Genomic DNA, 72089 nt, shown 5'->3' on the forward strand with positions numbered 1-72089 from the left:
AAGTTTCATCGAGTCACATTACATTAATTTCGGTAATTAATTGTGGCAAATTATTCTCATTTATTTTTCCTTAAAAAGATTCAAAATCTCACAAAATCCAGGAGTTCTTGCAATTTTGATATTTGTCGCTAATTTTCATTTTCCGAATGTGTAAACTCGTAGTTATCAATTTTCTCTTTAGAGCCGGACACAGCCAGCCCAATTTTGTCGACGACAACATTAGTCTGGTCCAATTAACACCAAAAGTTGGTGATTGACAGAGTCACTTTGGCCCAATATATAAGCAATTATAAAAATGCTACACCACGCAGTTCTACAATTTCGAATGGGGAAAAATGCTAACAAAGAGTTGACAACTTTTTTGTTGGTCCTACTTCTACACCCTAAGCTCATTTGGATCTTGGTTGAGACACTCGACTAGGGTTGACAAAATCAAAGGTAGAATTTATTTTATTTGATGCAAACTTCATCTGGCACAAAATTTCTCAAGAAGACAAGATTCTTATACGATCATAAAAATGATCATTGATAAAAAATAATAATAATAAAATAGTCAAGACGTATTGAAAAAAAAAACATTTCTCCACCGATGACATCAGTATATACAAACATCTTTATTCTTTTTCTTTCATTTTTTCTTTAAAATGAATACCCCAAATAGTTTGTATTACACCTGTACGTTTTATTATTGGATATGCTAAGTGCGCCCACAAATTCTGTACCTCTCTAGAAAAAGGGAAGGCAAGTTGGCATAATCTTTGAATCATATCAAATGTTATTATAAGATGGAAATTGTGCTGTGTTTATTAGAACAATGATATGAGGAAATAGGAATCATTTGACATTCCAGGATGGATCACTATTACGAATATATGTTGTGGAATAAATAGTCAGTGGCACTCATATGATGGAAAAGGAATTTCAACTGTGAAAAGTCCTTATTCCATAATGAATCTATTAAAGTTCATATCTCAACAAGGAAAAGAAAAAAAGTAATTTGGTTAGCATTCACATTCACACATGCACAAGGGTAAAGTGTATTGAATAATGCCCTGAATACAGGGCACTATTCATACAGGAGCCATACATGCCCATCACTGTAGAGGACAGATCGATGGGGCTGACCTGTACTAAAATAGAAAAAAAAATAAAAAAAAAAATTCACACGGGCCTCGCCTCTTGTGTCTTTCCTAGCAGAGGTTACAACCTCTGCATCGTACGTGAATCATACCCGAAGACTATTTCCTGTAATTCTATTTTCATTTAGTGTCACTCAGGTAATTGTTTTTCAATTTTATTAAATTGGGTAGTTACACTTCAATTTGGTTTCAATCAAGTAACCCTGTTGTTTAATTTCATCACATGTAATGATGTGAATCGATATAATAACCAAAAAAAGGAAAAAAAAAAGAGAGAGAGAGAGAGAGAGAGATAATTATCTAATAGTTTCGTGTGATGACCATCATTTATTGACTGCAATGTCATCAGTTTTTTTCAATAGAATTAGACAAAGTTTCCTTTATTGAAATCAAATTAAAGTGTAAATGCTTGATTGAAATCAAATTAAAATAAAATTACTCTATTGCAATTAAATTAAAGTGTTGTCATGTGGTTGAACAAAATTAAAATAAAATTACCTCATTGACACTAATTGAAAATATAATCATCACGAAGTAAAATTATTTCTCCATATAATTAACTCGTAGTCAGATTAGTATAATGATTTATGTGGGGAGTGTTCCAATTTTTTCAATTGAAATTGAATTAAAATTTGAGTTGAAATATATTTAGCTCATGTTTGATAGACATTATGTAAAACTCATTTTTCAATTAAATTTGCACTTAGAATCATAGCTTTTTTATACTTTTTAATCCCACGTTATTCAGAAAAATCACTTTTCATTAAATCTTATTACATAAAAATCTACACAAAAAATATCCTTAGTATTTCAATACATTTGATTTTCTTTCACATTATCAAGGTTTTCTACAAGTCAAGAAATTTGAGAAATTCAAACAACAAACAAAAATGGGTTATGTTTAGGACACATGATATATGTTTGAACTTGCACATTAATATGAATTATTTTCTAAGCCATTAGGGGGACACCAATTGCCTCAACTTTGTGCTACAAATAAATCAGCCAAAGCCATCACTACTATTTTCACCCCTTAACCCCAACCGCCAACAAAACATGGCTATATCCTCAACCAAGTTGCTTCATATGGGTCCACAAATATTTGGTCTCATTAATTATCTCTTCCCTTTTTCTTTCTACATGATACGAGGTGGGTGGAGGATTTTATCTTTTTCCTTAAATTCTACAATTCATTTCTCATATAATAGACTACACAATAGAAGAGCTTATAATTCTACTGAATTGTCAACAAATAATCGATAACTCCTCTACCTTGCACGAAGTTAGTGTACCGTGAATTAGTCGACCATTTTGAACGGTTCATGAGGCATTTGAGTCAGTTTCTAATGGACTAACACTTCTCGAAAAGAAACACTATCAAAAGAATATGCGATCCTCTCTATTTTTTAATATTCATTCTCTTTACTATTATATATATATATATATATATATATATATTATTTCTTGTAAAAATTATTTTAAGCACTATCGATTTTACTCTTATAGTAGCAACTGAGTCCCTTTGAACGTGTAATTTTAACGCTTAAATTGACTACTTTTATCCATTTAGACTACTTGCAACTATAATCAAATGTTAATAAAATTGACTATGTAAGTTCGAAAACGACAATTTTTACAATTAAAATGTGGTGAACCAAATAAACAAACATGTGATTTAAATATAATTACCATTTTCATAATTTATCACTCTCTCACGACTATTATCCCATTGCCACGTTTTTTCTCACCATTTTCCATAATTACCCTCTAATTTCCCTTAAACTCCCTGATAGAAGCAGACAATCTAGAATTATTTCCGAATGAATAGAAAATTGATAGTACTAAAAAATGATTGTGAAATTGGAAATAATATTTCTTTTGTCAAAACTGTTGTCTGAGCAAGAAAGTTGGCATTTCTATACTTTTAAACGCAAGAATGATGCTTCCATCTAAAAGTCCAGTAAAGAAATGATAGAAAGGCGGTGTGAGCGTGAGTGGGCCAAATCGAATGGTAAAAGGCGTGCTTTATTGTAAGGAGGTGCACGTGGTATGATGTGCACCGTGCTACCTTTCCTCTCTAGTGAAGCCTTCCAAACCAACACATCTCTTCCTATGCTACCTTCAAATTATCCTTTACTAAATATCATGTATATAAATATGTAGATGACATGCATACATAGGCCCGGGCTTTGGGGGAGTTTGACTTGTGCACGTAAGTTCAGATATTGGGTGGATCGATGCATGTATTTAATGCTTGGGATCACCTATTATATTTTGGCTATTTTGTAATGGAAGGATTCATGTAATTACTAGAATCAAATTTGAAATCAAACCATTGTTTCTGGTTTCGATTTGGTTTTTATACGTTTGATCCACATTATTTTCAAAATATATTTCTCTCTCTATTTTTTGTAATCACACATTTCCAATAAAAAAATAATAATGCACAGAAATTCAAATTTCTTTCTTATTTTTTAACAATATGTTTTTCATCAATCTATTATTCTAAAATACATTCTTAGCCAAAAATGAGACTCGAATAGACTGATAATATTTTTTTTAAAAAATTGCTAGTTAACAATGGAAATCATCTTTTCAATAAAGTAGAAATAAAAGGAAAAAAAATATGCCACCAAATAAATATTACAACATGTTCTAAATACAATACAAATATGTCATCAAATAGCACCTGATGTCTAGTATAATAGTATTCAATTCGATTGTAGTAGGTGTGTGAGGCATTATTGGGAGGTAAAGTAGAATGAAGAATGTCTATAGATGAGACTGATATGACTCAATTATTGAAATGAATGAATATGATTGATTATGCTACTTATCGAGCCTTGTAAGCTTGATATTTGTTGGGTCTTGCAAACTTGTTACTTATTGGGTTGTATCATTGGGCCATGGTAAATAAATTGTAAAAAATATATATAAAAAATGACAAATTCAATTTCAAAGTTAGGTACCCATGGTTTCTATTCAAGAACCACAAACTGTTGGAGACCCGATCAATTCTCGATTCCAAATTTTGTTGGACACAGGCCGAAATTTACTACTCTAATTCGGGAGATTGGATTCTGATTAAAATTTCAATTATTACATCACAAATGAACAATAACAAATTTAAGTACTTTCAAAAAAGTTTGAGGTTGGTTGTGTTGACCTCATTTTTTGTATGGGTGCGTGCTCAATTCTTAACTCCTTAAGCCTCCACGTGAGCTTTAGTCCTGCACATTTGGACAAACCATTAGATCATACTGCCAATCTCCGATGGTGAGACAGACGATCGTATACACTTCAACGGTCAAGTCAGTTTTGAGTAGGATATGTATTTAGGTGTGTACGTGCTAAAGATGTGACCCAGTTTATGTAAGAAAAGGTTCAGGGCTGGGAGATGAAAGAAATAAGTAGAGAGAGCAAGGTTATAATATGAGAGTCCACACTATCGATTTTACTTTTATAATAGTAACTGAGCCCCTTTGAACATGTAATTTTAACTCTTAAATTGATTACTTTCATCCATTCAGACTACTTGCAACTATAATCAAATGTTAAAAGGGCAGTGCTAGGCTTACAACCCAACACATTACAGAACCCTTACAGAGTTCTCACAAAGGGGTGGGGTTGGGATTTTTTTCTTCATTTTTTATTACATCGGGGTCCACGTGGGACCGACCCCATGTGAGGGGTCAGTAAGACATCTGTAAAAAAAGCTCTGTACACAGAGCTTATCCATGCTAAAAATAAAAAATGCAGGTTAATTAAATTATTGGGAACTAGTTTGATGGGAAGCACTATTAAATTATCCCTCATTTTAAAATATAATTACGAAATATTTAGACAAAAATCATTATCGGGGATAAATTGAGCTAGTTAATTAGATGCTAAATGTCATAAGGTGATTAATAAAATTGACTACGTAAGTTCGAAAATGACAATTTTTACAATTAAAATGTGGTGAACCAAACAAAATAACATGTGATTTAAATATAATTTACCATTTTCATAATTTATCACTCTCTCACAACTATTATCCCATTGCCACGTTTTTTCTCACCATTTTCCATAATTACCCTCTTATTTCTCTTAAACTCCCTGATAGAAGCAGACAATCTAGAATTATTTCCGAATGAATAGAAAATTGATAGTACTAAAAAATGATTGTGAAATTGGAAATAATATTTGTTTTGTCAAAAGTGTTGTCTGAGCAAGAAAGTTGGCATTTCTATACTTTTAAACGCAAGAATGATGCTTCCATCTAAAAGTCCAGTAAAGAAATGATAGAAAGGCGGTGTGAGCGTGAGTGGGCCAAATCGAATGGTAAAAGGCGTGCTTTATTGTAAGGAGGTGCACGTGGTATGATGTGCACCGTGCTACCTTTCCTCTCTAGTGAAGCCTTCCAAACCAACACATCTCTTCCTATGCTACCTTCAAATTATCCTTTACTAAATATCATGTATATAAATATGTAGATGACATGCATACATAGGCCCGGGCTTTGGGGGAGTTTGACTTGTGCACGTAAGTTCAGATATTGGGTGGATCGATGCATGTATTTAATGCTCGGGATCACCTATTATATTTTGGCTATTTTGTAATGGAAGGATTCATGTAATTACTAGAATCAAATTTGAAATCAAACCATTGTTTCTGGTTTCGATTTGGTTTTTATACGTTTGATCCACATTATTTTCAAAATATATTTCTCTCTCTATTTTTTGTAATCACACATTTCCAATAAAAAAATAATAATGCACAGAAATTCAAATTTCTTTCTTATTTTTTAACAATATGTTTTTCATCAATCTATTATTCTAAAATACATTCTTAGCCAAAAATGAGACTCGAATAGACTGATAATATTTTTTTTAAAAAATTGCTAGTTAACAATGGAAATCATCTTTTCAATAAAGTAGAAATAAAAGGAACTAAATTGCGACAACCAAACCTATGTAGTTGAGGTGAATCAATAGAGGTGCCACAAAGAAGATCTTCATGCAAGCTATTGTATCAAGTGGTTGATGTGACAACTCACTTTATAAGCAGTTCTACTCGATCAACGAGTCATGTTTACTCTCACATGGTAGGTCTAAAGGTGTCAAACAGTCATAACATTAAATGCAACATAACCTAGAATTGACTTATCGATACCTATAACAAGAAGACCCAATCGTAGGGATGAAGCCACGTATATCTTCAGCCAAAGGCTCTAGTTCATCACCTTTTACTATAAAAGCTCACATATAGTACCATTTAAAGGTTATGCAAAGTTTAGACTCTCATACTATAACCTTGCTCTCTGGACTTATTTCATTAGTGCCCCAATTTAGAACCCCTTTCTTCTTCTTCTTCTTCTTTTTTATTTTACAGAAAGTAGATCACATATTTAGCACTTCCCACACCTATATACATATTCTACTCAAACTGACTTGACAGTCAAAGTGCCTACGAGCACATCCCCCACTACAAGATATTGGTTGTGTGCTCTAATAATTTGTCCAAGTGTGCACGACTAAATCTTACGTGGACGTTGAAAGAGTTGAAATTTGTTGACCATGTTACCTCTACAAAAATTACGGTCAACAAGTTGTACGAGTCATTTCCGTTGTATAGTTCACTTTGTTGTTAATTTTGTTGAATATTCTAACAAGGTGTAAATATGAATTCATATTGTGATACAACACGATAATAAATAGTAACATCAATAATATGACAGGATTAATTAGGATAATTACTCAAATAATGAGTGGTTTATTGGAGATATTAGGCGGCATAGTGATGCTACTTGCCAACTTCAAAACGAAAATCTATTTTTAACCTTATTTTTATTTTTTTCGAAGGAGTGGGTTGGTTGGGGGTTAAAAAGATAAAGTTGGAAATACATATAAAGATGGCGCAAATGATATGAAGTGTCTAATGTCAGAAGACGGCAACATTGGTCGGCTAAGCGCAAAGACAGGAACTAACAACGGACAACATGAAACCTTATCCCCCACAAATTCTGCCCTCCATTATTGCCAACTTCTACGCAGATGACATCGCCATCAGTTCTCAACGGAATCAAATGCCCATCAAACCATATCATTTGTGGGCCCTTCTTGTCCCAATTCAAATGACACGTCTCAAATTTCCCATTAACCATTTCTATCGTTAATTATGCTGCTACTTGCATCAATTATGGGCATGTTTGGGTCCAATTTTTTTATCAAAAAAATTGATTTTTTTATCGTTATTTCACTATTTTAGCCGTCATATTTGACTACTTCTCTCACAGGTGGACCACACTTTTCTCCTAACGGTCAAAAAATCAATTCTCAAAATCACTCTCAAACAAACTCTATATTGCTGACTAATTTTCGCCTCTAGGAGGATTATAATAAGACATTTATTATTTTTAAACAAAAAAGAAGATATTAATTAAAGTTAATAATATATAAATAATAAAAACGGCCAGAAAAAAATATTATGGAAATAAGTATGTTACGTCTTGTCCTATAAGGGTCTTATTTTTTTATCAAGTGACGACTAACTAGGAAGTAGTGAGAAATCACCTAAAGGGAGCGTTCCACATCACTTTCTTATCTTTCCTAACCGAGGCCATTAAATAAAGGAAGCAAAAGTAATCCCATCACCTTAATTGAAGTGACATGTACTGCTGAACCTCTATGTCCGAGACGAAGTGCTATGATCTGCTACAACTTATCTCGACAAGTCTTTATTTCACATGGCATATTCCATAGTTCGCCTCATCCAAGGGATCTTTCATACCATTGATTGATTTTCATCTTTGCAGTAGAAGTCCCAACTTTTCAATCTACTTTATAGATGTTAGGTCTAGGTTATAGGATGCTCATTTTTTAGAATAATTTAATGCAGCCTCAACCAAAGACTGCATAGATGACATCTATGAGACGACACATTGGCTATTGAAACAAGTCCATCCAATGGCAACCGCCTTCTACCATAAAGGCTCGCGTTTGTTGTTATTTATGGTTATTGCTAATTTACACTTCCAATAGTAACTTAGTTTGGTATTTTCTTAAAACTCAGTTATAGTACACATTCATGCGGCTCTCATCACTGTTCATCCCACGTTCAAATATATAAGTTAACTCACTTAATCATCGAAGTGCCCGTGGTCATCACCCCATTGTCGGAGAAGGGATTTGGACAAAACTCTTACTTCAACTGTACATGAGTTTTATACATGAACGAGAGTAGGTTGGAATCTGTCGATCACACTTTTGAAATCGAAAATTGAGGTCAACAAAATGAAGAGTAATACTACTTGTATATAATGTATACATATTAATTTACACATTGACGAAATGAATAAGATTAATTGACTTCATTTTATTTCCTTTGTCTCTTTTGTCCTCACTCTCTCTTCCACATCATCCTATAAGCCAATATGTACCCAACAATTATGTAGAATAATATTACTCCAAAACAAGTGTATAATTTTCATTTATGGCACAGTGACATACTGCCGACGCTATTGTAAACAATTTCTCTTTTTGACGAGAGAATTTCATTAATAACTGTTTATAATGATACTAAGAGGACCACCTGGATTTTTGGCGACTTTTGTGCACACGGGCAATAAAGGAGTTGGGATTATACCTAAGGACATCCACTTGCTATTTTATTGATGAATTCATTATTTAATTAGATTAAATGATAATCATGAATATCAAGGATTTGTAATTATTCTTAACCATCCGATAATGTGCAAGTTGGGGCGGATCCATCTTATTTATTTTTTCCATAAATATATTTAAATCTTAAATGTGTCGAAGTAGGATTGTGAAAAGTTAGGTGCAAAGTCAATGCTAATCTAATTGCTCTTGATAGAAGACAAAGGTTTTGGTACTTGGATGACATAATTTTTAAAGAATTTTATTTTATTTTGAACGAATAGAATATTTAACGAAATTAATGAACTTTAGAATATAATTTACAAAATTTGATAGCATGTTGAAATCTTTTTTAAAAGAAGACGAATATATCTGTGCTTATTCCCGTATAATATTAAAATAAGGGCTGTGAAATGAATTCTTATCTCTCATGACTTCATGTGTCAGGGTTTAGTATGCATAGCAGAAATTAAAATAATTTTCATTTTTCATCAAAAATCGTCTTTGTATTTAGATAGAAATTATAATAAAAATCATACATTTTTTTAAATCTGCAAACTCCTTTACTTTTCATGTGTTCCAACGATCTTGATCTGTCAATCGCAGTTGTCTAATTGTCCAGTCTCCAACGGTGATCCACACGGAAAACAAGATTGCAGGATTACGATTTTCTTTTTGTGCAAGCAAGAACCATAAAAATCTCTACAATTTTGAAAACCCTAATTATATTTACATAAGCCTAAACGGGCTTGGCCTGATTGGGTCCAACATTTTATTAACCAATTTAATTAAATCCGATCGGTGAATTAATTAATCTAATTAATCAATTTAAGCCTATAAATAAGCAATCCAATTAATTAATTTATTCAACACTTGTTAAATTAATTAATTGACAAATCACAATCTTCCAGTTCTTCATTTGTATGTGATTCATTAGGTCTCCGATCACGATGGCTAACGATGTGCAATATTATTTTGATCTATTCAAAATTGATAAATTAAAACATCCCATTTAATTTATTACCAATTTACACTCGTCGTCCTATATTAACATCTAGCAATGTGTCAGGACAATACATGTGACGGAAAATGTCATGTGATATGACAAAACTAAACTCGTTTGTTTACCGTGAAACTATAATCCCTTCGCCAATATGATCTGATCAATTAAATGATATGGAAGCGTGTCAATCTTGATTATTGATCATACCTTTCACTTCACTATTAAGTCAATATAAGTTGAAAACTCCTTTTCAACTTATGAGTACACCTTGGCCAAGGATTTCGTTATCGACTTGAATGAAATACAGATCATAATCTCTTACTATCTAAGAGTGAAGAATCCTCTATTGGTCATTCACAACCTTCATACGATTCTTGACACACCCGAACGATGCCGTATTAGCGACTCTTGACAGAGTAACATCTAACACCGTCAAAACATGACTATCCTCATATAAGGTACTATGATGACCTTAAGTCAAAGGACCAATCTCACTACCTAACGTTAAAAATTAACCACTGACACTCAAATAGTTATCCATGTGGAATCTCTAGGCAGATCTCCAATGTTATGTTCTATAACAAAATATCAACGTGTTCATTCAAGTGTCACCACACTTTAGCTTGTGAGATCATCTACTTACTTCACAAGTAAGAAATGTCACACGTGATGGCTTATCCGTAATAATGATATTTGTATTTCGTTATTACTTACGACCGCAGACGATTTATGATTCAATCATTTGTAATTTATATCGTACAATCACAATTCCTTGTGATTAACAAATTACGAAGATTTGAATCTACAGACTCTATTATTTAATTTAATTGTCTATTAATTAAATAATAAATATGTCATTAAATTACATTAATTATATATTGAAAGTATTTATATCCAAAATTGATAGGACCTAGGACATAACACTTACATCATGTTCTTTGCCTTAGGACTTGCAATATTTTTGTACCCCTTTTCATGCAAACAAGGACGGACTTCTAGTTCTATAACATTTATAGGATTATTTAAGAAATCGGATTTACGGTCCACTTGACAGGATTTTGAAAAGTGGAACATCCAACCAAAATTTTCAAAGTCCAACTTCAAAAACCATATCTAAAGTTTGTTTACACAAAAATCAAATATTTGTTTAAATCTTTAATATTAAAAATACCGCCAAATTTCATCCCAAATCCTAATTACTTTCCCGTCTCATTTTTCTCTATATATCTTTCCATACTCATCTCTCTTCACACACATCCAACTTTCAGCCGTCGCCATCCTAGTAAGTAACAAAGTCGCAATAGCATCATCATCGTCGGTAAGTAAAAAAGTCGCGACAGCATCATCATCCCAATTCCCAGTCGTCATCGTCATCCCAGCTCTATCTCCTTCCTCTCGCAGCAACACTTGATTAATGCGAAATTGTGACAATGCCACAGCTCTTCCGAGTGCTACAATGAACTCATGATAGCCTTGTCTGCTGCAATGTCGCTATGGCTCCGGTTGTTGCGATGTTGCAATGACCTTAGTTGCTCTGATTAGATCTGATATCGAAGACGGTGGGCTTAGATGATGCGGAGTTGTGGTGCATGCTGGTGGTGATTTTGCACTGTCTAGTGAGGTGGTGGTGGTCGTGGTGATGGTGCGATGATCATAGGTAGGGTGGGAATGGGATGAGGTGCGGTGCGGTGCGGTGGGAGTGTTTGTAACCAATTATTTGGTTGATTGCAACCAATAAATAATACGTGACCTAAAACATACTATTTTGATTAAGAAATAACTTGTGATCAATTAATTTGATAATTTATAATCGTTAAATAAGTTGTGATTTATAAAATTTGTGATCTGTGTCAAGAAATAATTTGTGACTTATAAAATTTTGATTTGTGACCAATTAATACAATAATTGGTGACCAAATTTTATAAAATTGTGACCTCATTATATTTAATTAATGAAATATATTTTTAGTATCTAATTTTTGAAGTTTAAACATTGTTTCTTAATTTAGAATTGGGTCATACTTAGTTTTTCAGATATGAATTTCTCTTTTAAAAAGTCAAAAGTTACTTTTTCGATTAAAGGTTCATTTGATATGACTTTTGATACTCAAAAGCTGCATTTTGGTCATGTTTGACTAATTTTATGAAAGTATTTATTCTAATTAAAATTTGATTCATCTAAAAATAGTTTCGAAATGAAAAACTCTTTTAAAAACTAGTTTCTAAGAAAAAAATTACGGCAACTTTCTCAAAAAACTCTTTTACAAGAAATAAAAGTCATGTCAAATGAGCTCTAAGAAATCCTACAAAATGGAGGTTCATTTGTTTTTGCTAACATTTAATGTTCATAGTTTTATCAAATTCTCAAGTAGTTATAACATTTTTTTTAATCATCATCATTATTATTAAGATGGGGTTCCATAAACAATGAGAAAGTGCATATTGTTTACCTTGATTTAATTATGCATCTTCAGTGTCCTAACTTCTCATGAGCAAAACCCGACAATCATTATTGAATGTTTTCATAAGCCTACGGATTTGTAGGTCCCAAACACGGCGCCATATCAACTTTCTAGTTAAGCACAGATCCTAATATTCTTTTTCATGAATCATATTCTATCGCCATTAATATAAACTCGCCCGTAGTGTCTTTAGCCTACTTTTCCTTTTCCTTTCCCTTTCTCTTTTTCTCTTTCCCACACAAGAAACAAGAAAACGATGTACCTATCCCACGTTACCAACATTTTCAGTGGACAATTACGTTCTGCCCTCCAATTCCATTCTTTGGAATAAAGGGGGGGCGAAAAAAAACTAACCACATCAAACATGGTGTACTAAGAAACAGGGGATATGAACTCATACGTAAATAAATAAATAAATAAATAACAATAATATCTGGTTTTTGGGCTAATCATTGGTGCAAATGGACACAAATGAATACGTAAGGCGAAACCCCAAATGAATGCCCAAAAGAATCATAAGAGAGAGATAAAAAGTTAGTGCTGATAAGAAACAGTGAAAGTTGGTATGACAATGGGAGACGAGAGAGATGGCAGACGAATCATTCTCTTCATGTGTGTCTCCCATTGCCATGTGAATCCACGTATTCTTGCTTTACACTGATACGTTCCAAAGAAACTTGGGTTGGGTGGGGTTCAAATGGTCAACTCTTGTGTGTTGTGCGGGAAAGAAAAAAAGAAAAGACAAGACTTTTCATTCTTTTAACTACTTATTATTCATCATTTGATTGTTCATTGGTTCGAGGTACCCACCATCCCTCTACAAAACTCTCCTGTTTTTCTTCATTTTCACACAAAAACAGAAATTAAAAGACTCTTTCTCTCTACATATATATATATACCTTTAAATATACATAGCCTCTGTTTGTGCCAAAAGCTTCAAGTTTTTTAAATCGGTTTTACGCAAATGGTTGTTGATGATTTATGCAACACAAGCCTGGTTTTAGGCTTGAGTAACTTTTCATCTACTGTTGAACGAACGTCGTCTAAAAAATTATCATCCCAAAAGTATGATGGGAAAAATTGTGAGCCTTCATTGACTTTGAGTCTTTCTGGTGAAACCTATGATCAGATCCAGACGGTGAAGAAGGTGGATTCTGATATCAAGGTTTCTAATGATCCGTCTGCTGATTTCTATAGACAAGATAGTGCTGCTTCGTCTTTTTCTAATGGTAGTGTGAAGAGGGAGAGAGAGGTTGGGAGTGAAGAGGTTGAAATAGAAAAAGTTGTATCAAGAGTTAGTGATGAAGATGAAGATGGCTCCAATGGAAGGAAGAAACTTAGGCTCACTAAAGCCCAGTCTGCCCTTTTGGAAGAAAGCTTTAAGCAACACAGTACTCTCAATCCTGTAATCTCTCTCTCTCTCTCTCTCTCTCTCTCTCTCTCTCTCTCTCTCTATATATATATATATATATATGATTGCCTGATTATAATCTTTGGGTTTCTCAGAAACAAAAGCAAGACTTGGCAAGAGACCTGAAGCTTAGGCCTCGACAAGTTGAGGTTTGGTTCCAGAACAGGAGAGCAAGGTATCATCTTCAACCCATGGAAAGCAATAAAAAATTTCCCCTTTTCAATAATATGTTTGTATATCATGAAAAAAATAGAACAGATTCCATCTTTAAGAAACCAAGAAAGAATAAAGAAAATTGAATTTAACTTTTGATATAGTACAATAATTTTTCTTTTTCCAGGGTTTAAACCATTTCTTAAAATAATTGCAATTAATCTGAGCAATCCATCATCTTTTATACAGGACAAAGCTGAAGCAAACGGAAGTGGACTGTGAATTCTTGAAGAAATACTGTGAAACACTAACAGAACAAAACAAAAGACTGCAGAAAGAGTTACAAGAACTTAAGGCACAAAAACTATCACAACCCTTATACATGCAGCTGCCGGCAGCCACCCTCACCATGTGTCCTTCCTGTGAGAGGATTGGCGGCCCCGCCGTTGGTGAAAATAAGTCCAACAGTCCTTTTACAATTGCCCCAAAGCCTCACTTCTATAATCCTTACACCAATCAATCAGCTGCTTGTTAAGTTTAGCTTTTTACTGGGCAGATTATAATCCCCAACCCTTATTTTATTTTATTTTATTTGGTCAAGGGCATACTAATTATAAAAATTTCTGATTGTGTTTTTTGTGATCTTCATAGTAAGTTATTAAGTTTGCGGGTTTATGTATAAATTAGTTCTGATGTACATATAGCCTTTTAATTTGCTTTGATATTATTTGCATTATCTTTTAATTATTGTTCGATTTCTACTTTAATTATTAAAAAAAAAAAAAAGGTTGAACCCCAACCTTAAGGGCCCCCACCGACCCTGTCCTGGGCCATCGTGGAGGAGGTAAATCGCAGGATGTGCCTCCCAGGAGCCAGGGTGGAGAGCACATAGATAGGCCAAGGCTGTTAACCCATATGATAACTCCCGCTTGCAACAAAGTCAATTCCACGTTGCAGGGAATTGAACTCTGCACACTGTCACGCTGAACCCTATCCGCCCTCCCTTTTGCCACTGGGAGATATGCCCTAGGGGCAAATCTACTTTAATTATTAGTTGTGAAGGTGTTGGCTCTTGTCTATTTGTCTGTAATTCTGTTAGTTTTTCCATTTTGTTCTTGAGAGGGAAAGTATTAACAATAAAGTCATAAGTACAGAAAAATTTAACAAAATTTGTCTCGACGTTGACGTGGCAAAATGTAAGTGAACTTCTTCTTCTTGTAGCATGATTCAAGTATTAATTGCATCCAGCTAAAAGTTAAGCACGCTTTTATCTAATTCACAATTTTTTATTAATTTTTAATAATATATTTTATTAAATTTTTATCAAATTCTATTAAAAATTAATTTTTGACTCAACTAAATATGGTTTAAGAATAGAAACATAAAGTCCTTAATTACGCATTTCCATGTTGCTTGATGTTTCCTGTGGTTCCGACATTTTTAGGTAAATAAAAATATTCTTTGCCCCAACTTTACCTTAATCATAACTCATAAATATATTTACCTCAAGTTTTGATTTAGATTAAAATTTAATTAAAAGTTTAAGTTAAAGTCAACAATTAGTCCCTGTTTGTTTCCCATTATTTGGCCATTAAAAATGAAAAATATGACTGTTATCCATCACATCAAGTTATCATATTTGAATTTCTACATCTTGTGTAACGAATATATTTTTCATTCTAATTCTTACATTTATGGAAAACAAACAGGGCTTAACAACATATTCATAGAATTCACAATTTTGTAATCCCACATTTCATCAATTTTTGTTAAAATCTATTAAACATATAATTTCAATCTACGCTGAATATGAAATTAGTATAACAATATAAATCTTAATCATAGTACATAACATGTTATAAATAAGTTTTTATTGTCCTATCCCTTAATTACTATTTTGTGTGATATCAACTACAAATATTTTACGGTAGTGCTAGTGGTATATAGGTGTGTATTTAAGTGTGTACACCCCTTTTACATGGAGTGTGAGATTCACCCGAATAAAAAACACTTCTTCGAATAGACCCCACACTCCATGTGAGGAGATGTATACCTTTAGATACACCTCATTATGTATGATTAGATTAATTCAATATTTTAATGTCAAAGTCAAAATGTTTGGGCATGAAAATAAGCACTAATGATCCAATTTCTTTATAGACACGTTATCATAATTGGTCACAGACCTTTCCAACGCCGAATCATTAGAAGGATCGATCATGGTCTAAGATATGGTCCACTTACGGCCCTTTATTTTTCTTTTTCCATATTATTTTACCTTTACTAGAAATGTCGAATGAGGTGTGGATCTGTGGACCGAAAGATCGATAGGCTACTTGCCTGGAAACTACACCATTTTTATGGTCTAAATTATAATTATATTATCATCGTCACGTCATGATTAAATTCCACCATTTCATATGGCCATATTGAACGCCATTTAGACAAACTTTTTCAATTTTTAAATTATTCAAAATAAAGTCGATTCAAACATTGGACTAGTTAGATGATCGAATAAGTACCTTTTCAAGTTCTAAAAATCTAAATATTTTTCATTTATAAATAATTAAAGACTAAGAGCGATTATTTAGTTAGTAATACTAGATCATAAATAGATCGACGAATTTAATTTACCCAAAAAAAGTCAATAAATAAAACAACAAATTAATATAAAATTACATACTATCGAAAAATTATGTATAAACAAAATGAAAATTAACAAATTAATTTATAAATTAGTGATATTACAAATATTGAATTTTGGATCACACGCATGAAATTTTAATAATGATTGATAGTAATAAAAAAAAGAATAAAGTTAAGTGTACAAACATGATTGACAATCATGTGTTGTCAAAATTCAAACCTCTTATGTAGAAATAATTTTTTAAAATAGATGAATATGATGATGTCAAATAAGGTGTTGTCCACCAACATTGTCAACAAACATTGTACATATAGCATGATTCAATCAAAAATACCTTAGTCGGAGGTTAAAGGACGAGAGTTTCCAGCTATGCAAGTGTTATGTTACAAATTCTAATCACAGAATTTGCCAGTGAAATTATGTTTGAACAATCCGATTTAGCACAAGACTAGAAACAATCTACTTCGGTTTAATATGCAGCGAAATAAGAGACTTTATTGGAATTTTTTGTATAGACGTTTCCATACCAATTCATCTTTGGAGATGATTTGTGTGTCAGGTCACGATTTTGTGGCGTACCTAAAAATGAGAGTAAGGAAGAATGTCTAATGGGTTGGGGGTGGTTTTTGTCATTTTACTTATAACCATTCTAGTAAATAAAACAAATTTAAAAATGTAGTATAATAAATAAAAAGTGCAGAGACAACAAAATTATCCTTGACATAAAAAAAAAAAAAAAAAATGTAATCGAAAAAATGATCAACGACATGATTGCTAACAATAGTTGATTAGTACTAAATTATCAACTACAATATCACGAGTAATTATGTACACATATCTGTCAACTATTATTGAAACAATATTCTAAAAATAACAAAATTTTGGTTCATGTCATATAGACCTCACTAAATTATAAAAATCGAAACATCGTAGAAGTTAGTTAAAATTGTTTCAATCCATCACTGATTGAGATAATTTGATGGCAATTGTGTCACGTTCATGGACCATATAGGCAATTCCATCCACACCAATAAACGAAATTCTAACAAGTGATGTGTGAAGAGTATTTTGAAAAAGTTCAATGATGTTTTAACAACATTTTAAATTTCAATGAGGTTCGTGTGATGCAATTCAAAGTTTAATCATTTTTAGAAAAATAAACCCAAACATTGAATATCTACATTCTAATATTACATCGGTAAACTATGAATAAAATTTAATCCAGTATGAGTCTAAAGGAATCATAAAGTCTACATTCCATCCCCAGTTAACGAATTTTTGGGAAATCTAAATTGGATTATAAAATTATAATCCATCCTAATTGGGATATTTAACGTTAAATTAATTTTAAATTTTAAAACTCCGTCGCCCAATTAATTTTAAATTTATCTTCCACATAATAGCTACGCGACACATAAAAAAATTATTAAAATGATGGTTATAGCAATATATTTTGATTAAACACTTTTATGATATGTCTAATGGTAAGTTGGTACGCCATGTGACGATTATGTTGTCGTACAACTAGTAATTAAGCAATTTTCATCCATCTGGGGGGCAACATGCGTTGTCAATTTTAATATCCAACGAGTATACATATTATAACATGTAATAAAGTAGACGTGAGTTCAAATATCAATCACAAGAGAAATAAGTATTTAGTGTAATTTGCAATTAACCTAATTATAGTCGAATATAAATACACTATTAAGGTAGATGAGATAGTGATGATAATAACAACCTAAGTTAACTAACTAAACTAATCTAACTAATTGGGAGGAAATGATTATTAATGCTCGATTAACTAATAAAGAACTAGGACCCCATATCCCCCTACATTCTTCCATCTTAATGTCAATTCCACAAGTTACATTTATTTGATTATGAAGATCAATGTTCCGTCATGTTTAATAATCTTCCAGAGTAGAAATGAACGTATCCCCATGCATGACTAAATAATAACCCAATCCCGAATGCAAACAGGCAATCACAATAACATATATTGGACCATGCTAAAAAGATAAATCCATAACATCTATAAGACATCATAGTGACCGTTATCACATGCTATATTTTTTATTCATTCTCTAAACTTCAATAGGAGTCGTACATCAGTTTAATTCGCATTCAGTTAATTGAATGTATTAAGATCATAACAAGCATTCAAATCAAACAATTACCTAATATCAAAACATCATAAAGTAGAATTCAACGTTATTCAATAATCATACATTATAGTTCTTATTAATACATGTTTGACTGGCGTGGGATTTGAATAATAGTGTGTTTAGAGGTGGCAAAAGGACATAGTATCTCTTTGGCTCGACTTATCGACGCTTGACCCATGGAGGACTCGATCTCATTCAGAGATGAGCCTCCCGAGACGAGTCGAGCAAGGTGCTCGTTTGGCAAGCCGAGCAGAGCCTTGCTCAGCTCGTCAAGTTCACGAGCGGCTCATGTACTCATAAAAAATGTGAACAAAAACAAGAACTCTCACGAGCTCGGCTCAGCTTGTGCTTGAACGAGCTCATGGGTACATGGGCCGAGCTGACTCGGTTTGACTTATTGCCATCCCTAAGTGTGTTTGGACAGTAGAAAATAGAAGGTCAACATTACATATGCATGTCGGCTCGACCCACTGCCATCCCTAAGTGTGTTTGGACAGTAGAAAATAGAAGGTCAACATAACATATGCGTGCTTAGAGGATGGACTGTAATTAGAAATTAAGCCATGTTTGACAACCATTATATAGGGAAAATATAGTTTTGAATAGTAATTTTTCAAAGAATACGTGATTAAAAAGTATGAAAATTTTTTGGATTTATGAGCAAAATATTTTATTGTGTGAATGTTTGGTTAAAAATAAGTACGTTAGAAAAAGAGATAAAAATAATAGTTGTCAAATAGGGGCTTAATTTAAGGGAAAATATCATATTGCAGGTATATTCTTTACACCCTTTCAACAATCAAGAAAATAGTACGAAAATTCAAAATTCAAGTATATTTTCAATTAATTAAAATTATTTATTAAATAAAGATAATAAAATCACGATTAAGCGATTAATGGTCACTGATTTATTTACTGGTCACATATCGTCAAATCAATTGATCACAGATTATTTTGTGGTCACAAATCAAAAATTTTGTAGGTTACAAATTATTTTGAGGTCGCAGATCATTTAAATTACAGGTCACGTTTTATCTATGTGTCACATAGGTAACAAATTATTTTTTAGTCATACACCTAATTTTTGGTCACAAATCATCGAAAAAGTTAGTTACAGACGTTAAAATAGTTGGTCACGGATTCCAAACACCCCCACCATCGGTCCCGATCCAGCACCAATCTTGGTCACAAATCACCACCACCCAATCACCGCTTGCACCACCCCACACCACACCACCGCATCACCAAACCCTATCCTGATCCCATTTAGCTACAATACTTGGTTACAAACACTATCCACTCCCATCACAACACCATCACAACCATCGCCAACACCACTACAACCACGACCACATGAAAACTACCACCGCTACCCACCAACCAAAGCACCAAGCCAAGCCGACCACCAGCCGCCACCTGTTCCCCTTCAACATACCAACAATACTACACCACAAACATCACATTGCCACTGAAGAACATACCACAAGCCACTGTAGAACAACACAATATTGTTGCAGCTATCGTAAACATCCCGGCTGCTGAACGGAGAGTCGCCGCTCACACCACCAACAAACATCGACCAAAAAAACGCCGACCACCATAGCCACCGCCTGTACAACACCATACCGCTACCTAGATCCACACCATACCATCGCGAAGTTACCGTTTGCATCAGCGTCAACCAGCAAAAACTGAGCAGAGAAGAAGCTTGCTCACAATTCCATCGTCGTCGTCGTCATAGTGAGCAGAGAAGAACCGGTGCTCACACCGCCAGGGAAATGCCATGAATTGCTGGTGAAATTTTCAATCGTCACAAGACGTAGCTGCTGCGCTTTGGCCTAAGTGAGCCAATGAACGATCGTTGATGTGAGTTCAGCGATGGTCTCTGACAGTGGGCTTGGTCTCCAGCAGTTGGCAGCGGCACCAGAGACGAAGGTTATCTGTAGAGAGTGAGGAGAGGAGAAAATCAAAAGATGCTGTGAAATTGAATTTTAGGGATGCATTGGGGATGAAATATTTAGTATTAATATTATTAAATTAATATCTGAATTCTAAATAAAAAACCTTCCCACCTGATTTTTGCATTGTGATATTTAAATGCCTGGACTCTTGTAATTTCAACTTAATTTAATGCACATGACTTGAGTCCAACACCCGGCCCATCTAAATGTACCAATCTATTTTTGGATGACTAATGAGTCATTGACTCGTGTAGGGGTCTGAAAAGTAAGAACTACCTTATGCCATTCTACGCACCATTAAATTCAGATAAAATTGTTGAATAATCCTTTCTTGTGATGAATTCATGCACTAATTTTTTATATCAACATATTAAAGTAGGAGACAATGTCAAACCTTCCATCATGTTGTATCAGAATGAGATAATGGAGTTACGTTACTAGATCCTCAGTGATGGCAATTGAAAATTTGTTACTTGTGATAGTTCATTTCGGAAGGATAGATGAAGGTTAATATCTCAATCCTATTGGTTAATTATTACAAAAAGTGCTCAAGTATACGTCTGGTTTTAGTACCGTTTGCGTCAAAATCTGTACGATAGTCCAGCGACTTTTAACTCGGCCCAGAATTGGAAAAGATGGTAGATTTGCTTTTATAGTTTAATTGGGCCTTATCCCCCAAATCCATCTCTACTCGCTACCACTCTCCCCACTAATTTATATTTATTTGGTAGTGCTTTTAAATACTTATAAGTTATGATCTTATGAATACGTTCGTGCTTGAGATTTTGATATTCAGTACAAAATCTAAAAGAGTACACATCTTTCATTTAATTAAGAAGCATGCATAAAGAAGAAGGTAAAGCTATATATGGATTCATTGGATATAAAACTAGTGCACAAGAAAAGTACAACAAATATATTTTCTATAATTACAATCAATATCTACTGGACTAGCATGTATATGTAGTTGTTTCTTTTCTTGCTTTTATTTCATCGAGGGGACTTCACATTGTGTTCCCTATGTACAAAGAAAACAATGTTGCCCCTCGGGGCACAGCTCAACTGGTAGATCAATCAATATTGTCTTGCTTCCAGCGGCAGGGTGTAGAGTTCGATTCCTGGTGGGAACTTGCGGCCAAATATTTGGTATGGAGCAATCACTGTGGAGGAGGGTCTCTTGTGCGCAGAAGTGTACAGGCAATGGAGGGAACCTATGATCCAGTTGAGGCATAATCCGCGATTTACCCCCTCCAAAGTTCTAGGAGCAAGGGTCTTGGGGGTCCAAGATTTAATCTATTGTAAGTTGGGATACTTGGATATAAAAAAAGAAAAAGAAAAAGAAAACAATGCTCTCAATGGCTTTTAAACAATTCAAGATTGTGTCTGATATCTTTGATTCTGCTCAGAGTTCTGTACTTAATTACTTCTTGCAAGTCACTCAACAAAAATGTGTAGATAAGTAAGTTGTAGATCCTACGGAATGTGTAAATAAAAAATTATGTTTAACGAACTTAAAATATGGTTTATGCTTTGCCGAACACGAATGTATGAGAATTATTTTAAATAGAGATCAGTAGAAGGGAGAAAAATGAGCAATACTAGTGCTCTTATTTGAGGCTAGACATTTTATAGATACTATAGAAGAAAAAACTATAGAACATATGGTCAACATATCCTTTTGTGAGAGAGAATACATTCATTCGACTATAACCCTAGAGTTTCACGTGGAATAAGAATGGTTTTGCATCTCAAAAATCCACTTATACACTAGATATATAGCCCCCTCACATAAGGAGAGCCATGAATTTTTTAATCACTGTGAGCTCCCCTCATGTAAGAGGGCTATACACTAGTGTACAAGTGAATTTTCCCTTATATAAAGGGAAAAATTATAGTCTAGTTTGAATAATTTGACTTTAATTATCACGTTTTGATGTTTAATATTAAGGGTAATGGAATGAAACTCCCCTAACCTTTGCCTTACTGTTGAGTACCTCATATCCCTTCATTTTGTTGGAAAACCTCCCTAAATGACCAAAACCTTATGAAATATCCCCATCGTCCAATTTCATTAGTTTAATTGTTTTGTATAATAAATAGGGCCAAATTCCAATCCCAACGATGATGCTACTATCGATGAAATCGACACTAATGTAGGCCTTGTTGCCGCCTCTTTGACAGCGTTGCATTTATCCATGACAGGGCTGTGATGTGTTTTAAAATCAAGGAAAATATAAAAAGAAAAAAGAAAGAAGGATAAAGATGGTGTTTAAAATTAGGGTAATTGGCATAAAACGTTCATACCTTTCCAGTTTATTGTGGAAAACGTTTTTATCTTTCATTTTTTGGCATTTTCGCTCTTGCCTTCCACATTTCTTTGCACTGAACATTATTTTCACAATTTTTTAATGTAAAATGACCAAAATTCTCTCCCATTTAAATAAAACTAAAAAGAAAAATAAAAATAAATTACAATATTACTCTTAAATATTTTAAAAAGCGCAAGTGAGTCCAAATAATTATTAAAATGTCTAATAGTACAAAAAGTTCCTACGTTTGGCTTATAGCCACCATTCCCACTTCCACACGCATCATTAGTAGCAAAAACCAAAAAAAAGCAGTCAAAATACGCCACTGTATGAGCTCCATTTTGGAGGAAATTATGTATTTGAATAATAGATTGATGAAGAATGTATAATTAAAAATTAAAGAAAAGTTTTGAATTTATGTGTAATATTATTTTATTGAAAAATATGTGGTTGTAAATGAGTTTTTTTTTTTAAAAATAAATTTTTAAAAGAATAGGGCTCAAACAAAGTCTAAAAAGAAACTCAGAATTTAAGTAGATCCAGTTTCGAAATATTAGGTTTTTTTTTTCTTCTTCCAATTTGAAGAAATCTGAGGAGGTGACTATAAGTCCTTCGCTGTTGTTGTCGGTTTCGTCGATGGTGGCATTGTCATTGGGTTTGAACAAAATAGAGAGATTTTTATTGTTTTTATTTTCTTTAATTTTAATTGGGATCTCATTTGCACAAGGTTATGACTACAATTAATTTCTTCTTCTTCTTCTTCTTCTTTTTGTTTATTTAAACAAGGAGTAAATTCATAATTTACTAAGATTATACGAAGAAAAATGATGAAAATATTGTATTTCGCAAAGTTTAGATGATTTAGTGGAGTTTTGTGCCAAAATAAAAATTTATGAAGTATTACGCAAAATAGACAAACATTAGGGAAGGATATTGTGCCATTTATCTTAGGGTTGGTCAAAATTCCTGAATTGAATCGAACTCGAACGAAACTGAACTGAACAATTCTTCCTAAGTTAAATACCAGAACGAATATCTAAATCAAGAATTGACAGGTTCGATTCGGTTCTCGGTTCTTATTCGATTTTTGATCTAAAATAAGAATCGAATCTCCATTTTTTTAATTTATTTATTTTAAATAAGTCAAAGTATTTTTTTTATATAAATAAATTTGCTTACTAGTTACTTTAACTCGAACCCAAAAATATGATTTTTTATTTCTAATTTTCAGTCAAAGCCTCAACTTAATCAAATTGACCTAAATTTTATTCAAATTTGTTATTCTATCGTATTGTTGTTTCTACTGTTCTGGAGAAACCAAATTGAAGCTTGACAGCTACTCTCTTAATTATTTTAAGCTCGCTATCATTCACTTAACGTGATTTTAACAATCAAATCTATAAAAAATTCAGCAAGAGACGTAAAAGACATATAAGATTGGATTATGTTATTTTGTAATAACTAAGATTGAACATGTCATTAGTTGAATTAATGTAGCTTTTTAAATATTTAAAAAAAATTAATTATAGTACAGAACATGGGAATCGAATGGAACTGAACCTAAATGGTTCCATAATTAAATTTGGACCCAATGGTCCAACTTACTAAATATCCAAAAATTTTAGGGTCGGTTCAGTTTTCGTCGGACCATGCCTACCCCTAATTTATCCTTTTAAATTTTGCCCTATATAATGCACTTTTCTAGCTTAACTAACGGATATTTTGCAGAGTTCAAGCAATCCAAGTTGTTTTGCACTAAAATGAAATGATAAAGGGGCACTCCACAATAGAGGCAAATGCTAGGGGTTCTGTGTTAATTACCCTAAATATTAATTAGCATTCATTTGGGAAGAATTTTTAAACATTTTAATTTATAAATAGATATAAATGAGTGGTGAACGTGTAAAGTACTCGTGTATCCATTAAAACTTGTGGTTGAAAATATATTTTGACCATTTATAAATAATTTATTAAGCAAAATAGATGCTTAGCCCCATTTGATGGCCTTTATTTTGAGAAAATGGAGTTTTAAATTTTAAATAGTGATTTTATGGAGAATGTGATTAAAAGTATGGCAAAATTTTCAATTTACCTATAAAATATTTTATTGTATAAATATGTAGTTAACACGTGTGTATGAGAATCAAATAGTATTGAAATAATGGTTTCAAGCATGAGTTTTGTTATGTTCATAAATTACATAGAATGGACATGACGGAGGAGGTCCCATATATGCTGACATGGCATTGACTATTTAATTGGATTGGAACTATTTAATTAAGGGAAATTACAATATTTCAAGCATTTAAAGATCAGGATGCAAAAATCATGTAGGAAAGTATTTTATTCAAAATTTAGGTTTTGATTTAATTAATAATATTAATATAAAATAATTCAACCCTATCTCATCCCAATTTTATTCTAAACCCTAGAATTTAGATCCGTTTCTCTCCTCTCTCCCACTCAACCCACACCTCCGGTGCCTCTAAATTGCGCCCGACTGGAGATTTCCCTCTAGGTTGCTCGGATCCAGGGAAGCTATACTAATCAAGAAAACGACGACGCTTTAGTGGAATACTCGTCGGCTTCGTTTTCTTCATCGACTCCATTTGCGTGTACTTTCTCTGTGGAATCATACGCCCTCTCTTATTCATCTTACTCATACAAATCAATCAATCGTTCAGCGAGTAATTGTTGTTGCTGTTCTTCCTCGTGTGAAGCATATTTTCCTTAAAGAAAAAGGAAAATCAAGAAGTGAAGAAGGAAAAAGAGTGGTTGATTTGGGTGGTGATGTGGTGTTGGTGAGGTGTTTGTGGGGCGACGATAGAGGCGTGTTAGCAGTGTTAATCTGGGCAGTGTTGGTAAGGTTATGTGTTGTGTATTATTGGTGTGTTCAGTGGTGGCAGTGGCGGTGCGCTAGTATTGCTTATGGTGGTATGTGACCACTATTTCACGTATGTGACCAGCCATTTAATTATCTGTAACCAATAGTTTAAGGGTGACCTAAGAATTTTACAATTTGTGACCAATTTGACCTTTGAGTAACTTGAGACCTGTAAATTTTGGATCTGTGACCTACAAAATTTCCTATTTGTGAACTCAAAATAATCTGTGATCAATTAATTTGATGACATGTGACTAGTAAATAAATCTGTAACCTATAATTATGAATTCGTGACCGTTACTTGTGTAACTGTGACTTCATTATATTTAATAAATAAATATTTTTAATTAATTAACTAATAAACCTGATTTTTTTCATTTTATAAACTTAAAACCCGATTTTTGAAGTCTCCAAACTTAATACGAGATTTATGAATTTTTCCCTTTAATTAAACAATAAATTTTTGGACCTCAGATTGGGCTCGGCCCACTTGGCCTATTTTCACTCATATATGTGTGTGTGTGTGTGTGTGTGTGTGTGTGTGTGTGATTCACTTCACAATCGATGTACATTTTCTTACCTTAACCAAACCCTCTCTTTTGTCTCTTACATTCTCTTTATATTTTGTCCAACTTTTGACTTAATCGTCGAAGTGCAAATTGCCGTCGAACCTTTTTTAATCAATGGCCTTTTGCTTCCTAACTGGGCATTTCAACGTGCAAGTGATTCGTACGTGGAGGGACGATATTGGAATTTCGTTGGTGCATTTTCTGAGGTCAACAAATTTGCACATCCGTGGGAATAACACATTAACCATGTTCTAGCACGTACAAAAGGTCACTGAAAAATGATTTCGAACAGTGTTCTACTGAAAAAACAAAGACAGTAGACCGGAAAAGGGGATTTCAATGGACAGTTTTCTATTGGAAGAAAGCAAGAACAACAACAAAAAGGAAAGAAAGTAGAGCTACTGGAAAACTGGTTATTATCGGCAAAAGGTTGAAGAAACTTGGGTTGAAAAATTCTAAAAATGGTTATTAACGTATTATGAAATGGCCACAGTAAGTTGATCTAGAAAGAGGAGTTTTCCAGCAAAGGTTGAAGAAATCGGCCATATTTGATCTATGGATAGGGGTTGTTTGCAAACGAAAGATAATATGCCATCAAAAGAGGAGAGAAAAATCTGAAAGAAGACATGGTTTTTCCAACGTTAATTTTGGTTTTGGCAGTAGACAGAGACCATGGAAAATCACCTTATTTACTTTTCCTACCACAAATTTTCTTCCTATCTTCAAACACAAAAATCATTTTGCACTAGTAGAAGAAGATCAAAGCCTCCTGACTATCTCATATACGCAAAAATGAACTTTGACGGCTCCAAAATTTATATTACCTACGTATTTGTCAAAAAGAAATCACCTTCATGGAGCCTTCAAAATTGAATTATACAAATATGATTGATTCTCGTATTAAGAAACTTTTTATTATATAAAGGGTTGGTTGTTAAATTTTTCCAAGGATATTTTGGGTAGTTTCAAATTTCTAAAAAAGTCAAGGGTCATTTTGGAAAATGTTATATACTATTTGGACCATTTTCATATATATCCCCGTATTACATCACCTATTACAACATTACTTTAGTGCAGAAAGGAGTTTCCGAAAAAGCAACCTTATGACCTTCACTGGAGCACTACACAGCTCCAACTGTTTGAAATGGGCCATTTCTAATTAACATAATCATGGTGGAATTCAAAGGTATATGCAGTGATTTGTGGAATCTGACTTCGTGCTCTACAAGCTTCATAAAAAGCTTTAGTAAACTTTTATTCCTGCGACGTCGAGGTAGACAACTGTGTGCTTAGAGGTCATCAGCAGCAACTGAAGAGGCAACGGCTGGCATCATAGTGGACAGTAGTGTACGGTTTCAGCTTTTCTCCACTGTGTCAACTTAAATTTTGATGTGATGGTGGCGGTTGGTACAAAGAATCATTGGTAGAAAATAATTAATTAAAAGGTTGGGTTCAACCTTAAGTAGGGGTAGGCGCGGGTCGGTTCGGTTCGGTTCTCTTTAGAACCGAACCGAACCAAACTTTTCGGGTATTTAGTAAATGGAACCGTCGGGTCCAAATATAATTATAGAACCGTTTGGGTTCGGTTCCATTCGGTTCGGTTCGGATCGGTTCGGTTCCGTTCGGTTCTGTACTATAATTAAATTTTTTAACATTTATAACAACGTTATATAAATACGACTAATGATACATTCAATAGTTTTGGAATGTCAGAGATTAGTAAACTACCTTGTTCAAATGATCGCTACGATCAAAGCTTCAATCGGGGAAAGTCACGGCTTCGATCGGAGGTCAGAGTGTCGGCCGACGATTGTATAAGTTTTGGAATATTAGATAGACTGCGAGAGTGAGTGCGAGAGTCGAGACAACGTTATGCACTTTATTGTAGGTGTTTAGGGTTATTTAGTGGATTTGATCTTGTTTGGTTAAGAAATGAAACAATAAAATGGGTAATTGGGCCAAAAATTAAAAAATTAGAAATGAAACAAATTATTGGGCCAAAAATTTGGATTTAGAAATCATTAATTTGTTAATTTGTTTAGAAAAAATTAAAATTAAAATTAAAATAATTTGATTTACTCAATATAAAAAAAAATTAGGAAGATTCGGTTCTTATTCTGTTCTTCGGTTCTTGGTCTAGAACCGAGAACCGAACCGTATCCGTCGGTTCTCAATTCAGATACCCGTTCGGGTATTTAATTTGACAAGAACCGTCGGGTTCGGATCGGTTCGGTTCGGGTTCGGTTCGGTCGGTTCGGTTCGGGAGATTTGCCCAGCCCTAACCTTAAGGGTCCCTCATCGCTCCTGTCCTAGAGTATCGTGAGGGAGGTAAATCCCAGATTATGCCTCCAAGTGTACAGGGTGGAAGGCTGCTTGTACACTTACACTTATCCAAGAGCCAAATTCATATTTCAGGATTCGAACCTTTGACGCGACAACCTCAAGTAAAGTTGGATTTCTCCACCCTCCCCTTTTACCACTTGGAGATGTGTCCTGGGGCCTGGTAGAAAATAATTAATTCTTACTACAAAGGGTTGTAAATGGGTTTCAATGAATTTTGGATTAAGAGATAAAAAGTCAAATATGGAGATTTGATGTGATAGATAATGGTCATATTTTTCATTTTTGCAGTCAAAAAATGAGAATCAAACGGGGGTAAAATGTTTACAAAGGTAGGCCACATTAATTTTTTTCTTCACTAGCCTAGAGATTTATTTTCTTTGGACCTAAAGCTTCTCGGATTACCTAAAACGCTTGGGTTTTCTGGATTCCAAATGGGCTGACATAGGTATATTTCGCTGAAAATGATTTCTCACGCTATGCCGTCTTGCTCCTCTTCGATATATAGATCACAAAGTTAAGCGAATCTAAAACATAGCATAGGACATGGAGAAGAGGGTAGCAAAAACCTGATCTTCAAGGTATTTTGAGACCAGTTTACTCGAGTCAGGCCATTTTCGTCTAAGCAAATTCTACTTCCGAAAAAAGGGGGTCCATGGTTCAATAGCTTAATTCGACGAGTTCATCCCTCTTGTATTACATTTTATCTCACAAGCAACCCGTTTTAAGGTTCTTTTGCTGGACGTATGTGATATCCAATAAATTTTCGGCCTAATAGAAATAATCTTTGAAAACTGTATGCAAGGTAGAAAATTTGTCCCTCCAAATATAGCAACACAAAGCCATTAATTGTCAATTGGTTTTGAATATTATTCCCATCGAATATTAACCCATCTTCTTGCTACATAATATTTTACGATCAGTCCACAATTGTAATTAAAATACCAATTGTCAAATTATGCAAACCTGAGATATAAAGTTATGGGAAAATGGAAGATCTTAATTTTTAATTATTAAGTACTTGAACTATGATGCTGATTGGATTGCAAGCTTCAAACTTTCTATGAGTGCCACCAAATTATTATGATTCACTACCAATTATCTTTGGTTTACAATTAAAGGCTTGAATTAAATTTATCACAAAGTGCATGTAGCAAAGTCAGTGGCTTTATTATTCTTCTCCAACGTCAAATTATGTAAGCTTCGAGCAACAACTTTACTTAGACAATTATCGTCAGATTTGTTAAAGTTGATATGCTAAGATATTCCTTATCGCCTACTTGGGAACATATTTGGTTGAATAATGTGGTATATTTGGAGATTGGTAGGTTTGGATGCTTAAGCCTAGTATTTTCTTAGACCTTCTTATAGCCTTAGAGTATTATCAGAATGCTGGCATTTGTGTTGTATTTTTTTGTATTGGATTCGAGGCGAGCTTTAAGATCTCACATGTTAGGGGCTAGCTTATAAGATCTTGCATCTTTATAAGCGAGCCCTAACTTGTGGATTTCATATTATCAGAAACAACATTTTGGAGTCCTCATTCCTTGAATAAAGGAAGAAGCGGCATCTGGGAGTCCTTGTTCTTTGAATAAAGGAAGAGATAGTATTTTAAAGTCTTCATTCCTTGAAAAAAAGGAAAAGGCTAATAGTTAGACGTGTTTGCCCTTGCAAAAGGAGCATTTTCTGACTTTGCGAGATGTTTATTCTTTACTTTTCACTATTGTCGAGCTTAGCTCTAGGCCCTCGTCTATCCGATGTCGTTTATAAGATCCTATATTTCAAGAGCTATTCACAAAATGTTTATTTCCCGCCTCACCAGATGCTTATTCCTGGTTTTATGAGATGTTTATTCCTCGCTCTTCACTATCGTCGAGTCAGCTATAAGCCCTAGTCTATCGGAGACCGTCGTTTATAAGATTCCTAAAGTTCGAGAAGCTCTTTGCGAGAAGCTTATTCCTTGCCTCTCACTATATTTAAGCTTAGCTGTAAGCCCTCGTCTATTTGAGGCCATTTATAAGACTTTGATAGTTCGAGAGCTCTTCACGAGATGTTTATTCTTTACCTCTCACTATCGTCGAGTCTAGCTGTAAGACCTCGTCTATCCGAGACCACTTATAAGTCTCCGATAGTTCGAGAACTCTTCGCGAGATGTTTATTCTTCGCCTGTCTCTATAATCGAGCATAGCTATAGGACCTCATCTATCTGAGATCACTTATAAGGCTCCAATAGTTTGAAAGCTCTTCACGAGATGTTTATTTCTCGCCTCTCATTTTCAAGGCCACTTATAAGACTTTGATAGTTCGAAAGCTCTTCATGAAATGTTTATTCCTCACTTCTCACTATCGTCGATCTTAGCTGTAATCCTTTGTCTATCCGAGGCCGCTTATAAAACTTCGATAGTTTGAGAGCTATTTGTGAGATGTCTATTCCCTGCCTCACTAGACACTTATTCCTGACTTCGTGAGATGTTTATTCCTCGTTCGTCACTATCGCCGAGCTTAGCTGTAAGCTCTCGTCTATCAAAGGCCGCTTATAAGACTTTGATAGTTCGAGAGCTCTTTGCAAGATATTTATTCCTCACCTCTCACTATCGTCGAGCTTAGTTGTAAGTCTTCGTCTATCCGAGGCAGCTTATAAGACTTCAATACTTCGAGAGCTCTTCAAGAGATGTTTATTTCTCGCCTCTTACTATTATCGAGTCTAGCTGTAGGACCTCGTCTATCCAAGACAACTTATAAGACTTTGATAGTTCGAGAGCTCTTCGTGAGATGCTTATTCCTAACCTCTCACTGTCGTTGAGCTTAGCTGTAAGCTCTCATCTATCCAATGCCACTTATAAAACTCTAATAGTTCGAGAGCTATTCGTGGGATGTCTCTTCCCCGCCTCATCAAATTCTTATTCCTAATTTTGCGAGATGTTTATTTCCTACCTCTTACTATAGTCGAGCTTAGCTGTAAGCCCTCATCTATCTGATGCCACTTACAAGACTCTGATAGTCTAAGGGCTATTCACGGGAGGTTCATTTCCCTAGGCCAAACGCTTTATTCCTGGCTTTGCGAGTTGCTTATTCTTCACCCATCATTATCGTTGAGCTTAGCTATGAGATCTCATCTATCCGAGGTTAGCTTATAAGACTCTGATAGTTCAAGACGATCCACCAGCTTGATATTTATTCCTCACTTCGCGAGATGTCACATCATAGAAGTTATTGCATTATAGCCACATTTATCTTCAGAAAACTCATCATGCCTCTACATTGCAGATACCTATCTTTCAGAATTTTGCTTCTGTTTCAACTATGTTACATTTACTTATCTTTAGAGAGTTTACATATTTACTGCATGGATGAACCATCTACCATTCAGAAAGCCCTTGACATGAATGAACCATCCACCATGCAAGGATATCAGTTACTGCTTTGTAAGGAAAAGGGTGGACCCACTTTGTTAATTACGAAGATGAAGCCTTTTATAGCTGGATCAAACGTCATGAAGAAAGCCCTTGCACATAAGAGTAAATTGCTTGCAAGAAGGTAAAGAAATAACAATAAAAAATAAAAATAAAAGTCTCGACAAGGACAAGTGTGAAGCCTCTCATAGAAAGCTACACTTCGATACCTTAGAGGTTAACCCCTTCCATGGCTAGATCAAACACCATGGAAGAAGGCCTTGACATGGATGTGCCACCCCCATGTACGGATATTAGCTTACCACGGCTACTTATATTTAGAGACCGCATCCACTGTTTATATTCAATTCAAAGTCTACCTTCGCATCAATGTCAGTGCATTTGTTTATATTCAGTTTAGAGTCAGCCTTTACATCAGTATCAGTAGAGCTACTTACATTCAAAGCATTACCTCTGCAACTATATATATCTAGAGCATCACTTCTGCTACTTATATACTCAGTCTCATCTTTGCATCAACTTCATCATAGTGGCTTATATTTTAAGTCCACACATTATATAAATATTCGAGTCAGACTTAGGAAACTATTTTGATACTAGTATTTTAGTATCATTACATATTATTTCTAGCACATGCATTATATTATTACTATTGAGTATGCATGCCATATTGTTGCTACTATGAGAGAACACTATTTTCACCACAACCAATACTTATGTCACATTATCAACATGTTATTTACTTCACATTAGCAATATTGTTATACTGAGCTATGCAAGCATATCATCTGCTATAATATATGATAGACTCTTTGCATAATCAATCTTGGAGAAGTTTAATCTAATATCATTCACACTATCATCATTAGTATTTGGAGGGGCAAATGAACCCCCAATTCATTTTATATATGTGTGGTGGAGATATTATGTTGTATTACAGGTTGATTTAATCCATATTACAGGGGAGATGTTGTCGAAATTTTGACAAATTATATGTGATATCTTTTGAGGTAATCTGTAAGTCCTTGCTCATTTCGGCTCACACAGATTTTTTCTGAGGAGCGACTTATATTCTCAAGGCAATTCGTAAGTCCTCGCCTACTTGAGATCAATGCATATTTTCGAGGCAGTTCGTAGGTCCTTGTTTATTGGAACTACTCATGTTTCTAAGACAATTTGCATGACCTCACCTAGTTGATTACTTATATTTCGAAGTCCAACCTGCACATGGTACAACTGAGACTTGGGGGACTATTGTTTTATCCATAAATTAAGTGGAATGTGCGTGATGGATAGGGTCCTATATATGCTGATGTGGCATTGATTATTTAATTGGATTGAATCTATTTAATTAAACAAGATATTTTTGGGCCTAAGATTGGGTCCAACCCACTTGTCCCATTTCCACTTCTATATATGTATGAATCATTTAACTATGTTTTCTAACTTTAGCCAAACCCCCATCTCCCGTCTGTTGCACTCTTTTCATATTTTGTCCGACTATTGATTTGATCGTGCAATGCAAATGATGGTCAAACATTTTTCTCGTCTGACTGCCTTTTACTTCCTAACGAGGTATTTTAATGTACAGTTGACACCTACTTGGAAGAGGAGAGGTCAAAATTCTGTTGGCACATTTTTGAGGTCAACATGCTTAATGTCTAACTTGTATTGATATTTTAAATTGCTTGTCAGGAATTCGTAGCCTTATGATTAGTTTGTGAACGCATACATATCTCATTTAAAAGTTTCTACCCCAAGTCTTTGAAAGCTAGAATCAAAATACTTCTTTTTTATATCTTAATCTACAATTTTGAATTTATGTGCAAAAGAACTAAAATGAAAACTATTAAACCACGAATATGTTGAATTTTCATGAAAATTAAACTTTATGAATTGTCAAGATGTCCGTGTCAAATCATCAAGAAAATTAATTAATGTAGAACATGCCTTAATTCTTTGTGAATGATTCTTTACTGCTAGATTGTGAATCGTGAAGATCCACTAAAATCTCCTCATGTTTGGTTTCTTCACTTTTAATCTTGAATTTTGTCTCATTTGATTCTTTAATTCTTGAATTTATTCTTCTTGATTCTTGTTTGTAAATTTTGGATTTTCCTCGTCAACTTGCTTTCTCTTGTATTCTTGTGTTGATGGGATGATACAAAGAATGAGAAATTACATATGAATCAGGGACCATAACCCTATATGTAGTTTTCATATATATTTGGCCTATCGTCAATACAACTCTAATGGATCTGGTCTCTACATATATAGTCTGGTCCACACTTTATTTAGATGCCCTAAGTCCAAATACTGAAATCTTTATTAGATCACTTTAGTTTTGGTCTTAATTTTAAGATAGCATTTATATACAATTAATTCATATCTTGGCCCACATGGCAAATTAAATATTTTCCCAATGGTGATGCTATATGTACATCAGGTTGTCCATGCCAGTGTCCACTCCCATCACATGGAGAGGGTGGACACCGGCATGGATACAATATTATGTACAAATAACATATTCTTTTCCTAACAATTTTCCATTTGAGCCACATATGTTATCTTATAAATATGGATAAACTTATGACGTTAAGAACTTTTTCTATCATAATCAAAAGCATCTTCGAGCAATCTCGTCTATCAATTATGTCAATATAGGATCAAAATGGTCTTCATTACAAATATCATAATTAAACTCCCAATGGTCACATATATCTACACAATCAAATAGCATAGATCAAGTGTGGATGTAGCATGAAAATTACATGTAATGTGATCTAAACATGCATTTTTCCAGCTAGTCCTGCCTTATCTTTAATGAGATCAAACCAAAACTTTAATCATAGTGAAATTGAACTGAAAACTTTATTTCTGAATTAAACTAAATATTCGTAGATAGAAATATGTGTCTAAAACAGACAATATCCGAACACAAACTCCCACTAAACTGACATATTATCAAAAGATGCAACATCGATATCAGTATTATGTTCATGAAAGACCTTAGGTAGCAGTCGTTTAGTAAATGGATTAATAATTATGGAGTTTGTCCAAATATGATTCATAGAAACATGACCATTCTGAATTCTTTTGTTGATAACTAGAAACTTAATATCGATAAACTTTGACATCGTCAAGTTCCTATTGAAATACAAGATTGCTATTGTCACAGAATAATTTTAGTAGTCTTTCAATTCGATTCAAAATATGCAGCCTAGAGACAAATTTCCACAGTCATATTCCATGATCAAAATTCGAATATAAAATTGGTCTGATTTTTTGTATATGATCATGTAATCCTTTGTTCTCTAAATACAGAAAAATTTTATTGGTTGTTTTCCAATATCTATCCCAATTTAGCTTAATATCTGCCTAGCTTTCCAATACTGAATGCTATATCTAGATTTGTGCAAATTTAAACATACATTAAACTCCCAATTGTTGAAGCACAACAATTTTTTTGTACTTCCTTTAGTAATGATTGAGACTAAACTTGTCTCATTTAGCAATAGGGGTATCACCTGGTTGACATACCTGTATCCCTAATCTCTTAAGAACTTTATCGACATAGCTCTTTTGTGATAATTCAAAAGTACTTCGAGAACTATCCCAGTATATTTATATCCTTGATACAAAAGAGATGTCACAAAGATCTTTTATTTCAAAAATTTCATGATAGAAATATCTTGATTTCTTACAATAAGCCTACATCATTGCAGAAAATTGTATGTCATCGACATACAATATTAGAAAGATATGCTTACTCTTAATAAACTTGTGGTATACACAATCATCAGCTGTATTTACCTCAAAATCAAATGAGATAATTATTTGATGAATTTTTTGATGCCATTGACAGAAAGGCTATTTATGCTCATAGATGAATTTCTTTAGTTTGTAAATCATCTGATATAACTTAAGATCAAAATATATCACAAGTGGCATAATAGTACTAAAAAAGTATTTCGTAGGAATTGCAAAGAAAGTCTATTTAAAGTCAATACCTTCCTTTTGAGTAAAGACACTTACAATAAGACAAACTTTATATCTCTCCGCATCACCATTCGAATTATATATATATATGTGTGTGTGTGTGTGTGTGTGTGGGTTTTACACCTTCAGACAATGAGATGAGTTCTCAAAAAGTCATTGTAACTCAGTTGTTACTCATGAACTTTATCTCTTTATTTATGATATCAATCTACTTTTGAGATTTATTCTTTTGTACTATTTGATGAAAGTTGATTGATCAGATCATCTTCCACCAATACAATATCATTCTTATTTTCTTGAAAAAAACTATAAAATTATCCGAATTGTATTTCTCTTTTTTTAGTGGATTTCCTTAAAGGCATTTATTCTTGAAGTTGATGAGTTTGTTCTGCAGAAATAATCTTTTGATTGTGTATAGGATTTTTGTAATACTGTCTTGATTCGAAATTGCTTATTGAATAAGATCTAGAGCAAAAATTTGTCATTGATCATATTCATTGTCAATTAAAATAGGAGAAATACATACATATTTTTCTTCTGAGACAAAATCTTTAATCTCATAACCTGATCTCCCCTGCAAACTTAACATCTTCACAGAATTTGACACTTTTCGTTTCGAAAATTGACCTGATAGCAGGATCTCAAAATTTGTAATCCTTTGTCCTTTCAAAGTATTCAATAAATTAGCAACTCGCAATTCTGAAGTTCAGTTTATTTTTTAATGGCCTATAAAGTCTTGTGTTAATTGGACAACTCCAAATGTACAAGTGCTTTAAATTAGGCTTATTTCTTGTCCAAAGCTCATAAAAGATATTGATAATTGCTTTATTTGGAACTTTATTGAGAATTTTAGCTATAATCTTTAGTTTTTCAAATTTTGACACTTTCTTTAACTAATTTATGTTTAATATTATATGAATTCCCATACAATGTTTCTTCATAAGAGGCAACCGTATTAAGCAAATATAGGTTATCATAACTGGATAAAGAACTACTATCCACAAAATTTAAATTAAGAAAATGTCAAACTGACTAATTCTAATTGAACAAGAGTAACCAAATTTGTTCAAAGTAGAAATGGAAACCAAATTTCATCGAGGCACTATAAATATCTCTTTCATATTTAAATAATAATCAGTCTTTAATAATAACTTAAAGTCACTATAGCCTCAACTTTTTTAACTAATTTGCCATCGTCCCACTACATGAATCTTTTAGCATCAATTGGCTTTACACTGTTCAGGCAACCCCACATAGATACGCTTATTTAAATAATGACACCGAAATTTATCCATTAGGTGTGTCTGGGTACTGAAACTAAATTAACCTTATAACACACCAAAGTGATAGATGTACTTTACACGCCAAGCCTGCTATTTAATACAATATCTCTTCATGTGTCCCAGGTTTTCACAAAAAGTAACTATTTGCTGATTTATCATTTTTAGACTTTTGTTGTTTCTTTTGAATCAAATATGATGCAACTTTTTTATTCTTTAACTTGTCTGTAGATGTAATTGCCAAGTGAGTAATATCAATTTTATCTTACTTTAGCTTTTTCTACTTGTACACAATATGGAATGAGCCTATTACAAGTCCCCTTTTCCTTCTTTGACAGTTGTAACTGATCTTAAACTGACTAAATTATGCAAGATGAGAAGTCAAAAATCAAGTGCACGAGCAAGTCATAAGATAGCTTAAGCTTTAATACCTTTAGTTTTAAAACAAGATGAGACATCCCTATGTTGTACTTGTTTATGTTATATTTACCCTTATACTTTAATGAAACTAAGTTCGCCAAAAAGCGTGCTATTTCAACCTTATTGCCTTTTTCAAAGAGTTTTCAATTTCCTCTAGAAACTCCTTGGTAGTAAGTACCTTAGCATTTCTGAATGTTATTAGAATTCCACGTTTTATGATCATAAGACTCATGCGGTTTAAACGATCTCACTTATTCAAGTCCCATTTTTCATCAACGGAACTCTTTTCCATAATAGCAGTGGGTTGTTAAATCCTTAACTCAAGATTTAGATCCAGATCCATGTGTCTAAGAACAATACGAACGTTCTTTTTCTAGTTCTTCAAATTTGGTTCTATAAGCATAGAAAATAAATTGATTAGTTGGCATATATTGTAGAAGTAGATAAATTAACCAAATAGAGAATTTAAACCTAAATAACATGTTAACATTAAATTCATATTAAATAATTAATAATTTGAAATAATGGTGGGGCAAATCACAAAAGACCGTGCACAACATTGATATTTAGTTTTTAGACAAAAATATGAACTTGTAAATAGTAGTCTTGGTGTAATAATCATGAAAATAAATTACGGTCAAACATCAAGTTTATCTTTGGACTAACTCAATGTTCACATAATGAAAAACTTTAGAATTGACACATATTTATTACCACAGATGTACATATAATTCGGCCAAATATTAACCTTTGAGTCGATGAGTTTTTGCATGAATTATACACACAATTGTCCTTATATTTTAAATAAATTAATTTAGGCAATAGAGGTCAATTTGATAATATGTTTCAACTAATCTATTTCAGAAAATGAGTAATTCGAAATAAATTTTAAGTACCAAGATTTGAAATTTGATTGTTATTCCTTATATTTTATTTTTTTCCCCTTTTGTTTTAACAAAAAAAAAATGTTGGACAAAGATGCAATGCTGCAGCGCCTGGTTCTGTGGGAGCTGCGGCGCCTAGTTTCGAGCACTGGTTTATAGGGCCGCGAAGCCTCATTTGGGCATCGCAACGATGCAACACTGCTGTAATGCCGCCAAAATTACCTTAAATCCAAAATTTTGATATCTAGGATTTGAAATTCACATCCCAAATTTTATAAAACTATACCCTTGTTTGAGCCTCATTTTTCTAAAAATTGATTTTTTAAAACTCATTTTCATTCTTCAATAAAATAATATTACACGTAAACCAAAACTTTTCCTTAATTTTTAACCACACATTCTTCATCAATTACTATTTAAAAATGTACTATTTCCTTTAAAATGGGGCTCAAACAAGGGCTAAATTATGAATTTAAACTTTAAAATCCTTCATATAGTTTCAATAGTTCAACATGAATTGACTCTAATACCACGTATTGAATTTTTATGAAACTTAAATTTTATATAACTTTATGAATTATCAAGATCTCCATATCAAATCACCAAAAACATTAATTAATGTGGAACATACTTTAATTTTTTGTGAATGATTCTTTATTACTAAATTTTGAATCACGAAGATCTACTTGAATCTCTTCATTTTTGACTTCTTCACTTTTAATCTTGAATTTTGTCTCCTTTAGTTCTTTAATTCCTTCTTCTTGATTCTTAATTGTGAGTTTTGGATTTTCCTCTTCAATATATTTTCTCTTGTATTATCGTATTGATGAGATGACATAAAACATGATAAAATTATATATGAATTGGGAACCATAACTCTATATATAATTTTCATATATATTTTGCCCATCGTCAAATACAACTCTAATAGATCCGGTCTTTACATATATATAATCCAGCCCATACTTTATTTAAATGCCTAAAGCCCAATTATTTAATTCTTTATTATATCACTTTAATTTTTGAACTTAATTTTAAGATAACATTTAAACACAATTAATTACATATGTAGGCCCACATGTCAAATTAAATATTTTTGTCAACTGAATATGCAATCTCTATATTGCCTTTTTATTTATTTTTTCTTTTTCTTTATAGCATGTTGATTCAAGAAAATCCAAGGATAGTTTTCAAAACAAGCTTATTGGAAAAAAATAAAATCTCATGAAAAATTCAAACTTGTTGATTAACTCACGAATATAAAAAAGAGACAATATCTGAGATAAACTTCCCAAGAAATAAAGATCAATATTTGTGTTTAGTACTATTCTAGGTGGAAGACTAATATTTGACTTTCTATCACAAGAAATAAAGAACAATATTAGCTTAGCTCTCGTTTGATTTCCATTCTTTGGTTACAAAAATGAAAAATATGATCGTTATTCATTACATCAAGCCACTATATTTGACTTTCTATTTCTTGTATGGATCCCATAACGATTATATTTTTCATTCTCATTCTTAGAAAAATGGAAATCAAACGGGGCCAAATAGCTACGTATTTTGAAAATTCCAAAAGAAAAACTATAACATTTAAAATGAAGAAATGAAATTACACAGAATATGTAGGGATGTTTCAACGAAACCAGGCAAGGTAGATATGAAAGGAAAAATTATAAACCCAAAATTGAACCATCAATATTGGCATATGGGTTTGGTGCATTTTTATGGCTTCTTGCTGTCTGTGCCCAGTGTCTCATTTCCCATTCCCCATTCCCCTTTACATTTTTTGTTTTATTCCTATAGTTTTTGGGGTTTTCTCTTTTTCTCTTCCTTTCATTATGGGGACGTTTGTTTCCCATTTTTGTAAGAATGAGAATGAAAAATATAATCATTATAGACACATACAAGAAATAGAAATTCAGGGGGTGCTTGAGAGTCATTTTTATGTAAAAATATATTTTAGAATAGTAATTTGATGGGAAATGTGTGGTTGACAAATAAGGAAATATTTATGATTTACGCGTAATATTATTTTAATAAAAATTGTGTGATTAAAAAGAAAATAGAAAAAAATGTATCTTAAAAAAATAGGTACCAAACAAGGGCTCAAATTTAGCCCCTGTTTGATTAACATTACATTACATTACATTACATTACATTTTTCTCTCTCCTATTTTCAACCATACAATCTTCTATAAAATAATATTACACGTAAATCGAAAACTTTACTTTTTTTTTCAACCACTCATTTTTCTAAAAAATACTATTCCCCCCATTACCATTTTCAGGTAATGGGGGCCAAACAGGGGCTTAATGACTTAATAAAAAAAACAAACAGAAGCTATATAATGTCATTGTAGTTTTAAAAGGCTCGTAAAACGATGTCAGTTTCTTACCCTTTTTGGAGCTCCTTTCCCTTCTTGCGTTTTAGCCTTCTGCTACACTCTTTTGTCCTTCCATGTTCAATCATCTCCATCCCCATCTAAAAAGATGATATGTTGACAACGTGATAATTTTGTAAAATGATTATTTTGTCAATTCCTTTTGTCCAAGTCTTTTCTTTGCATAATTGCATATCTATTTATAATTCACTCTCAGTCACCACACAGTTTAGTTTATGCACAAGTATTTCCTTCACAAGATAAGCTGTCGATCTTTCTCAGGAATGGGTTGCAGCCACAATCTTGTGTGTGGTCATAGACTTCACCATTTTGCCATTTCCTTTCTCTTTCTCCTAATTTCGAGCTCATCTCAGTTAAGAATATTCAATGGCGCAGAAGGTAAATTAAATTAAACACAAAAAATTTCTTCACTAAATGAAAATTAAAAGATAAAAGTTTGTTTCCTTTTGTATGCTTGCAGGTAGAAAATTAGTACAGAGGGTCGACAATTCCCAGGTAAGATTTGGGTAACTCTTTTACATCAATTTGTGTTTTACGTGTGTATAAACGTGACAAAAATGAATTATTGAATAATGTTTGATTGAGTAGACGGTAAGCGAAGAGAAGTCAATATTGAGAGCACAAATTGGTTCGAGGCCGCCACGGTGCGAGAGGAGGTGCAGTTCTTGTGCGCAATGTGAAGCCATTCAGGTGCCCACAAACCCCCAAACAAGAAACGAATTCAAGAATTCAACCATTGGCTATGCTAGAATAGATGATCATTCCAATTACAAGCCCATGAGCTGGAAATGCAAATGTGGAAGCCTCATTTTCAACCCGTAATCTAATCTTAATTATCGTGTATAGAAGTTATAGAATATTAATATTAATCACCTCTTTTTGTTCTTGTCTTTCTAGCTACTTGTACTCTATTCTGGGAAAGGAATTACTGTTTCTTTTGTGGGCATCTTCAAGATTTCCCCATTATCTCTCTTGTAAATTCTTTATCATTATTATTGTCATTATTGCTTGCATTAATTATATACATACATTTCTGAGGTCTTGTGATACTGTAGCAGAGATTGTGGTACCAACCAGTAAATGCTTTGAAGTCGCTAAGCATAAATTACCCTTACACAAGATCAACAAAACTGACAGAAATAACAAGTGAGAGAAGAGAGGAGGTTAAAGACGTGGTTTAAATGTGAAAAGTTGATGTTTTGCGGCCTTATACATGTATAGGTGTGTATTGGATACTGACTTTCTAACTGCAGGCACCGTTAGGTCTTTCTTTTCCAGAGCTGTCCTCTCTGAAAAGTATAGGCAATGCAATGCAAACACGCAAAAGAAATACAGACATTTGTGGATGGTTTTTCTTTAGATATCTTTGGGGTTTGCTGCAATCAATCTGATCGGATTCGATACAGTAAAGCAGTGATTCGTACACCAATCTGATCTGATCTGAGGGATTACTACCTAAAGCAATCTGTCATAGTGTGACTAATCAGACCGCAGTGATTACGACATTCTCGTCATTATACGGTTAGACTCTATTCTCTACACTGTACATACAGTGTCTTCCAAGAGACACCTTACGTGTGAGCCAGCATCGGTCAGGGAAGTTTGTTTGGTTTGCGTCTCGGATGTATTTAAAAATTATACGGTTGATTTGTTGAGAGGCTTAAACCCCTCTGAACAACCGAGGGGTTGTCCGGGAGTTATGGTTGTCCAAGAGTACCAAGAATAACTCGTACTCTTCAAATGTATTAATAATTACATAAATGATACTTGTACACCTACAGAACGTGATTCATAGAAATTGTATAGAAATTCAAAAGAGGGTGATGTGTTGTAAAAAGAAAAAGGAAAGGACTGTTCACTTAGAAAAATATGAATAAATTCATTAAATTTCTTATGTTTTGTTTTAGTTTTCATGGTTACTTTGGGATATTAAACCAAGTCAAAATATTACAATCTTAATATTATTTTGAAGTACTCGTGACCTAATTTTTCATGTCGTTAATTTTGTACAAATGACTAATCGTAGCAAATGCTACAACGCCTCAAAGTAGGATGTTCCAAACTAGTATTTCGAAATTTTCAATAACGAGCTAACTTTAAAAATTTGTCAATGATTGTACGCTAGTCGAATCCATAAATCTTTTATATCCTTTCGAAGCTTGTTTCAAGGACTATATTATAGACATATCGAATGATCTCAACAAACATCGAAAATAATTAAACGTACGTCAAATGTGTGTGTTAAAAACAAGTGTATAACTTGTCTTTTTAAAAAAAATTCAATTATTTTATTAATGTTTATTATTTTTGCACGATAAATTTTTCAATATAATTTACGTTATTTTATTAGAAAATTTTATATATGAAATGGTGTCAAATTTTATTTTAATTTTTTTGGTCGTAAAAATTCCTAATAAAATTTTATTACTTTCTTTGGGTTATAAATTGTTATACTACTTTTTCATTTCGATTATATATATATATAGATATGAAAAATCAATCATTGTTTTACTACTATTACTTTTTCCTGTCGATCAATTATTATTTTTTAAATGATCTAATAAATTTCCTAGCAAATTTTTTGACGTCATTTAGAAAATTTCCTAATAATCTTTTAAATTTTTTTAAATGATGTTTCATTTGACATTAATGTCAAATTTTTTACATTAATGTAAAACATCGCCTCTTGATCATTTGGGAAATTATTAAAAATTTACTTACATAAAAAATAATGTCATACCTTAAGTAAAAAATTATAATAAATGATGTAAATTATATTGAGAAATTTGTCGAGCAAAAATAATAAACATTAATGAAATAATTGATTTGTTGCAAAAAGACAAGTTATACGCTTCTTTTTAACACACATAAGATCGTCGAAGAATTGTTAAAATTAGTTTGTTATCGAAATACTAGTTTGAGACGGCTTATTTTGACTGTCACAGCATTTGCTACGACTGACCATTTCGTACAAAATTAAAAACGAGAAAAATTAGGCCGTGAGTACTTCAAAATAATATTAGGAATGTAATATTTCGACTTTGTTTGATATCTCGGATTAACCACGAAAATTAAGACAAAAACATAAGAAATTTAATGAATTTATTTGTATTTTTCTCCAAGTGAACCGTCCTTTCCTTTTCCTTTCACGACACGTCACCCTCTTTTGAATTTCTGTACAATTTTTGTGAACCACGTTTGTACATGTAGCTTTATCGAGGGAAAATATACAATAAATCTATGTCTCTTGTCCAAAAATCACTGAAATGTTATGATGTGGCATTCTGTAAAAATTTCTTGCCCTATACATATAGCATTGTTCTAATGATAAACTCGTTTACAGTGAACATGCACATCGATATAAAAAATTATTTTATTGAATATAGTGTCTGATTATAAAGGCTTGTCTGATTTTTGAGGATTGATTTTTTTTTTTTTTAAATGAATTGTGGTTAAGAAGTATATAAAAGTTATAGGATACATGAACAATTTTCTAATATTTATATTAAAATAAGTGTGAGAAAGAAGTAATTCTCAAAGAATCAATATTAAATGGGGACTTAATTCACTTGTTCATTTGTACTTGTTGTCAATCTAAAATTTATGTCTGATTATTTGAAGATTCTCCTTGAATCGATTTAAATATTGATCCTGTCACAATTAGTTAGGTCAGCTTGAAACCATGATCTAATATCCCTTCAATTGAGGTTGGAGTTGGACTATAGGAAACGTTATGTGGGAACGTCATTGTGATATGACAATTAAGTGCTCATCGTTGACACAGCACTGTCCAAACCAACCAATTAAGAAGATGAAAGATGGCCTAAGACAAGGCTTAAATCTTAGATATCATGATAATGCCATTTCTATATAATTCACCAACCAATCAAATTCCTTCAAAATGATGGTGACATGGTCCTATGAAGGGATACCCTAACATTGACATGATCAGGACTGCATGCTTGAGTCCAATATCCTATATAAAGGAATAAAAGATAAACAAGAAGGGGAGTCCGAACTAAGAAATTCTCTTCGCATAATTACCAAAAAATTCAGCAAACTCTAATTAGAGTTATGCCATTTACATTATTTTACCAGAATCAAATTGTTAGAACGAGTTGGCAAATTATGATTGGATTGTTGAAAAATATTTTCGGCTCAACTACTAATAAAATATTACCAAGTGTTAGTCTAACACAATTTTGATAAAAATCAATCTACTAATGTTTAAATAGAACACTGTTATTTTGTTTAAATATCTTTAAAGTTGATAAAAAATAAAATAAAAGAAGAAGTATGAAGTCAGAATTAAGATAGGGATAATTATATTACCACCACAAAATTTAATTAATACATCACAATTAAAATATATTTTCAATAAATACACCACAACAAATTTACAATTATACTCTTATTCCAATAAAACTAAAAAATAAAAATAAAAATTCGTGGTGTGCTCATAGATGTAAACAAGATCAAGTAAATCGTCTTTTCCTTTCTTCTTCATGTCCCTCGGCTTTTGTTTCTTTTTTCTTTTCAACGGAAATGTGATTTTCAACAAAAGCAATTGGCTTTGTCACATGCATTATGCATATCATCGACTGAATGTTTAATAAGTTGTTGAACAAACTGTAATGATTAAGCAACAAATACGTCATAACTGATAGTTTAGGGAATATATTTTCTGCAATTCTTGTATATACAATAACCAGAAATTTAGAGATACATATAGCAGCCGGATGACCTCTATATTTGGCTACTTCCAACTAATTAAGGTAGACAACTATAATTACAACTTTAATTAGAAGATTATTGCCACAAATTACTCTAATTTTACAACTCACGCCAACACTCCCCCTCAAGTTGGTGCATATAAATCTCTGATACCCAACTTGTCAAGTGAGTTGTAGAAGTTCTTGCTACATGCAGCTTTTGTGAGTATATCCGCCAACTAATCTTCAAACTTAACAAATGAAAGTCGAATTATCTTCGCCTCAAGGTTCTGCCCGATAAAATGTCGATCTACTTCCAAATGTTTGGTTCAATCATGCTGGACGGGATTACGAGAAATATCAATAGCAGCCTTGTTGTCGCAAAAGAGACTCATCTCACAATCTTGAGTGAAGCCAATCTCTGTTAATAATCTCCTAAGCCAAAGAAGTTCACAAAGGCCCTTAGCCATCCCACGAAATTCAGCTTCAGCACTTGATAATGCCACTACTTTCTGTTTCTTACTCCTCCATGTAACAAGGTTTCCTCCAACAAATGTGAAATATCCTGAGGCGGATTTTCTATCTGTAATATTTCCTGCCCAATCGGCATCTGTATAACCTTCAACCCTTAAGTGATTGTTCTTCGAAAACATAAGTCCCTTTCCAGGAGAGGATTTCAGGTATTGAAGAATTTGAATAACTGCATTCATATTATCTTCACTTGGACAATGCATGAATTGGCTTACGACACTTACTGCATAAGCAATATCGGGTCGTGTATGCGAGAGATAAATTAGCTTACCGACCAATCTTTGATACCTGCCTTTGTCTGTTGGCACTTGGTTTGAATATTCTCCAAGTTTGTGATTTTGGATCATTGGTGTATCTGCAGGTTTACACTCCAGAAGTCCAACTTCTGATAATAAATCTAGGACATATTTTTGTTGGGAAAGGAATATACTTCGCTTAGATCTGGCAACTTCAATTCCCAGAAAATATTTGAGTCCTCCCAAGTTTTTCATCTCAAATTCAGCTGCCAATTGCTTCTGAAGACTTGATATTTCTTCCGAATCATCTCCTATAATAATCATATCGTCTACATAGACTATCAGAGCTGTGATCTTGCCTCGTCGATGCTTCAAAAAGAGTGTGTGGTCGAAATTGCTATGATGGAATCCATATTTCCTCATTGCCAAGCTCAATCGTCCAAACCATGCTCGAGGAGATTGTTTTAATCCGTATAAAGTCCGCTGCAGTTTTCATACAACCTTATTCTCTGAGGTTGCCATATATCCTGGAGGAATGTCCATGTAAATTTCCTCTTTAAGATCACCATGGAGAAACGCATTTTTCACATCAAATTGGTGTAAAGGCCAATCAAGATTCGCTGCTAAATATAGTAGAACTCTAACAGTGTTTAACTTAGCCACCGGTCAGAAAGTCTCTTGATAGTCTATACCATATGTCTGTGTATAGCCTTTCACCACCAGTCTCGCTTTGTATCGCTCAACTGATCCATCAGCTTTGTACTTGATGGAGAACACCCATTTGCATCCCACTGTCTTTTGTCCTTCAGGTAACGGCATGAGAACCCATGTCTCATTTTTCAACAATGCTTCCATCTCTTCTTTCATAGCTTGTATCCACATAGAATTTTTCAGAGCTTCATCAACACTAGCTGGAATATGATATGAAGAGAGCTCATTTGCAAAGTTTTTGAGAGGTTCAGAAAGCCTCTCCGTAGATACATAATTGGCAATTGGATATTTTGACCTTTGAACCTTGATTTCAGGAGAATATCTGTTTGGTGGTTTGTCATGATTGTGCTTGAAAGGTAATTCATAGCCAACAGAAGTATCTATATTGTTAGGAATGAAAGGTGTGGTTGGTGTGCTTACCTCAGTGATATTCTCAAGAGATGGGTCGTTATATACTGAAGAGTGGGGAGATGTCGGTTCAGCAGTAGGTTCCTCGATGAATGATGGTCCTGTATTATCCTTAGTAGGAGATGAAATCGGAGATGCTATTGGTTCAGTAGTAGGTTCCTCGATAACTGATGATCCTGTATTTGCTTCTGGCGAGTTAAATCTCAGCCAATTTAGCTCTTCACCACTCACCTCCCCCTAAAGAGGAGAATTGGATATTCCAGGAGAGTAAAAAGTCTCGGATTCAAGAAATGTGACATCCATTGTCACATAAGTGCATCGAGTAGTGGGATCATAACACCGATATACTTTTTGATGTACAGCATATCCTAAGAAAAGGCAACGAATGGCACAAGGATCCAATTTCGTGCGTTGGTTCTTATGGAGGTGAACAAAAACAACACACCTAAAGATTTTAGGTGGAAGCATCAATATTGTGGGCAGTGAGACAAATGTCGACAAGGCATGTAGTGGAGTCTGAAAATCAAGAACCTTGGTAGGCATCTGATTGATAAGGTGGACAGCTGTGGTAACTGCATCAGCCCAATAGGTGCTAGGTACATAAGCGCTCAGTAAAAGAGCATGAGTAGTTTCTAGAATGTGACGATTTTTCCGTTCAGCTATACCATTTTGTTGAGGTGTTTGAGGGCATGATGTCTCATGGATCATACCATTTTGTTGAAAATAATCCCGGAACTGATGATTCAAATATTCTCCACCATTATCTGACCTCAAAATCCGAATTTTAGCGGAGAATTGAGTTCGAACCATGTTATGAAATAATTTAAAAACATGGAAAACTTCATCTTTGGTTTTCAACAAGTAGAGCCAAGTCATTCGAGCGCAATCATCCACAAATATCACAAACCAGCGGAAACCAGATGTAGAAGATTTTGGGGAAGGGCCCCACACATCAGAGTGAATTAAAGTGAAAGGAGCTACACTTTTATTTGTACTTAATGGATAAGTAGCTCGATGACTCTTAGCTAAAATACAAGCCTCACATGTAAAGTTTGAAACTGACAAGTCCGAAAATAAATTAGGTAGCAAATGTTTCAAATATGCAAATGAAGGATGGCCTAACCGACGATGCCAAAGCCAAATCTGTTGTGCTTTTAGATCACTCGGATGGTACATGTTATGTGCTCGTCCCATGCCAAAGTCGTCCATGTAGTAAAGTCCCCCCTCTTAGTACCAGGCCCAATGATCTCCTTGGTGAGAATATCCTGAAGAAGACAAAAAGTAGGGTAAATAAGTACCACACAATTTAAATCCATGGTAATTTGATTTATAGATAGTAATTTGTGAGAAAGAGAGGGCACAAGTAAAGTATTGGGTAATGATAAGGTTGGCGACAATAAAACAGTGCCAGCCCCAGTGACTGAAGAAATAGCCCCATTGGCATTGGCAATACTAGTGCGTTGTGGAGGGGAACACTGAGAGAAATCATTCGCATCAAATGTCATATGATCTGTGGCTCCAGAATCAAGTATCCAAGTGTTGCGGTCACCATCTCTATAAGAACTGAAGAGAGCAATACCTGAACCTTCATCAGTTCTAGTTCCGTCAATCTTGTCGCTGATCCCTTCAGCAACAAAGTCTGTGGTCAGGGTCGGGACTGAGGATTCAGTCAAGACCTCAGTCATTTTCATGGTTAACTCTTCCAGACTAGAAGAGGTAGGTGGGTCTGTGTCTGTGTCGGCCATGGAGAATAATTGGTCTTTCATTTCTGGGTTTGCAGTCATCCAATTTAGCTGCTGTCAAATTTAAACCCCCACAGGAAATCCGTTTTAAAAGTGTATCTTGTGTCAATTCCCAGCCTTTTTGTGCATAAAAGAATATATATAGCAATCAGCTTCCTTGTTTGATTCCGAAAAGAATTCAATCCTTCATTCAATTAGATTCCTGCGTATTCTGTTCAGCCTTTGGAATCCAATTTTATTAATTGAAGAAATCAATCTGCTTTGGTTTTCTCTTCTAATCTGCCCAAACTCCAAGGGCAGCCTCAATTTTTGACTCCAACGACAGCCTCAATTCTTGACTTTTTTCTTCAATCCCAGGCAACCCCTTTATTCTCCTCCTTTCCCCAACTGCCTTGTGTGTGTGTGTGTGTGTGTGTATATATATATATTATGACAACCGTTGGCAACTTCTGTCTCCTCTTGATTTTCTGTGCCTATTGGAGCCGGCTGGGAGAAATTGGAAATTCAGCCGGTGCTGATACAGATTGGTCTAGTGATCGGATTCCCGTGGCTCTGATACCATGATAGTTTAGGGAATATATTTTCTGCAATTCTTGTATATACAATAACCAGAAATTTAGAGATACATATAGCAGCCGGATGACCTCTATATTTGGCTACTTCCAACTAATTAAGGTAGACAGCTATAATTACAACTTTAATTAGAAGATTATTGCCACAAATTACTCTAATTTTACAACTCACGCCAACAGTAACTTAGTGGATTTCTAGAGGATCCATCTCCAAGAGTTTGAAGGCTTGAAGCTGCATGTGTCAAAGCAAAAATGGCATTATGCCATATTGATGAGCATAGATGAGTGGTGATAGACTTCAATATGGGCAAATCAGTAAAATACTTGGCTACAGTCAACATAGAGGACAACATCTGGTGGGCATTTCCTCTTGAATTTCTTAATCGACAATAAAGTTCTCCCTCCCTATAGCACATTTCTTCAGTCTTTCCATTAATGAGTAATTTAAATGGGTAATTAGCACAAAACGTCTCTAACATTAATGTTTATAGTGAAAAATGTCCCACCTTTCATTTTTTGACATTTTTGTCCTTATTTCCACATTTCTTTGCGGAAAACGTTCTTTTTACCATTTTTAATGTAAAATAACCAAAATACCTTCCCATTTAAATAAAACAACAAAAAAGAAAAGAAAAATAAAGAATAAATTACAACCTTACTCCTAAATGTTTTAAAAAGAGCAAGTGAGTCCAAATAATTATTAAAAGGCCTAATAGCACAAAAGTCCTTACATTTGGCCTGTAGTGTGCAAATGTCCCTACGTTTCAAATTGGTGAAAATGACGTTTTTCGCAATGAAATGTGGAAATATGGGTGAAAATGCAAAAAAAATTGAAACGTAGGGACGTTTTCAACAAGAAGTGTCAAACATATGGATTTTTTTGTTATTAGGCCTTATTAAAATATTTGAAAAAAAACTCTCTCTCTCTCTCTCTCTCTCTCTCCTCTTCTTCTCCAAATGGATTAGCCACTTTCGAAGCTAAAAAACTCCAGCAAACCACCACCTAAACTGCTGGACCACCATACTACTGAAAAGCCATCACTTCCCTCTACATATACCATCCAACATCCAATCTTGAAACCTTCATGCCAATAGATTTATTTGGAATTGCAAGCTAAAATACCTAACTCGCGAATATAAATACTGGCGACATCACCTGTTTCGAAGAGACCAATACCATTTCCAACATACCAATTAACTATACTCACTAGGGTGCCTCTCTTCATGATCCTAAAATATCAACAGATGGTTCATTGATGAGGTTTGGCGGTTTGAGCAATGGTTGGTCGGAGTTTTTTTATTTCTAACATGACAATCCCATTTGGAGAAGAAAAGAAATTTTTAATAATTTAATAAGGCCTAATAGCAAAAAAATCCATACGTTTCAATTTTTTTAAGTTTTCATCCATATTTCCACGTTTCATTGTGAAAAACGTTTTTTCACCAATTTGAAACATGAGAACGTTTTTCAGACTATAGGCCAAACGTAGGGACGTTTTCTGTTATTAGACCTTTTAATAATTATTTGAATTCACTTGTACTTTTTAAAACATTTAGGAGTAAAATTGTAATTTATTTTTTATTTTTTTTGTTTTATTTAAATGGAAGGGCACTTTGGTCATTTTACATTAAAAATGATGAAAATGACGTTTTTCACAAAGAAATGTAGAAATAAAGGCAAAAATGTCAAAAAATAAAATATGATATGGTGACATTTTCCACATTAAACCTTAAAGTTATGGACATTTTGTGCTAATTACCCTAATTTAAATCTATAACCTATAATATATTAAAATATCATATCAAGGGAGAATCATTTTTTTAAGGATTTTTTCCTTCTACAATTCAATTATTTCAATAATATCTTATTTTACGTTTTTCGATATGTAATACATACTACATAATTATTGTCATTTATAAAATTTGTGTTATTAATTATCAATTAATTAACATCCACATTAACCTAAATTTACATGAATATAGAGTTATCATAGATGAATTTATTCATATTCATGTATCTATAAATTTTAATAGGTGTTTAAATTTACGTGTCAACAATTAATTTTTATGTATCAAATGTAATATAAAAATATTACTCATTTTTTATAGTATTTTATCATTATAAAAAATTTGAATCATAGAAATTGAATTTTGATAGTACAATTTGAATATAATTTTCTTCTCATAAATTTCAATGCTAAATTTTATTTTCTTTAATTCGTTTGAGACTCATCAAATTCTTCGACAAATTGGTACCAAATATTAATTTTTCATCACTTATAAAATATTTTAGAATAACGTGCAATGCACGTTCAACTTTGACTAGTTTATTTAAAAGACTTTTTCTATAATATGAAAATCAAGAAATTGAGAAATAAAAATTGATGCAAGTCTAATGTATGAAGGATAATAGTAATTTATTTCATTCCTGAATTTATAAATTTTGAGATTTAATAAATATTTTTATTTTTTTAAAAATAATATGTTCTCTTAAACAGAAAAATCCCTCATTTTTTGGGAATAGTTCATCATCCAGCTATATGACCATGAAATGATCATTAATACGTTATCAATGAAATTGATTTTTTTTTATTTAGCGAAAAATGTGACAGTAACTCACGGTTCCGTAAACTAGATAGAGCATCCGTCAAATAAAGTTAATCAAACCATCATATTCCTATACCGCTTGTTCTGAAATATAAGTGTTGGAAGTTCAAATTTTCATGAAATTACACGTCTATTGATCCACTAATCTACCAAAAATGTTAATTTATATTCTGCTTAATCAAAATGGTTACTTAGAACAAGAAGTGAAATGACACAAGGAGAGAAGAGAATCATTGAGATAGGGCAGCCTCAATCTTTCCGCTGGGATTTCTAAAATATATCGGTTGTAAGAGTTGATGGGACGTTTCATAGACCATTTCCAATCCATCCAGCTCTGTCTACAACACAGAATAATGGTATCAAAACCATCACCCTTGTCCATGAGTTTATGTTCTTCATTGGTATAGATTTTTAAAAACCCATGTTTTTAAAGCAGCTTATAATTAAAAAAAAAAAAACAAATGTCAAATAAGGGCTTAGTACGTTAATGATAATACCAAATTTTATTGATCTTTTCTATTAAATGGCAGATTTCCATTTCTTTCCACGTGTTTCAAATATAGAAAAATGAGTTACTTTCTTCGCACCATGCCAAATTTAAGAAGAATCATCATTGTTCTCTAATGCATTGAAATGACCTTGTTTCACCCTTTTGCAACTCCAAAAGTGAGGGAAAATATATAGAAGAGCACAAAACCAAACAGTACTAACATCGTTCTACAAGACTCCATTAATCTATATTTCAAAGCGAATATCAACCATTTTATAGACACAAACAACAAAAGAATATAACTTCCAACATCCAAACAATCAGGCTTTTCTAATCCCTTTATCCCTAAATCCAGATTGAGGACAATGTTTTAAATAAAGCATAGATAAAGACAGACAACATAAAAAGGTGAAGCACATAAGAGGAAGAAAAGGATTCTGATTCCCAAAGCCCTTTTTTATCTCAAGTTTTTTAGTGGAGTCCCTCTAGCAGGACAAAATGTACCCACAAATACCCATGGGGCATCATCAACCCACAGCCACAAATCATTCCTACAGATCCCTAATCAATATTCCTCAAATGTACAACACACTACCATTGCTAGTATTCAAATAGGTATAGTTTACTTTTTCAACAACATACCATTTTGGATTAATCAACGCTGAAGCCAACGTTAGTTGTAAACATTATATTACTTCAATGTAGACAAAAAGTACAAAACTATGAAATGTATAAAACTGAAATCATAGCTCCACATCAGAAGTACTAAACAAAACCAAAGCGTGAAAAATTTATATCCACCAAAAACTCGACATGTTGCAAAAGAGGTTCACGACAAATCAAGCTAGCAAATGACATGACAAATGTTGGTCGATGTTATTAATAATGACACTCAAGTGTTCTCTAGCACTGGGAAGAGTTCTTTCTAGAGCAGTAACTTGATTAGCCCAAGTAGGTCTCTGTATTTCATGGAGTGGTATTCCAAAGTAGCTTCATTTTCAGATGTTTCGGTTCAACAAACACGTGAAACTCTCAATCAGGAATTTATGTTGCCAAGAGTCAAATTCATTACCTTGTTATAAAAGAGAACTGCCTCTCACATTACTATATTGTTTTTCAGCACATCCGTAACGTAGATTCCAGTTCATTATATTCCACCAAGTCTGGCAGAAAACTAAAAAACGAACTTGAACATATAAAAAAAAATCAGGAATGCTCACATAGCGTCCATCCACTGCATATAAGATTGGGAAGTCACAAAGCTACTAGACACACAGAACGAACGATACATAATATACGTGTTCAACTGTAATTTCCAATTCACCTCGTTCCCCACAACTAGATACAGCAACTCTTTTAAAGGCCAGAAAATTAAACAAGTTTAGTGAAGGGGTGCTTAATCTGACATCCAATAAATATTCAGGATCAACATAGGATCAACAATTATCGCTCTCAAGTCAATGTGATGTAGAACATATTATTGAACGGATGGAAGAAGAATCGAATAAAATTGGTGAAAAAATAATCGTGGAAAGAAAAAATTTGAATCTCGATTTAAGCCCAGAAGACTGTTCCGAAAAGAGGATGTACGATGGATTTCAGCCATTCGAATTTGTGTAAGACTCAAAATCTAAATTTTAAATTTTTATCGCTATTTCTATCGTTTAGTTTATTTTGGATTCTAATTTTAGTTTATTTTAAATGAGGAGTTCGAAGTTCCGCTGCGTAATCCTAATCATCAAAATCGAAATACCTTTGATAATTATCTGATTCAAATAGACATTCCTCCATTCTTTAAAAACATGAAGATCGATGACTTTTTGGATTGGTTGGTAGAGGTTGAAAGATTCTTCGAAATTATGGATGTTTCAGAGGATAAGATGGTCAATATGGTGGCATTTCGTTTGAAATCTGCAATAGCAGTATGGTGGGATCAATTACAGAATGTTTGAAGGAGATAGGGAAAGAGTTGAATTGGGACTTGGAGAAAGATGAAGCATTCTATGATGGATTGATTTTTATATGTAGACAATGAAAGAATTTTGTATTGTATGTACCTGGGATGTACATAGGACAGTCTCACAGTATCAGACAACACCGATGAATTCATGCGACTGGTAGAGCAGAACAATTTATTAGAATATGAAAATCAAAGGGTGGATAGGTATACCAGTAGTTTAAAGGTGGCTATTCAGGATAGAATTGTATTGCAGAATATTTATACATTGTAGAAGAGCATTAACGTGAGATGAAAGCAAAGATAATAGAATCTGATAAGGGGGCAATTTCATAAAGGAGGCCTCCACCTATCGAAACATCATCATTCGTTTCTTTAGATAAGAGAAAGGCCTCGCAACAAACTCTAGCCAATCCTTACAGGAGTAATGCTGACAACAGTGGTCGGTTTGGAAACAGAGATCAGATCAAAGCACACCTTAAAATGTAAATCCATATGCTAAGCCCACAAGAGATATTTGGTACAGATGTCACAATCCTAGGCATTGTTCCAATACTTGTCCTGAAAGAAAGCAAGTTAATTTAGTAGAACTAGAGGCAGTGGACGAGGAGGAAAACACTGAGGTGGAAGATGAGTATGTGAGAGTAGAGTTTACTGTTGAGGAAGGTGTGGAAAGACTCACTTTGGTACTGCAACAAATCCTTTTATCGTCTAAGGATAAAGGACGACTTCATCGAATATTTTATTTACTTTGTTCTATCAAGAATGAAGTGTGTGAAGTGATTGTGGAAAATGAAAGTTGTGAGAACTTTATGTCGAGGAGATTAGTAAATTTGTTGAAAATATCAACTGAGAACCATCCAAACCTTATTCACTTGGTTGGGTGAAGAGAGGTCCTTCCGTTCAGGTTGTTGAGACTTGCAAAGTATCTGTATCCATTGGTAAGCATTATAATGATGAAATTATGTGTGATATCATAGATATGGATGCTTGCCATATCCTGTTGGGTTGTCCATGGCAGTTTGAAGTGGATCCAACTTTCAAAGCGCATGATAATGTAGTACTCTTTTTATAGGATAGTCATAAGATCGCTATGGTTCCTCTCAAATAAGAGGAGAAGTCTACCCAACAATGATCTGAGAGTTTTCTTACCTTTACAAATAATGAAAAAAAGATTGCAGAGTTTATAAGAGAATCTGATTGATTATATCTAGTCGTAGTTAATGGACTTTTAATAGTAAATAAGGAAGATGAGGGTATTCCATCTGGTGTGTAAGAAATGTTGACAGAATTTGAAAATTTGATTTTCGATGAATTGTCGAATGAGTTACCTCCTATGAAAAATATTCAGCACTAGATTGATTTGGTAACTGACGCTAGCCTTCCAAATTTTCCTCATCACTGCATGAGTCTGAAGGAGAATAAGATTATGAGGGAACAAATTGAGGAGCTATTAAAGAAATGATTCGTAAGGGAGAGTATGAGTCCATGTGCAGTGCCCGTCTTTCTAGTGCCAAATAAGGGTGGAAAGTAGCATATATGTGTTGAAAGTAATGCCATCAACAAGATAATAGTAAAGAATAGGAATCTCATTCCACAATTGGAGGAAATGTTAGATATGCTTGAGGATACTAAGGTTTTCTAAAAAATAGACCTTTGTAGTGGTTATTATCAAATATGTATTGAATACGGGAACGAATTGAAGTCTGCCTTCAAGAGTAAGGATAGAATTTAAGAATGGTTGATGACGTCATTAGGACTTTCAAATGCCCCAAGTACCTACATAAGGGAGATGAATCGAGTTCTTCATCCTTTTATTGGGTCTTTTGTTGTGATTTATTTCGATAATATACTTATTTACAGCAATCCAAGGAGGATACCTAGTTCAATTAAGGCAAGTCCTAGAGGTTTTGAAAGAAAATTAGTTGCAAATCAACCTGAAGAAGTATACTTTTTGCACACATAAACTGTTGTTTCTAGGCTTTGTGTGGTTAGTGAAAATGGTCTGCATGTGGATGAAAAGAAGATAAAAAGCAATTCGGGATGGGCCAACACTAAAATCAGTTTCTGAAATGAGGAGTTTCTATAGTTTACCAACTGTCTACAGAAGATTTATCAGGAATTTTACTACTATTATGGTACACTCATAGAATGTTTCAAGAAGGGAAGATTTAGATGGGAAGAGAAACAATATAAGAGTTTAGCCTTTATCAAAGAATAGTTGTGGACAGCTCCAGTATAAGCTTTGCCAAGCTTCGAGAAGAGCTTTGAAGTGGAGTATGATACTAGTGGTATAGGTATTGGGGTTGTCCTTTCTCGAAAGAAGAGATTCGTGGCTTTCGTTCAGAAAAGTTAAGTGATGCTAGGCAAAAGTGGAGTACTTATGAACAAGAATTTTATGCAGTTGTAAGAGCTTTGAAACAATGGAAACTCTAACTTATATAGAATGCGTTAGTTTTGTTCACTGATCGCCAAGCCTTGAAATTTATTCATAGTCAAAAATATATCAGTAGGATGCATGCTCGGTGGGTGACTTTCCTCCAAAAATTTCCTTTTGTGAATAAACATAAAGCCGGAAGTATGAACATAGTTGCAAATGCACTAAGTCAGATAGCTTCTTTATTGGTTACGTTATCACAGGAAATTATTGGGTTTGACTGCTTGAAAGAATTGTATGCAAATGATCGTAACTTTAAAGAGTTTTGAAACAAGTGTGTGAATCGTGAATCAATTGTAGATTTTGATATTAGTGATGGGTATTTGTTCAAAGGCAACCAACTTTGTATTCCTATTTCATCTCTATGTGAAAAATTGATTTGAGATTTGCATGGTGGAAGTCTAAGTAGACACTTGGTCGTGACAAGATAATAGTCAGTTTGGAGGCTAGGTATTATTAGCCACAGTTGAAGCGTGATATTGGAGCTATAGTTAGAAAATGTTATACTTGTAAGGTATCAAATGGTCAAGTGCAGAATACTGGATTGTACATGCTACTTTCTGTCTCTCGAGATATGGTAAGATCTTGCTATGGATTTTATTCTGAGGTTGCCTCATACTCAATGGGGGTATAGATTCTATTTTTGTGGTGGTTGACTAGTTGTCCAAAATAGCTTACTTCATAGCTTGTCAGAAGACTTCAAATGCATTGAATATGACTTCAGATGCATCGAGTATTGCCAAACTTTTTTCTAGGGAGGTTGTTAAATTGCATGGAGTTCCTAAATCTATCACATTAGATCGGGATACAAAGTTTTTAGGGAATTTTTGAATTACCATGTGGAAGCTGTTTGGAAACAATTTAAGTCAAAGCAGCACTACCCATTCCACACTGATGGACAGACCGAGATTACTAGCCGTATCCTTGGAAATATGGTTCGAAGTGTTTGTGGAGATAAGCTTAAATATTGGGATCTTGTACTACCTCAGGTGGAGTTTGCATACAACAGTGCAACTCATACTGTTATAGGCAGGTCCCCGTTTGTTACCGTATATACAGAGGTTCTTTACCATATGGCTAGATCTAGTGAAGTTGCCCAAAGGCTATATTAAGAGTGTAGCTACAAAACATCTGGCAGAAGAAGTATTAGCTGTCCATGATGAAGTAAAATAGAAGTTGGAGAAAATTAATGCAGAGTACAAGGTAACAACAGATTCACATTGATGGGATAAACAATTTGAAGGAGACTCAGTGATGGTATTTTTGAGAAATAAGAGATTTTTCGTTGGTAGATTCAACAAGCCGAAACCAAGAAAGTATGGGTCTTTCGAAGTGCTTAAAAGGATTAACGACAATCCTACATTATTGATTTAACAGCTTCCATGGGTATTTCTTTGGCAAATTTGTATGAGTTTTGTAAAAATGATGAGCCTTTATATCCAGATTATAACTTAGGGTCGAGTTCTTCGAAGGTAGAAGGGATTGATGTAGAACATATTATTGAATGAATGGAAAAAGAATCGGATAAAATTGGAAAAAAGTAATAGTGGGGAGAAAAAATTTGAATTTCAATTTGAGTCTATAAGACCATTTTGAAAAGAGGACGACAAGACAAGTAATACTCATCGTTACGCCATGATGAGCGATAGATTTCAATCATTCAAGTTTGTTTATTACTTGAAATTAATTTTTAAAGTTTTAGCGCTATTACTATCATTTAGTTTATTTTAGATTTTTTGTAATTTTAGTTTTTTAAAACTTTTTTCCATTAATTTTAGCCATCTTAAACTATATCTCTATGTAAACCCTTATAAATAAGGGGGTTATTTCATTGTTTTTACCACATTTTCATTCATAAAATTTGTGAGTTTATTCTCTTCATGATTTGGTAGATTTCAAATTTCGTGTTCTTAAGGTTTTCGCTTGAATTTCTTGTTTCATGCTGCGTCAAGTGGTATCAAAGTTGGCTTTTTCCACCTTTATATCTTTGATTTATAAACATAGATGATTTTTTTGGGAGAGGCGTTGATAAGTGTCAAGACTTGGGCCGTGTCGACTCAATGGCCTGCTCAAATTCCTACCCGTACAGGGGAGTCTGAGAGTGGGGGTTACCATATTGGGGGAAGTAGAAGAGAAGCATGGCATCCATCACCTTAGGATCCACCGACAACTTGGCCTACGTGTCGAGATAGAGGGGTCAACTAGAGATTTTTGAAGCCTTTCGTGGCTATTTCATCTGCAGCTTCTTCGTAAGGCTTGACTGCTACCACGATGACGATGGAAAAAGGATGTCGAATGAGGCGAATGACTATGGTTGATTTAGGAAAGGTGCCGCGGAGGATAGTAGCTAAATATTTGGAGGCCATCATGACTGACATGGGCCTTTCCTTATTTTCCACAATTATTGTTTTGTGTTGTGCAGTATGGTGTAGTACTTGTACAATAGAGCGTTTGTAGTTTGTGTGTGTGTGTGTACACACACACACAACACCGACTCGATTTACCGCTACAAACAATTATGATTGATGTGTAGACACCAGAATATAACACGTCAAAATGTTTAGATTGACTTTTATGTGCTTTGACTAATTTTGATGTTTTCAAATTCATTTTAATTACACCTGTTGCTTCGAATAAATTAACTTCATATATAAACTCATAATTTCGCTTACTTTTTTATTTAGAGTTTTTTGTTTTAAAAAAAATGATATAACACATTTTTTTAAATAAATACACTACATTTTACATATATTAATGATCATTAACATTTATTTATTATCACACATATATTTTTAATTTTTTTCTTCACCATATTCTTAGTTTTAACACTTTCTTTTTCTGTAGTTGACAATATTACTTTCATATATATTTTGGCTTTTAAAAATTACTTTTTACAAAATCATCCCTCAAAAAATAAAAATTAAGGACTTAGAATGAAGAAAATAATAGTAGTAAATCAATTTATTTACACTATTTTGGCTACAAATATTGAGCCTTTTTAAACAAGTTTCCATGTAAAAATATTTATTTACATAAAATAAATTTTTAAGGGAAAAATTCATTTATAAGAGTTTATCTATTCCCTATTTCAAAACTAAGAAAAGAAGGTTTACATTTCAAAATTCAGATACTATTAAAATTTATTTCTGAAATAATTGATTAAAAAAATATTTTATTAATTAAACATATTAAGGTCACAAATCTGTTAAATTTGATCACGGCTATCAAATTAATTGATTACAAATTATTTCTAAGTTACAAATTGAAAATTTTATAGGTCACAAATTATTTGTCGATCACATACCGAAAATTTCATAAGTCACAATTCATTGATCGGTCACAAAATCAAATTTTTTATTGGTCACAACTCATTTGTCAGTCACAAATCAAAAATTTCATTGGTCACAACTCATTGATCGATCACAAAATCAAAATTTTAATTGGTCACAACTCATTTGTCGATCACAAATCAAAATTTTTATAAGTCAAATTATCAAAATAATTTGTCACAATTAATTTTACAATCACAATTTTTTTTTATCACAATTTAAAAATTTTATAGGTCACGATTGGTTTATTGGACACAAATCAAAAATTTATCTGTAACCACCACTCCTTGACTTCAACAACACCATCGCCAAAACCACTATCACCACCTCCCGACAGCAACATCCCCATCTCATACGAACCAACATTGTCACCTCCTGGCACCACCGTCGACAGCAACACCGCCACCTCAAACAAATTAACCATTACAAAAACCACCACCACACCGTTGCACTACTAGTGCGGGGCTGGGCCGCGAGCGAAGAGGAAGGAGAGCTAGTCGCGTATTCACCACCACCACTCGCACCACCGCCACCTATACCACCTAGTTTGTGACCACACTACCAATGCCAACATTGTTTGTGACACTGCTATATCAACCACCTCCATCACTAGATCCACCAATAAAAATCATCTCAAAATCCCAACACCAAAACATGAAAACTCATCACCACACAACAACACAACACCACCCGCACTGCACACCCCACTACACCACACATCCAAACAACACCGCATCGTCATTACCAAGCTAATGCAGTTGCAATTAGAGAGGCACATATCGCGTAATCTGAGTGTCGGCACTGCTGTGAACATCGCTTACAACAACACTCAGATCGACCACTATGAGAGCTACCTCCAATGCTCACAGCGGCGCTCAGAAGTCAGATCGAAACCTATAATTTTGCAATAGCCGCGGTAGAGAGAAAATGGAGAGAATCTGAGCGCCAGCACCGCTAAGATGGAAAGAATCTGATAGCCCTCAGTTGCGGTATCTGAGCGCCGTCACCGCTGATGATTTTGCAGTAGCCGCTGTGATGATCGGTATCAGTGCCGATGGAGAGAAGGAGACGTTTGAGAGATATAGGGTAAAGAGAGTGTGGAGATAAATTGTAGAAGAAAAAGAATGAATTAGGGCTTCAAATGGGATGGGTGGATTAATTAATTTTTATGGAGTAATTAATTAAAATAAGCCTCTGATTTTTGAAGTAATAAACTTAATACATGATTAATGAAATTGAATCTTTAAATCTCTTAGTTTATGTATTTTCCTCATCTTTTAAACATTATTTAGAATTGATTTCCGTCGTCAACAAGTTGTGGCCAATTAGCCCATTTCCCTAAATACCTTTTAATAGTCATTTAGGAATAGTTTTTGCATTAAATTAAACGAACTATAATATTGAACCTTATTCAACTTGAATAATCACTAATGAAGATAATTTTGACCATAGTCACGCTCAATTAAAAGAGCATTTTCTCCCATCCGTCAATCTTGGTTTTGGGTAAATACTAAGGATAAATCTTGTTTATCTCCTAAGGAAATAAGGATGGGATCGCTTGTTTGATCTTGATAACATTTTGCTATAACTTTTTTATTTTTAAATTATTTATTTTACAATAAATATTTGTATTATTAAAAATTTAGAGCATTGATGCTTATCTTATACTATTCACGAGTGATCTATTATTTTAATTGATTGATGTATAACAACTTTAATTCAAAATCAAATAGTGAGGTTTATCATTAATAAATTGATATATCATGTTAGATGTTTCTTCTTTATTGTTAATAAAGATGAACTTTCTAATCCTATGACATGATTTATAACTAAAAAAGATGATTTTTTTTAATACACCGAACAAAACAAGTCAATGTTTTAAATGACACAAGATTCAGAGCTTGTTTGAGCCCCAATTTTTTTTACCCAAAAATGAATTTTAGAATAATATTTAGATGGAGAATATGTGGTTAAAAAACAAAATTTTTTTTTTTATTTACGTGGAATATTATTTTATTGAAAAATATGTGGTTGAAAGTAAGAGATAGAAAAGTTTATTTTGAAAATAATTAATGTTAAAGATAATTGTTAATTTGAATATTGCATATTATCTTGTAACCATATCTCTTAGTTATTATCTATTAGTTGCTTGTAATTTTCAAACTCTAGCTTCTAGGATAATGAATCTTCACTTTTTTGTAATCTTCAAACTCTAGCTCTTGTGGCTCTTCCTGTATATATATACCAGTTTCTAATGAGAAGAATGTCTGCCATTTTTATTAGATTCTTCCATTTATTAATTCCTTCATGGTATCAGAGCCACACGATTCAAACATGACAACAACTACCTCCTCTACTGATATTAGCTCAACACCTAGCACTAGTCCCACCACCACTATTTCTTAACTCTCCCTCCTCAACCCACTTGACAACAACAATTCTCTCATCACTATAAACTTCTCCATCCAATGTCCCATTAAACTCAATCAAACAAATCATTCTTCCTAGCGCCAACAGTTTCAAACTCTCCTCATTGTCTACAATATATTCGGCTATATCGATGGTTCATTTCCCACTCCATTTCTCCCCATTATAACCGATAATGTCTCTTTTCCAAATCCAACATACTTTCTTGGATTCAATAAGATCTATTTCTTTTAAATGCAATTATCGGCTCTCTCCCTCTCCCCCAACACTTACGCCGTTCATGGCCATGGCAAAATTCTCCGTCAAGCATGGCTTTCTCTCTATAACACCTATGCTACACCTTCTCGTGGGCGTCTCATGCAAGTCTCCAATCTCCTTGATCACCTACATAAAGGATCTCAATCGATCATAGAGTATATACAGTATGATAAATCTCTTTCAGATACGCTCTTCCTCATAAATACACTCATTGTACCAAATCTCCCTACAGATAAAATCCTATCCAACCTTGTGATGAATTTAACGCTCGAAGTTCTACTATACGTGCTCATGAAACCACAATCTCTTTCGATGAGCTTCATGAGACAATGTTCACTTCTAAAGCCTTATGAAGCATGGAGCTGCCAAAACATCACCTACTTTTGTTACGGCCAATATTGCTGTTAAGACATATCTTCACCGACCTTCCTTTGGTCCAAGGCCTACATACCCTACCCACTCATAGTCTCAATCCCAACAAAATAGATACCAACCATTCTAATTCGGTCCTCACCCTAACCAAACAAACCTAAGACCTTATCGTGGAACCTATCAATCTTGTGATAAAAAAGAGCATTCCACCTGAAGGTGTCCTCATCTCAAACATGTTCCCTGGCCTAAAAAAATTTACTACTCCTAACCCCCCAAACACCATCTTAGCCATATACCCCTCAAGCCAATATTGCTACCCAGTAACCTCTTCTAATTGGATTCTTGACTCCGAGGCATCTCATCACATTACTAGTGACCTACAGAACCTTTCCCTTCACTCTAAGTATACTGTTCTAGATGATGTCATGATTGGTGATGGAACCGGCTCTCAATTTCTCACTTGGGTTCCATCTTTTTATCATCTAAATCCATTCCCTTCACTTTATCCAATGTTTTATGTGTTCCATCTAAGAAAAAGAAATTTAATTTCTTTTCACAATTTCATCTCACAAATAATGTTTATGTTGAATTTTTATCTAATTCATTTTCTGTGAAGGATTTGAAAAAGGGAACCATACTCCTACGTGGTCAAATAAAGGATGGAATATATGATTGGTCGAATGCAACTCCTCATCCATCTCCTTGTCATTCCCTTTTCCTCTGTCAAATGCTTTGTGACTGATTAGCATTCACATCTAGGTCATCCCTTTGCAAAATTGCTTATCATTTACTTTCCTGTGAATGAATACCGTTGTCTTCTCGTCATCTTAGGATCAATAATTGTGATTCATGTCTTTGTAACAAGAGTCACAAAATACCTTTTTCTAAATCCAGTCATGCTAGTGATTCTCCTCTTAATTTAGTTTATTCTAATGTTTAGTGTTCTCTTGTTGAGTCTTTTGATGGATTTAAATACTACATTATTTTCATTGATTACTTCATCAAATATTTATGGTTTTATCCCATGAGTCGCAAATCTTTCGACGCACAAATTGTTCGTTTATGCACTGATAATGGAGGTGAAAACCTTACTATGAAAAATTGCTTAGCTACTACTGAAATTTCCCATCTTTCCTCTCCCCCTCACACTCTGAAACATAACGGCTTTGTCAAACATCGCCATCGTCATATTGCTGAAACTGGTCTCACTTTGTTATATCATGCATCTATGCCCATTGGTTATTGGTCTTATGCTTTTGCAACCGTGGTCTATCTTATAAATTGTATGCCTTAGATTAATTTGTCATATATGTCATCCTTTGGGAAATTATGATGTGTTTAATTACATTTATTTTCCATGAAAAATATCAATTTTCCACCCAAATTCCTACTTGAGGTGTTTGATTGTTATTTTTTTCCATGGAAAATATTTTCCAACTTTTGAAAATATGTCTAATTTTCCTTGTTTTTAAGGAAAACATTTTCCTTAGGTGGATGTGGTTTTTATTTTCCACAAAAGAAGGAAAATATTTTCATTTCTAAGTGATATTTTCCATGTCAATCAAACGCACTCTTATTTTCTTGTTCCCCTAATTTGGACAAATTATGCATTTTTGGTTAACTGTGTTATCCTTAGCTTCGGCCCTATACATCCAACAAAATTGAGTCCAAGTTCAAACCATGTGTCTTTCTAGTCTACTCTATCCTAGAATGCCTATCTGTGTCTAGATTCGTCCACAAATAAAATTTATACTTCTTGTCACGTCACATTTGTTGAGTCTGTTTTCCCTTTCAAACATCCTAGTTTTCATACTTCCTTTCCTAGCTCTGTCGACACTACTTGTCTTCTGTCTCCTTTTTTGAACGTCTTGGCAACAAAATCGGGTTGAATACTTCATCGCCACCATACTTTTATACTCCACGAATTGCCACGTAGTTTATTTCCTTAACCCATCTTCCACTTCCCCAATTCCTCATAATTCAAATACTAGTTTCTCTCCACTAACTTCAAAAACTCCATCCACATCATCCTAACACGCAACCACTTTCTCTGCCCAAAACTCTACAGTCCCATGTCCTACCCGTTACCCCAAAGATCCTTTTTTTAAGTATCCTAACAACAACCTAAGCCAATCTCAGCTCAATCCTAACTCCATTGACCATACTCAACTCCATAGTGTGCCCCTTCTTTATGCCCTACCCTCCAACGCTCATCCCATGCAAACTTGAGCCAAAAATAACATTTCAAAACCCTTCACCAAACATTTGCACCTTACCACCACAGCTAATACACTAACTCTTGAACCTACATGTGTTTTGTAGGCTCTCAAAAACCCAAATAGGAGCCATGCAATGTCTGCTAAATTTGATGCCTTACTTCAGAATGGGACATGGGAACTTGTTCTCCTCACAACATTCACAACATCATTTAGTAGACAAAGGATTTCATCACTGTCCAGGAATTGAATTTAATAAGACGTTCAGTCCTGTCATTAAACCTACAATTGTTCTTCTTGTCTTGAGTCTTATACTTTCTTTTGGCTGGTCTTTGTGGCAACTTGATGTTAATGATGCATTCGTCCATAGCACTTTGGTCATAGAGATTTACATGCAACAATCCCCTGGCTTTGTTGATTCGCAATATCCAAATCATATTTGTCGCTTATGAAAAGCACTCTATGGCCTCAAACAGGCCCTTCAGACTGGTATCATGAACTTAAACAATTCTTACTTTCAACTGGTTGTACCAACTCTGTAGCTGACATTTCATTATTTATATATAATATGACTGGCTTCATTGTTTGTCTGTTGGTCTATGTGGATGATGTGATTATTACAGGAAATAATGATGCCTTTCTTGATTGAATAGTGATTGATCTAGCTAATCGGTTCTCTATCAAAGACTTGGGCTCTCTTTCGTACTTCTTAGGAGTAGAGGTCATTCCCTGCTCTAAAGGCCTGTTCCTCACTTAACACACTTATATTGTCGATCTCCTTGCTCGCACAAAAATAACCAATGTAAAACCTGTCTCTTCTCCAATGTCTCCAGGCCAAGTTCCAACCCTATTTGATGTCACCTCTTTATCTGATCCTACAGAGTTTCGATCTATTGTTGGTGCTCTATAGTATCTCTCCCTTACTAGGCCTGACATTGCTTACACTACTGGTAAGTTATCTCAATTCATGCACCTCCCTACAAGTGGCCACTGGACTACTGTCAAACTTTTGCTCCGTTATTTATGTGCCACTATCACTTATGATATCCTCCTACATTGCAAGTCTCCGCTTAGCTTTTTTGATGCTGATTGGGCAGGTAACCATGATGATCATTCTTCTACCAATGCCCATATTGTTTTCCTAGGTGCCAATGCAATTTCCTGGAGTTCTCGAAAGCGAAAGTTCGTTGCTAGATCGTCTACTGAAGTCGAGTACCGAATCTATCCTTTGCATCTACTGTGGCTAAAATCACTTGGATACACTCATTCCTATGTGAACTTGGTATTACTTTCGTGAGCCACCCCCAGTTTATTGTGATAATATTGGTGCTACTTATCTTTGTGCTAATCTAGTTTTCCACTCTCGTATAAAGCATATTGCTATCGACTATCACTTTGTTCGTGAAAAAGTTCAATTTGGTGAACTTTGTGTCTCTCATGTCTCCTCTACCGATCAACTTGCTGATGCTCTCGCCAAACCGTTCTCTAGTGCTCGCTTAACTGGTATTCGGTTCAAGATTGGAGTTTGACCACTCTCCATCTTGCAAGGGGATGCTAAGGATAATTATTAATTTGAATATTTTATATCATCATGTAACCTTATCTTTTTGTTATTATCTGTTAGTTGTTTTTAATTTTCAAACTCTAGCTTTTAGGATAATGACTCTTTGCTTTTTTATAATCTTCAAACTTTAGCTCTCGTGGCTCTTCCTGTATATATATTGGTGCCTCTAATGAAAAGAATGTATGCCATTTTTTTTTCAGATTCTTCTCTTTATTAATTCCTTTAATGAGACCAAACAAGGGCTCAATTGAATGATCAACAAATCTACAGACTATTAAATTATAATTATAATTCTTTTTTTTTTCCTCTTATTGTCAATCACATTTTTCAATACAATAATATTACACATAAATCCAAATTTTTTTATTCTTTTTTGATCACACAAAGTAAAAAAAAATTACTATTTCAAAATATTTTTTTCGAAATTCTCATTATAATTGGCCAAACATGTGCTAAACTTCTCCAAAAATAGCATTGAAAATGGTATTAATCCTAGATAAAACACCGACAACATTGAAATGTCAAGAAATGATCGAAACCTGACGTCTCTCTCCACTCTCCATTCTCCACACAAGTGCCACTATACATATGTATTGTACACATTTACATGATAGAGATTTCAGATCTGAATCTATCAGAGATTGAAGAAGCCATTTTCTTACTCCATTTTGAAAGTTTCATTTGAACTTCGGAAAAACTACTTCACACCCACCCGAAGAACCTTCTAATTGATTAGTGTATTTAAGCAAAATGCATTGTGAGTTATAGGCGTTCACCTTTTCTTGGAAACTAATCATAAGTCAAGATTTTTACCATAACGGGCCCACTTTTACATCAATTCAACTGGGAATGATCGATCTACCTGGGGAATAAGGTATGATTTTTAATTTCTACACTTTATTGATATCCTTGCAAAGAATTCATGTATGTATAAGAAGTGCAGATCTGCTTTGTTGGGCATTGCTCATTAACTTTTTAATTTCAATCATTCTTTTCCTTTTGCTCATTTGGGCTGATGGGATTTGGAAATGGTAAAAACTTGTGATCCGGTTCATGTTTGGAAGTTTTTTCTGTCATATTGAAGTGGGGTTTCTTGCTATTGAATTAATAATTTGGTTACAATGGGAAATTAGATAATTAGTATTTAGCATTCTTTATCCTTTTCTTGTTGTAATTACCTTGAACAATTAGTTTACCTCGGCAAGATTTGTCCTACGGTTTAGAGACTGCAGGATTTGTTTTGCCCTTTGAGCAAAGATTGAAGTCATTTTTCTCTATCGGTTTTTGTTTTTGTTTTTTTCTCCGTACTTACTGAGGCCGATTTGATCTGTGTTTATGTCCTTTACTAATTTAAGATCGTGGGTTACTTAACAGTATAATGATAACTATATATCCAATTATTCTTGTTCTCCTAAGGTTAATTTCTCTGAAATTTATAATTGCTCTTGCAAATTACTTTTGAAATTTGAATTTCTCGCAAAGAATTGTTTTTGACATTTTTAACCATTTAATTATTTGATAGAACTTGAACACATTTGAATTTGAAATTTCGAGCTTCTGAAGCACTAATTCAATCTCGCATACGAGACAAGATTTAAGGAAAATCATCATGTTTAAGCAATCACCACGTCGGAACCAGAGAAACAAAGGATTTAAAGTGAAGCATGTTCTCCAATTATGTGTGGTTCTCGGAGTCTGCATCTGGCTGCTTTACCAAGTGCAGCACTCCCGTGACAAGAAGGCATCATATGAAGAAACGACAAGAATTTCAGAGAAGGTAAAGGATGGGAAGGATATTATCAAGTTGGGGAGAAAGGATCTTCAACCTCGGCATGAAGAAACAGATATTGAAGATGAGAAGCAGAAAGAGGAGCCAGGAGACGAGAGGATGCACTTTGATGATGAAAACAAGCCAGAGGATCAAGGGCAAGATCGAGAAAAAATAGAAGAAGAAGGTGAGGATAGAGAGGCTTCTGTAAATGGAGAAAAGAAGATGGAGTTGGGAACCGAGAAAGAAAAAGAAGAGTTGAATGGGGAGAAGGAAAATAATGAGGCTGAAGATAGCAATGGGAAAGACACTGAAGAGAAGGACGAAGATGGCCATAGAGCGGATGGTGAAGGGAAGGACACTGGAGAAGAAGAGAGTGAAAGAAGCAGCGAAGAACAAGTTGGAGAGAGAAGTGAAGATAAAAAAGGTGAAGAGGAGAACCGAGAACAGGATATGAAAGAAGAGAAGGGCATGAATAATGCAAATGAAGGGGTGAGTAATGAAGAAAAGGGAAATCAGGAAAAAGACGATGCAGAAACTGATATTAAAGAAGAGGATAGTGGAAAGGTAGAGAATGAAGAGACAAAGGAAGAGACAGGGAGCAATGAGCAGGGAAATGAGGAAATGGAGGAAAAAAGCGAGAGAAAGGAGGAGAAAGCAAGTGAAGAAACACAGAACGGGACTGAAGAGAAGGGAGTTACACAAGACGAGAAGAATGGAAGTGAAGATAAAGGGACAGAAGAGAGAAATGGAGGGGACAATGGACAAGATAGTGAAGACATGGAAGGAAACAACAAAGCAGATGAGGAAAAAGGTGGTGGAACTGACAAATTAGGTTCCTCTGAGGGTGAGACTCATGACAGAACTGATGGGACTAATGAGGTGAAAGAGGAGAATTCAAAGGGAGAAAACACCTCTGTTGACGAGGTTCAGAATTCTCAAAAATACGAGAATGTTACCAATGCTAATTTAAGTGGGAAGGAGAAAACCAAAAACACGGAACTAAATGAGTTAGAGGAAAATAAGAATAATAATTCCGAGGCAACCAATGGAAATGAGAATGAAGTGGGCTTAAATGACCAAGATAGTGGGATAACTGAGAAAAGTGTTTCTTCAAATGTGGGGGCCACTGGAGTCACAAGTGATGAACACGCAGATTCAGGGCACAACCCTGATTCTTCAGGAGGAACATCTGAAGTTAAGGAACAAGATCAAGTTAATGATAACTCTACCTCTGATTCCATTCAAAAAGAAAACAAAACACCGGAGAACATTGTTCCTCGTGAAGATGGGACACAAAATGAGCAAACTGAGAAAAACTATACTGAGAATGAGAAATCAGGTTCTGATTCAACTCAAACCTCAGCAATTGAAAATGTGAGCATGGCTAATGGAGATTCAAAAGGTTCTTCTGACAAAACAGAATCTGTTGTATCTGATGGACAAAATGGAGATACGAAGACTGCTGAAGGTATAGAAAAAAATTCTGAAACGTCAGGTGGAAGTGAGGGTGATAACGCAGTCAAACAACAGAAGGCTGGTAGTGATGGTATGGATTCAGGCCAAAATAGATCTGAAGATCCTTCAGATACTTCAAGCTCATCAAAGGAGGAGGCATCTCCTGGCTCAAATGGAAATGCTGATTCTGTTGTGCATGATGAAAATAATTCCTCCAGTTCTTCACTTCCTCAAGAAGAGAAGGAAGCTCGCACCGACCTAGGAACTCTTCCAGACTCTGAAACCAAAGGTAACAACCATGATGCAGTTGCCAAGTGACGTTTATAATATTTTCTTGGTCGATGATTTGTAATCACGAAGGATTTTGCTTTATATTCTTTCCTTTCTTCTACCAATTGTGAAAGCAAATGTTAAAATATGTGAAGTCTTATTTCTGTTGACGAATCATTACGTGGCTTAAATGTACAACGCACATAGTGTCGGTATTGCAGATGTACTTTGCCTAGCTATTCAATCATTTTTACGTATCAGAGCCATTTCTTTAGGTCAGTGTTTATGATTCTACATTTTGTATGAGAGTATTATTTTGCAATGTTTTTTTTGGACTACTCCAGCAATCATCCAAAATTGCTTGCGCTTCTCCATTTCAAAGATTTTTTGGCATATATCCATCATCCATATCTCAAATTTGTCTCCATGATAACAAGAGACTGCATTTTTAGCTAGTAGTTTTATATATTTGTTAACCAAAGTACAAAATTAATGGTAATTATAACTCGTTCTATACATTTTTCATTATGAGTGGTAGATGTCATAACTTGGCTGACTTTTGCACATATACGCACCATATTTGAATCACTTCCTCTAAATGCTTAAACTCGAAAGAATGAATAAATTTAATTAAATTTTATTTTCAACAGAAACTGCATGACATATTTTAAGAATTAGAGACAGACATGAAATCTTTAATTTATAATACATACTTTATAGAATCCACAATTACTACGCACTGATTCATCACTTATTTGATCAAATTATAATTTTAGTAACTTATAATTTTATCCATACACTAAATAATATTTCTAGTCAAGAAAAAGTTCTAATTGAAAAAATATAATCACAACATGCGAAGTAGTCACAGAATTTCATCTCACTTCACAACAATTCAACCTACTTAATAGAAACCTCCAAATAAATAAGTGGATCA

General features: G+C 33.9%; 4 protein-coding genes across 5 annotated transcripts in view; 3 read left to right on the top strand and 1 right to left on the bottom strand.

Annotated features, from left to right (window-relative positions):
• Nucleotides 1-13029: 13029 nt before the first annotated feature.
• Nucleotides 13030-14505, top strand: LOC111401027 (homeobox-leucine zipper protein HAT22-like). Its single transcript, XM_023028559.1, has 3 exons — nucleotides 13030-13649; nucleotides 13751-13830; nucleotides 14058-14505. The coding sequence occupies exons 1-3, from the start codon at nucleotides 13209-13211 to the stop codon at nucleotides 14341-14343; spliced, it is 807 nt and encodes a 268-aa protein (XP_022884327.1). The 5' UTR covers nucleotides 13030-13208; the 3' UTR covers nucleotides 14344-14505.
• Nucleotides 14506-41276: 26771 nt separating this feature from the next.
• On the top strand, nucleotides 41277-42053 carry LOC111402617 (EPIDERMAL PATTERNING FACTOR-like protein 2). The gene is made up of 3 exons (XM_023030997.1): nucleotides 41277-41465; nucleotides 41548-41582; nucleotides 41676-42053. Exons 1-3 carry the CDS (start codon nucleotides 41303-41305, stop codon nucleotides 41907-41909), a joined length of 432 nt encoding a protein of 143 aa, XP_022886765.1. The 5' UTR covers nucleotides 41277-41302; the 3' UTR covers nucleotides 41910-42053.
• Nucleotides 42054-68158: 26105 nt separating this feature from the next.
• On the top strand, nucleotides 68159-71426 carry LOC111401028 (uncharacterized protein DDB_G0290685-like). Of its 2 annotated transcripts, none has more exons than XM_023028560.1 (2): nucleotides 68159-68530; nucleotides 69179-71426. In XM_023028560.1, the coding sequence occupies exon 2, from the start codon at nucleotides 69266-69268 to the stop codon at nucleotides 71198-71200; it is 1935 nt and encodes a 644-aa protein (XP_022884328.1). In that variant the 5' UTR covers nucleotides 68159-68530; nucleotides 69179-69265; the 3' UTR covers nucleotides 71201-71426. The 2 variants fall into 2 exon arrangements, with proteins under 2 accessions (XP_022884328.1, XP_022884329.1); XM_023028561.1 differs by having other exon boundaries at nucleotides 68169-68530; nucleotides 69249-71426.
• A 535-nt stretch (nucleotides 71427-71961) lies between these two features.
• Nucleotides 71962-72089, bottom strand: part of LOC111401030 (LRR receptor-like serine/threonine-protein kinase HSL2) — a 1962-nt gene continuing 1834 nt past the window's right edge. The window contains exon 2 of the mRNA XM_023028563.1: nucleotides 71962-72089. This exon is cut by the window's right edge and continues 589 nt beyond it. The gene's annotated coding sequence lies outside the window, so the exon portion shown is untranslated.

This window comes from Olea europaea, chromosome 10 (genome assembly GCF_002742605.1).
Source record: "Olea europaea var. sylvestris chromosome 10, O_europaea_v1, whole genome shotgun sequence".
In the NCBI taxonomy this organism is placed as follows: Eukaryota; Viridiplantae; Streptophyta; class Magnoliopsida; order Lamiales; family Oleaceae; genus Olea; species Olea europaea.

Bases quoted from the DNA above. Each gene is read 5' to 3' on its own strand.
- LOC111401027 (XM_023028559.1), top strand. From the start codon at position 13,209: ATGGTTGTTGATGATTTATGCAACACAAGCCTGGTTTTAGGCTTGAGT. The intron at 13,650-13,750 runs GTAATCTCTCTC...TGGGTTTCTCAG, and splicing joins AACACAGTACTCTCAATCCT to AAACAAAAGCAAGACTTGGC. The intron at 13,831-14,057 runs GTATCATCTTCA...TCTTTTATACAG, and splicing joins TTCCAGAACAGGAGAGCAAG to GACAAAGCTGAAGCAAACGG.
- LOC111402617 (XM_023030997.1), top strand. From the start codon at position 41,303: ATGCACAAGTATTTCCTTCACAAGATAAGCTGTCGATCTTTCTCAGGA. The intron at 41,466-41,547 runs GTAAATTAAATT...GTATGCTTGCAG, and splicing joins AATATTCAATGGCGCAGAAG to GTAGAAAATTAGTACAGAGG. The intron at 41,583-41,675 runs GTAAGATTTGGG...TTGATTGAGTAG, and splicing joins AGAGGGTCGACAATTCCCAG to ACGGTAAGCGAAGAGAAGTC.
- LOC111401028 (XM_023028560.1), top strand. From the start codon at position 69,266: ATGTTTAAGCAATCACCACGTCGGAACCAGAGAAACAAAGGATTTAAA.